General features: G+C 38.2%; 3 protein-coding genes and 1 pseudogene across 4 annotated transcripts in view; 2 read left to right on the top strand and 2 right to left on the bottom strand.

The window, feature by feature from the left end:
- Window positions 1-2878: 2878 nt before the first annotated feature.
- LOC306640473 (olfactory receptor 52D1-like) lies at window positions 2879-4362 on the top strand. The gene has a single exon (XM_079104757.1). It carries the CDS (start codon window positions 3072-3074, stop codon window positions 4020-4022), a length of 951 nt encoding a protein of 316 aa, XP_078960883.1. The 5' UTR covers window positions 2879-3071; the 3' UTR covers window positions 4023-4362.
- Window positions 4363-22108: 17746 nt separating this feature from the next.
- Window positions 22109-26527, bottom strand: LOC306640455 (olfactory receptor 56B1-like; the record flags this gene model as incomplete). The annotated part of the gene is made up of 2 exons (XM_079104739.1): window positions 26479-26527; window positions 22109-23074 (listed from the first exon to the last, which is right to left on the bottom strand). The coding sequence occupies exon 2, from the start codon at window positions 23066-23068 to the stop codon at window positions 22109-22111; it is 960 nt and encodes a 319-aa protein (XP_078960865.1). The 5' UTR covers window positions 23069-23074; window positions 26479-26527.
- Window positions 26528-36690: 10163 nt separating this feature from the next.
- On the bottom strand, window positions 36691-37680 carry LOC306640441 (olfactory receptor 52P1; the record flags this gene model as incomplete). Its single annotated transcript, XM_079104721.1, has 1 exon — window positions 36691-37680. The coding sequence occupies one exon, from the start codon at window positions 37678-37680 to the stop codon at window positions 36691-36693; it is 990 nt and encodes a 329-aa protein (XP_078960847.1).
- Window positions 37681-71416: 33736 nt separating this feature from the next.
- Window positions 71417-72089, top strand: part of LOC306638544 (olfactory receptor 52P1-like) — a 935-nt pseudogene continuing 262 nt past the window's right edge. Inside the window, exon 1 of the transcript in view lies at window positions 71417-72089. This exon is cut by the window's right edge and continues 262 nt beyond it. The product of the transcript in view is annotated as an olfactory receptor 52P1-like (transcript).

Raw genomic sequence — 72089 nt, 5'->3', positions numbered from 1 at the left:
CCACTTTATGCAAACATTAGAGATTCCTTGATTAATTATTTCTTATTATTAGACTATAACTTAAATATATCAGCAAATAAGCATGTTTTTATTCTTTAATTTTATATGAAACCTCTAGAAGAATAACTGGTAACATAATATACTGCCATTTCAATGTGTTTGACAAAGAAATGAAATAAAAGAGCAGCCTTAGCCAAAGGATAAAAAGGGAAAACAAAGACATTGGGGAGAAATTGCAGAATTTACTGTGGGTTGTGGACACAGACATTAGTTCAATGAAAAGAGAAACAATCTCAGTCTTAGAGGGTCTGAAGTTGAGAGTTGCTGCCTGAAAAGAGCTTAAGTTTCCTGTCATGAGATGTGCAAGAAACTGTCAGGCAATTCATTTTCAGGCTTTCACATCTGGGAGTCCAGGATCATATATTTATTGTTCCACAAGTGCTTTGTTACTTTTTTCTCAACTAGAGGACAAACGTATCATATTGATACATCTGTTGCTTAAAAATCTCAAATATTACCAAGATAGAACCCTGAACTTTTAAACTTTGCCAACAGGGGCATTGGCATGTTTACCATCACTTATTTTGAGTTGTGATTGAATATTTGAGTTTTTAAGGATATACCCAATTACAAAAAATTGTGCAGTAAACTCTATTGTCCTGGTTTTTAAAATGCATACAAGATCATAATCTCATTAGTAATTAAAGTTTATAATAACATTGTTATCTATACAATTTCCTGTGACTCAATATAAACTTACAGTAGCAAATGAAACATGTATATTGCAGTTATGAACAAGCAAATTTATAGTGCACTATTTGTTGCTCTTTTATAATGTAGTTTCAGGTAAGCAGGGGATTAAAGGAAGAATATTCTTTATAATTATTATAGAACTTTTTAGTCCTGTTTGGCTCCTCCACATTCTAAAATTCTTTCTAGGTGAAAAGGATTGAATGAGCTTAATGTTGATGTCTCCTCTCAATAATGAGAATATTTAACATCCAAAGAGTGGACTTTACAAAGTAAAAATGATGATTCTGCATTCACCTACACAGTTTTCCAGGGGCAACATGGTTCTAGAATTTTGTTCCTTTTTCCCCCTATTTTCTATTGGCATAATCTTAAACATACTCTAAGTCTTAAATCCTTAATCTTAAATTCTAAAGCCCACAAAACATAATAAGGCAGGGATGTTTTTATAATCAAGAAAATGCATATGCCTAAGCAAGAAAATAGAAATAAGCTACTAGATTGGATAAAGGTATATTTTATTTTCTCTATTAATATCATGTATGTTGTATGCACTGAGGAAAAGGTGTGATAAGGAGCCCTTCTTGGAGTATATACAATGGAAAGAATCACAGATACATCAAGGGAAGATCTTGCACAATTCATAAGGAAGTCTCCCAAGAGAAAATAACCATTTTTCAATTGCAGCCACCATCACTCATCTATTAAAAATTTAATTAGTAAGTTAAATATTTTAAATTATTTATTTAACATTTTTTGTTGGCCTAAGGTATAGAAGTCATAGATGCTGAATGTAAAAAAAAACAACTAAGACTCAGGCAGGTACAGTGGCACATGCCTGGAATTCTAGGACTCAGGACGCTCGAGGCAGGAGGATTGCAAATTCAAAGCCATCTTCAGCAACTTAGCAAGACCCTGTCTCAAAAAAAAAAAAAAAAAAAAAAAGAGAGAGAGAGAGAGAGCGAGAGAATGATGTGACTCTATGATTAAGCACCTCTGGGTTCAATCCTCTGTACCACTGCCCCCCCCCAAAAGAAAGAAAGAAAGAAAAATAGAACTCAGAAATTTCATAGTGTAATGGAGAGACAGACATACACAAAAATTTTAAATAATTTTATATTTCCAAGGAAAGGTAAATTGACAATATATGGTTCTCTTTCCAGAAAAAAAAAAAAAAAAAAAAATGTGTAGTAGAGTTTGAATGATATTTAGCTTGCTAGTTGACCGAACGGAAAGAACCATTCTGTGCAGCAAAAACACACTATGAAAAGACATCCTGGTGCAAGAAAGCATGCTTTCAGACACTTCATACCACTACATATGGCTGGAACATGAAGTATGTGGCAAAGAGTGGTAAGCAATGCTAGATAAGGAAGCAAAAGCAAGCTCAAGAGAAGCTTTCCATACTGCGTACCAGGATCCCAGCAGGAAACAGATCATCTCCTCATTTGTAACTTAGGAGAACGTAAGGTAATACAAAATCATTTTATTTATTTATTTATTTATTTTTGTACCAGGGATTGAACCCAGGGACACTGAATCACTGAGCCATATTTCCAGTCTTTTTTATTTTTAATTTTGAGACAGGGTCTTGCGAAGTTACCTAGTTACTATAGTATCTGGCCAGAAATCATTTTAAAAGGGGTAGCTATGTGTTTGGAAATCACAACTGCTTTTAAAGTTCCTTAGGTAAGTCACAGCAGGCATAATTACAACCTTTCGACTGAATGGATGAGAGGAAGGCACTGTTGCCAGAGATAACCAAAACCACAAAGACTGTTTAGACAGTAATACAGGGAGCTTGTAGTAACCCTGTCTGAAGGAAGCAACAGGAATAATCATCTGACCTCATTATTCTTCCTCCCTCCAACTTCCTATTGGGGTTTCCTTTGCCAGACCCAACGAGCAGTGACAGGGTGAGGGAATTTGTTGAGGTAGTGTGAAGAGGCCAGTGTTCAGGGTTCAGATGATAGAAAGCAGTGGAGGGTAGAACAGAGAAGGTATAATTTTGCACAGGATACACAAAGAAAAGTTATATTTGTGTTATAGTTGATTATATTTGTGTTAGAATATTTGGTCAGTAATGTAGAGGCATCACTGGAAAAATGAAACTCCTAGGAGTAGGATAAACACTAGCAGTCACAAAACTCTTTTAATTATCCAGACAAGATGTGAGAAAGGCATACACTTAAGTACAATTGGTATAAATGAAGGACAGACAATGGGATGGATATTCCAAAGGATCGAATGGCATCTAGGATGATATCATTTCATTTTCTAACCCCTTTTAGGAAGATCAAGACCCTGTTTTCTGCACCATTATGCTCTCTGCATCTGTGCCCAATAACACTGCCTTCCACCCTTCCACATTTATTTTACTTGGAATCCCTGGGATGCAAGACCAGCATGTTTGGATTGCCATCCCGTTCTGCTCCATGTACGTCCTTGCTTTGGTTGGCAATGGCACCATCCTCTACATCATCATGACAGACAGAGCTCTGCACGAGCCAATGTACCTCTTTCTGTGCCTACTATCCATTACTGATCTGGTACTCTGCTCAACAACATTGCCCAAAATGCTAACAATCTTCTGGCTTAGGTCCCACGTAATTTCCTACCAAGGCTGTCTCACCCAGATGTTTTTTGTTCATGCAGTCTTTGCCACAGAGTCAGCTGTTCTGCTAGCCATGGCTTTTGATCGTTATGTGGCCATCTGCCGTCCATTACATTATACGTCCATCCTCAATGTTGCCATAATTGGGAAGATTGGCCTGGCGTGTGTTGTCCGTGGACTTCTCTTTGTTTTCCCCTTTGTCATCCTCATCGAACGCTTACCCTTCTGTGGACATCACATCATCCCCCACACCTACTGCGAGCACATGGGCATAGCCAAGCTGGCCTGTGCCAGCATCAAGCCCAACACCATTTATGGTCTTACTGTCGCTCTCTCAATCACGGGCATGGACGTGGTCCTCATCGCCACCTCCTACATCCTGATCCTGCAGACCGTGCTGCGGTTGCCCTCCAAGGACGCTCAATTCCGAGCATTCAGCACCTGTGGAGCCCACGTCTGTGTGATTCTTGTCTTCTACATCCCTGCCTTCTTTTCCTTTTTTACCCACCGCTTTGGCCACCAAGTAAACCCTCAGGTCCACATTGTACTTGCAAATCTTTATCTCCTCGTGCCCCCTGTTCTCAATCCCCTGGTCTATGGCATTAATACCAAACAGATTCGCCTGAGAATATTTGACTTTTTAATGGGGAGAAGGTAACTATACTCTCTGCATACTCAAAGAACTGATGGGAAGAGTTATAATTATTCTTTTACCTTCTTCAGCACTTCTTATCCTTATGTTAGAGATCGCCACTTAGGTTAATCCCAGAAAGTCAAGATCACATTGTCTGAGATTTTAAAGTATTTGGAGTGAATCATCCATACCTGATAAATCTATAGAATACCATTTCCCTGTAAAGTTAGATGTGGGCTGTTAACAGGCCCATAGGTCTTAAAAAGGAAGGATTGGAAGTCACTGTAATACACTTGAAAGTGAAAGCCAGGAGGGTTATTCTCTCCATGTAAAGAAATCCCAGTGTTAGAGCTAGGAGAGAAATGGTCATAAATGTTAGGGGCAGTTGTGGCTTGTTGATAGCTCCCAGGAAAACGCTCTGCAGACACGAGGTCTCACACAAGGGACTTTATTTTGTGCAGACGATTCACATCCCCTCGGGGAAAAGGAAAGAAGAAAAGAGAAAAGATGACCCGTGGCCTCTCCCAGATATTAGAATTTCGTGGACTGGGAGGAACCAATAGCATGTTAGGAGGTAATGTGGGAGGCAGGAAGATTACGGCAGCTTAAGCCGGAAATTCCTGTAACATAAGAGGCGGGAAGAATGCAGACTGACACGTGATGGGGAGGCCGGATCCCTTACAATAAAAGAACTATTAATTTGTCACTTCAAGGAACTGAGAACACACACACACACAATCTTACTTATTAATTAATGAATTGCTGCTGGCACTTTCTTAAACCAAGAGGGTCTTCACAGCGAGAGTATCAGCCCCAGGCCAGAGATGGCTAAGCCCAGAGCCCCATGGACCTGTGATTAGGTTTGAAATAGATGAAGATGGCTTCTGGATGATTTATTGCGAGTAGTTGGGAGCACATAATTGCACGGGAAAGCCTTGGCCTTTGAGTGTACAAGAATTTCCAAGACAGTTTCTTGCCTATGCTAACCAGGCTGATAACTAGAGACAAGAATCCTAAAGCAGTTGGGCTGCATGCTTCAGCACAGACTTAACTCCCATGAGTGCTGCCACTTCTGCTGTTCAGACTACCCACACTTGACTTAGTTCATGATGTGGTGTTCAGTGAATAAGGTTCATATAAACAGACTACTCTGTTTTTATTGTGCCATTATGAATATATATACAACATAAACTTTGCCATCTTACTCATTTTTAAGTGTACATTTCTTTTTTTATATTTATTTATTTATTTTTTACTGTAAAGAAATGGGATACATGTTGTTTCTCTGCTTTGTACGTGGAGTAAAGGCATACCATTTGTGTAATCATAAATTTACATAGGGTAATGTTGTTTGATTCATTCTGTTATTTTTTCCCTTCCCCCCCACTCCTCCCACCCCTCTTTTCCCTCTATACAGTCCTTCCTTCCTCCATTCTTGCCCCCCTCCCTAACCCCAACTCTAACCATAACTACTAACCCCTCCCACCCCCCATTACGTGTCGTCATCCGCTTATCAGCGAGATCATTCGTCCTTTGGTTTTTTGAGAATGGCTTATCTCACTTAGCATGACATTCTCCAATTTCATCATTTGCCTGCAAGTGCCATAATTTTATCATTCTTTATGGCTGAGTAATATTCCATTGTATATATATATATACCACAGTTTCTTTATTCATTCATCAATTGAAGGATATCTAGGTTGGTTCCCATTTCAATGACATTAATTACAGTTATAGTGTACCAGTCATCTCCACTATTTATAACACTTTATCACCCCAAGCACAAACTCTGTAGCCATTAAGTAATAACCCCCCTTATCTCCCCCATCCAGCTCTGAAAATTTCTAATCTATTTTATGAAACATGCAAACCTTTTTCAAGAACTTTAAAAACACTGTTATTTTATTTATTATTATAATAGAACTTCCATTCAAAAATGTTTATTGATGACCAATTATATACCATGTATGACATAATTTCACTGGTGAATAAGGCACAGTGCCAGACTTTAGAAATTCACAATCTAGGAAGAGGGAGGAAATAATGGAATAATAACAAAGTATGACATTTGTGGGGACATAGTTTAAAAGACATAATACTATTTTCCTAAAGAGGAAAATAGACACATAGGTAAATATATTTTTTTCTTACACTGAAGTAATCACTATTTTATGATTCACCTTGATTCTAAGTCATCTTTCCATGAAGTTGAGGCAAAAAAGATACCTCCCGCCAAAACTTAAAAGAGTATATTTTTGAATGTTCTTTTGGTACTCATGTTGAATAGTTAAGTCATTTCAATGGAAAGATTCTATCGAAAACTAAATGTAACAAGGCGATTCAGAGACAAAAAGAAACAAGCAACTCTGAAGACTATTCCCTCTTTTGGAGATGATTAAAATTCATCATGATAAACCATCAGGAACATAACTATACACAGAAAGTTAAGTTTCTTATCCTTTTGTAGCAAGTGAGAATGTATTCCAGAAGAACTATTTGTCAATTCAGAGAGTTGGGAGGGAATTTTTATACAATGTACACTGGTGTTTGATGATTTTAAGGAGGGATTCTGGAAATTTGGTGGGAGTTCTAGATTGTGTGTGGTCAAGAAATGTGGGTGCAATGGTGCATGCCTGTAATTTTGGTGACTTGAGAGGCTGGGACAGGAGGATTATAGGTTTGAGGTCAACCTCAGCAATTTAATGAGGCCCTAAACAACTTAGTAAGACCTGTTTCAAAATAAAAATTTTAAAAAACTGAATTTCCTCTTTAAAATAATATGGGTAATTTTAGATTGTCTCTTAACTTTTTTAATTTAGGAAAGTGAGAACAAAAGGGGGATAGGGTTAATATTAGTAAAGAAGAAGCAGTTTCTCATGTTAGCCAGAAGAATTAAATCTAATTGGTCTCTCTTTACTATGTTATGGACTTTGCCATAGAACGGTTTGTCTGTGTATTATTTATAATCTTTAGATTTTATTTATGTTCAATTGGGAACAACATGGACTAATTGCTGGTAGGAATTCTCAGTATCTCCTTTTGGCCAAAGACAGAGAAGATCAAAACATTAATTTGTGCATTCTAGATAAACCATTCCCAGTATTGTATTGAACAAAATATTGTTCAGAAAACAGCCTATATTTAGTTCTGCATGTTTCTTTATGTTAAAACATAATCTGTTGAATTATGTGACATGACAGTGGTTATACAGAGGTATTGAAGACTTCAAATTTGGTGCATTGAACAAATATACAGATAAGCACTAGGAAAGTCAAGGATTATTAGTTCAGACTATGTATTAGGGACCTACATCACCAAACTCAAGTTACATAAACAAAATAAAACAGCCAACAACCTGTTTACCTGTTCGAGTATATTTTTGAGATCCTGGAGATTTTCTCTGTTAGCCTAACCATAGTGTGTATTACCTAAAAGGTATAGTTCCCATGGGTGAGCTGAAGGTCTTAAGTGTGACAAAAATGTCTCCTTGGACAGCTTCAAGCTAAGTCCTTAGCTTAATTTACCTACTACAGAAAGAGCAGCCTGAAACAGTGCACAGGAAGAGGGTGTGTTACTCTCCTGAGAACTTCCTCATTCTGAAAGTCTGTCTAGGTATTCTCAGGACAACATGGTCCACTGGAAGGTTATAGATTTTAAAATATCTGAAAATCTTTAGAAATTACTGTTTATAGATAGGGCGTATCTATCTGTGTGTCAGGTAGGCAAAACAAAAATCAAAACACAACAAAACAAAAACCCCCAATTTGTGGAACACAATCTGCATTGTCATTGATCATTTATCACCCAGAAATAATATAATTTTTAAAAAAATTTTTCGAACACAGCAAATTATTCTTGGCGTGAAAAACCATATGTAAATCAGACTGGATAGTATATAAAGATACTACTACAATAAAATTTTTCCCAGTATTTGTTACCACCCCTAATGACCTCAAACTCATCCAACAGTGTATGGTGATATTGGCTAAGATATCATTATGGTTTTAAATATAAAGTGTCTCTCAAAGACTCATGTGTCAAAGTCTTGATCCCCAGTGCAGTGATATTAAGAGATGGGGATCTTGGGAAGTGATTGAGTCATGAACTGATTAATACATTGATAGCTGGGTGGATCACTAGGAGGCAGTGGAAACCTTAGGCAGGTAGGACTGGCTCACTTGGAGGAAGTATCTTATCCCTTCCTCCCTCTACCCGCTGCCCAAATTTCTCTGTCTTTGCTTCTTGGCTTCTGGGAGCTGAAAATTTTCCTTCTCCATGCCCTTCTGCCATGATGTTCTGCTTCACCTCAGGCCCAAAGCAATGGAGCCAGCAGATGATGCATTGAAATGTCTAAAATTGTGAAAATCAATCTTCCCTCCTTTAATTGGCTTTTCTCAGGTTCTTGTCACTGCAATGAAAAGCTAACACGGGTATTCTGTTGATATGGGTCAGGGTCTAATCTTTGAATACTGAGGATTTGGATTAATTATGTAAAGAAAAAGTCAATACCAAGGAGGACTTGTGTAAGAAAAGTTTTCTTCTCAAATCTTTAAAGGAAGAGTTAATAAACCTACTAAGTGGTATTGTATGGGGGATGACAAATCCGGTAATCACATTCAGAAGATTACTGTGGTCACACACATACACACATTAGATAATGTAATTTTTATTACATAGCAGAGAAACACTTTATTAGTCTATTATTATAGTAAAAGTTTGTTTAAATGCATTGAAAAACACTTCATGACCACTGATAAGCTAAATTAGTGTATTAAGCAATGCTGATAAAAAAACAGAAAAAAAGGAGATCAGCAATATAAAAAGTTAATCTTGTTCTGTTATTTAGAGACTGTAGGCTTTGTGCACATCTGCTAATAGAAAAACTTGGGTTAGCCAATACCCTTCAAGGATTATCTGGGTTATTCACATAATCATTGGTTAAGTCACTGTTTTAAAATATATTTATTTGTCCTTGTATTGAAATAAAATCTATTAATGTATTTTTTTATTAATGTATTTTTAATTTAGTAATAGGATTATGTGATCTGGTAGATGTTTTCAATGGAAATGTAATAATGCTATATCATTATGTAAATATTTCTATGCTTATAATTGAGTATGCAATTGGTATATTAAACATTTCTCCTAAAGAGGATTTTAAGACTCTACAGAAGTCTATCAAAAATCAATATAATTTATGTAAATATTTCTTTCTTTTAATATCATTTTATTTTTAATAAAAGCTATAATAAATGTAAGTTTATTCATGTTTCACTTATGACATCTCTGATTTTATTATTTATTCAAAACAAATGCCTTGCAGTGTATGAACTTCCATTCTGTTATATCAAGGCCAAGTTTGTCATTAGAAAGTCTGTGCAAACTTCACTTGGCAAACTGATATATTAATGACATTTAATTTCTAATTAGCTTAGTAACTGAAGATACCGACTTTCTAATTTCTATCTTTATTATACTCAGCTCTGAAGTATTGTTTTTATTATTTATTCCTTATGGACCTCATTGAGATTCTTTTTGACCTAATACAATTTTCTTGAGATAGTAAATTCAAAATTTTTGTGAATGCTTCAAATACACTAGAGAATAAAAATATTTTCTATTATTGTAATTTTTAAATCATTTTCAAGTTTTATCTCTTTTCTGTGATTTCATATTGACCCAAATCTCTAAAAATATTGAGTAATGTTTTCCAATTGTACATGTTTCTAATCTTGAAAATTAGAAAATTTATAGAAATTCAATTTTAGGAAAACACTGTTTAACCGTAAATGTACTTCATCAATCAATTTACATCTTTGAACTCTTTGGTCATGTTATATATATTCAATTAAAAAAAAATAGGTGAATGATGATTTATGAAAAAGAAATTCATCTAGTAAAACTGAATAATCAGCTGTGTCAAGAGAAATGATGGGTAAAGTCCAGGGGTATAGAGTAAGTGCTCTTCAATCTGCATCTCCTATGAACACTGGGATGTTTTTTGCTTGTTTTTTTTTTTTTTTTTTTTTTTTTTTTTTTTTTTTTAATTTCCTTGACAACATCATGGTTTATTTTGAAAATCCATTGTCTATACTCCTTACCTCTTCTCACAACTTTCACTTCATTTTCTTTCTGCTTTGCAACTTTTTATTAAGAGGCACTTGCTGGACTGTAATGTGTACATTGTTTCTGCCAGGAAATCATATATCTCTGGTTATAATGCACCAGTAAAAATAATGGGAAAAAAGCTGTCACTCCTGTCATATTTCACTGGTAGTACTTATTTAGTAAAAATTGCAAATATCAAACATATATTTCCTTAAATTATCTTAATGTTCTGAAATATGTCATTATAAAAAGAAACTCATTTCATTAATCTATAAAACACTCTGTCTGTTGTCTTAGTCAGTCTTTGTAAAAAAAAAAACTCAATCTAACAAAGAAATCAATTCAGGCTAATAAAGAAAGCTCTTCATGTTATTTACATTATACCTGAGATAACTTTTTAAAATTTAACTGGAAGGACAGTGATAGTACATAATGGGTTTCTGGAATTTGGTAGACTTATACCCCAAATTAATATTCATATTTCAAGATACAGCCTATACAATATCCAGTTATTTTATGATATACTCTGAGCCTGGATCCAAAAGAAAGCAGCCCTGATCAAAATCCAAAGCAGAGCAGCATGGATCAGATTGAAATACAAGACAAAATATATTATACCCTATTTCCTCCATTCATTGGTTTTAAGGTTATGAAAAAGAGGTACAGATAACATTCTGAGAACATGGCATATAATTCATGCCCAGTTTGGGGTTTGTTTTTTAATCCCATTTGATTGGTTTAGCAGACAGCCCTTCCATATTACATACATTTAACTTTTGCCAGTTTTGAAAGGTCTGTGAAAGTTTTTCCTTCTTCCCCTTCATAAACATTTATGTACAAATACAAAAGAGGGATCTCATAGGCATGTATTCACCCCTCCATCTTCTTTGGAATCCTACTGCACAGTTTAGAAGAGGCTGAAATTTGTGTGCAGGTTTTTTTTTTGTTTGTTTGTTTATAACTTTTGTTTATTAAAACAATGCCAAACTAAACAGGTTTGAATATATTAATGCACATTGTGAAAGTATTATTTTAGAATAAATAAATTTATTTTAATATTAAATAATTTAATAATATTAATAAATTAAATATTAATAATTTTAAATAATATTAATTTATGTGTTGAACAAAAGAAAGCTACATTTTAAACTTCAATAGATATGGACAAATTGTCGAACAAAAATGTTGAAATTAAAGTAAATCATTTACAACCATAGAAATGAAAAGTTGTACCCCATTTGTGTACAATGAATCAAAATGCAGTCTGTAACACTAAAATTTTAAAAAAAGCACAATGGATGTAAGAAAGTCAACTACAATGGATGTAAGAAAGTCAACTACTAGACTATGACAGCTTAGGAAAGTTAATGGTTTACATACACACATTTGCTGATTCAACAGAATAAAATTTGAGGTCTTTAAGAGTGAAGTTGAACCTTCATTATTATATATATATATATATTATATATAAATTAAAATTTATAGGGGGATTTCAAGATGGCGGACTAGAGGGTGGTTGCATTGCATGTTGCTCCAGGACTCAGGATTCAAAAGAGGAGATATTGAGAGACTTGGGACCAATTCAAAGCAGCTGGGTGAGTCTCTCCCGTTGGGGAGGCGTCCCGGATGGGGCAGTAGTCCTGGAACGCAGGGAACTTTGTGAAGTAGAGCTGCCAGGCAAGACACCCCTCCCCCCGCTGGAGCAGTAAACTCGGACAACTGGGAGCATCATAGAGGAGGCTGCTCAGCACAGCGCTTGGACTCTGAGCAACCACTGGGGCTCTGGGCGGCTGCCCAGAGGAGGAGCTGCACAGAGAGCTGTTTGGACTCAGAGCGACCACTCCTGAACACCGGGGCCTGCCCAGAGGAGGAGGAGGAGGAGGACGAGGAGGAGGAGTGCGGTGGGTCGCTTGGACTCGGGGTGACTGCATCAGAGTTCCAGGCAGCTGCTCAGAGGAGGAGGCGAGTGGTGAGTTGGTTGGACTCAAAGCGACCATTCCTGAACACGGGGCGCTGCCCGAAGGAGTAGGAAGAACAGGGCGGGTCACTTGGACTCGGAGTGACTGCCCAGGGCTACAGGCGGTTGGCAGGAAGAGGAGGCATGCAGTGAGTTGCTTGGACTCCTAGAGACAGCACCGGAACACCGGGCAGCTGTTGGGAGGAAGAGGCATGCGGCGGGTTGCTGGGACTTGGAGCGACTGTACGGGGCTCCAGGTGGCTGCTCAGAGGAGGGGCCGCATAGCCAGGTGATTAGGTGCAGAGCAGGGTCCCAGGATCTAGGAGGCTTCTTGGTGGAAGAGCCGCACAGAGACTTGCTTAGGGGCGGAGCAAAGGTTCCAGTACTGCAGGCAGATTCTGTGAGGAGAGGCAGCCTAAGGAGACTTGTCTGCGAAGGGTGAGGCTCCCAGGCCCAGGAGGTAGGTCTGGGCCCCTGGGAACGTTGCAGAGGAAGGCAGCCCAGCCCAGGCGGTAGTTGTGGATTGAGGGGGGCCTCTAGGAGTAGAACTGACCAGCGAGACCTCCCCACCGGGTGAGTCTTCCCTGCCGGGTGAGGTTTTCCCACAAGGATGGTAAAACCAGAGACACAGGCTCAAACAGGTCTTACATCAGCCTGCAGCCTAGTTCCCCTTTGGATGACCATTGGTCAACAAGTGGAGGCACCTCTTTTCCACTATCAGGGGATATACTCCACCTAAAGGCCACCACCCCTAGAGAGGCAGCCTCCTTGTGGAGTACCGCGCTATCAACTTCCTCCAAGACTTCAGCCCACTGAAGGCTAAGAGGGGATATACTAGAAATCTTCAGGGACATTATAAGTCAATACAGGAAATCTGCAATATCTCAGCAGTCCACTGATACCTGAACAATATGAGAAAACAAGGGAAGAAAATGCCCCAAACAAATCTAGATGTTACGTCAATAAAACCCAATGACAGCATGGCAGAAGAAATGACAGAAAGGGAGATCAGAATGTACATAATTAAAATGATCAGGGAAGCAAATGATGACATGAAAGAGCAAATGCAGGCAATGAATGATCACACCAATCGACAGTTAAAAGAGCAAATACAGGAAGCAAAAGATCATTTCAATAAAGAGTTAGAGATATTGAAAAAAAAACAAACAGAAATCCTTGAAATGAAGGAAACAATAAACCAAATTAAGAACTCCATAGAAAGCATATCCAATAGGATAGAACATCTGAAAGACAGAACCTCAGACATTGAAGACAAAATATTTAACCTTGAAAACAAAGTTGAACAAACAGAGAAGATGGTAAGAAATCATGAACAGAATCTACAAGAATTATGGGATATCATGAAAAGGCCAAATTTAAGAATTATTGGGATTGAGGAAAGCACAGAGAAACAAACCAAAGGAATGAACAATCTATTCAATGAAATAATATCAGAAAATTTCCCAAATCTGAAGAAAGAAATGGAAAATCAAGTTCAAGAGGCTTATATGACTCCAAATATACAAAATTATAATGCCATCTACGGTTTGATGGCTGCCCTCCCGATTGGGGACTTTGACATCTTGTGCATCACTGCCTCCTACACCATGATCCTTTGGACAGTTGTGAGTCCATCCTCAGCAGACACTGGGCAGAGAGCCTTCAGCACCTGCACCGCCCACATCTGTGCCATTGTCATTACCTACGTCCCAGCCTTCTTCACCTTCTTCACACATCACTTTGGGGGACACACCATTCCGCTCCACATACACATCATTGTGGCTGATCTCTATCTACTCATGCCTCCCACCATGAACCCGATTGTATATGGGGTGAAAACCAAGCACATCCGAGACAGTGTCATTAGGTTCTTGTTAAAGGGAATGGAGACTTTGACCTAAATCTTAAATGTAGTCTTCTGAGAAGTAAGAGCTTCCCACAGCTACCTATAGACTCAATTCAATCCCTGTCAAAATACCCATAAAATTCTTCACAGTAGTAGAAGAAACAATTCCAAAATCGATGTGGAACCACAAAAGTCCTCACAGAGCCAAAGCCATCTTGAGCAAAAAGAAGAACAAAGCAGGAAGCTTCACACTACTTGACTTCAAAACATATTCCAGAGGTATACTAATCAAAATGTGTGGTATTAGCATAACATAAACATACAGACCATGACAACAGAATACAGAGCCCAGATGATAATCCAGGTATCCATAACCACCTGATGTTTTACAAAACTGTTAAGAGTAGCATTAGAAAAAGGATAGTCTTTTCAAGAAATGGGGTTGGGTAAATTGTGTATCCATGTGCAAAAGAACGAAAGCAGAGCTCCATCTCTTACCAGTTCTAAATATTAATTTGAAATGAATTAAAAACTTAAGTGTAAGACTCAAAACAATGAAGCTACTAGAAGCAAATATACAGGAAATTCACTTAGAACATTGGAGTGGGTTTGAATTTTTTAATAATATCCAAAATGTATATCAAAAAGACACTTGGGCTACCAAATTTATTGCCACATTGCTCACAATAGCCAAGAGTAAAATGATGAATTGAAAAAAGAAAATGTGGGGGGAGATCCAAGATGGCAGACTAGAGGGTGACTGCATCTCCTGTCACTCTAGAAACCAGGATTCAAAAGGGGAGGCTTGAGAGACTTGGATTATAATAGAGCCATGGGGTGAGTCTCCCCCACTGGGTGAAGCTCGGCTTGGGTGGCAGGCGTGGATAGGGGTGGCTTCTCAGAGCAGGGCAGGGCAGCTGAGTCTTCCCCAGATAGCCCTGCTCCCTCCGGCAGTGGGCGTCTCCCACATGGCCAGCTTCTCAGAGCAGGCCCCCCAGTGAGAGCCTTTCTGCACAGAACTGGCTCCGAGTCCCAGAGCCAACGGTGATCTCCAGCCCGCAGGCAGCTTGAGGGACCAGGACAGGGCAGCCAGGAACTTCCCCAAGAAGCCCGGCTCCCTCCAGCGGCAGGCTCCTTTCAAGGTCAGCTTCATGGAGCAGACCACCCAGTGAGAGCCTTTCTGTACAGAGCGAGCTCCAAGCCCTGGAACCAGTAGCGGGCTAGGGGCAGCTTTCTTTGGAAGAACTGCATTATCAAGTTCCTCCAAGACTTCAGGCTACTGAAGGCTGGGAGGTGATACACTGGAAATCTACAGGGACACTATAAGCAAATAGAGGAAATCTGCAATAACTCAGAGTCCCACTGATCTCTGACCAATATGAGAAAACAAGGGAAGAAAATGTCCCAAACAAAGGTGGATACTATATCAATAAAACCCAATGACAGCACAGCAGAAGAAATGTCAGAAAGGGAGTTCAGAATGTAAATTAAAACAATAATTAAAACACTATTAATATTAATTAATTAATATTAAAATTAATATTAAAATTAATTAATTAATATTAAAACATAATTAAAACAATCAGAGAAGCAAACGTGGAGATGAAAGAGCAAATGCAGGCATTAAATGATCGCACCAATCAACAGTTAAAAGAGCAAATATGGGAAGCAAGAGATCATTTCAATAAAGAGTTAGAGAAACTGAAAAAAAAAAAAACAGAAATCCATGAAATGAAGGAAACAATAAACCAAGTTAAAAACTCTATAGAAAGCATAACCAATAGGATAGAACACCTGGAAGACAGAACCTCAGACATTGAAGGAAAAATATTTAATCTTGAAAACAAAGTAGACCAAACAGAGAAGATGGTAAGAAATCATGAACAGGAGTGAGAGCCTTTCTACACAGAACCAGACACAAGTCCCCAAGCCAGGGGAGACCTCTGACTCGCAAGTAGCCTCTGGGACCAGGGCAGGGCAGCCAGAGACCTCTCCAGGCGACCTTGCCCCCCTCCAGCTGCAGGCTTTTTCCACGGGGCGATCCAAGATGGTGGACTAGAGGGTGACTGCATCTCCAGTCACTCCAGAACCCAAGATTCAAGAAAGGGAGACATTGCGAAACTCGGACTAAAATAGAACCACGGGGTGAGTCTCCCTCACCCAGTGAAGCTCAGCTAGGCAGAAGGCCCAGATTCGGGTGGCTTATTAGAGTAGGGCAGGGCAGAAAGAGTCTCCCCCAGGCAGCCCTGAGCACTCTAGCAGGGGGCTCCTCCCACAGGGCCAGATTCTCCAGCTTCACAGAGCAGGACCCCCAGTGAGAGCCTTTCTGCACAGAACCAATGTGCGGCCAGCTCCCTGGGCCACACACAGGTTGCTTCAGAGAATAGGACAGGGCAGCCAGGGACTTCCACAAGCAGCCCGGCACCCTCCGGGGGAAAGCGCCTTTCTAGGCTAGCTTCTAGGAGCAGACCGCCCAGTGAGAGACTTTCTACACAGAGCCAGCCACGAGTCTCCAAGCCAGGGGAGAACTCCGACCTGCAAGCAGCCTCTGGGACCAGGGTAGTGGCTCCAGAGACCTCTCCAGGTCTCTCTCCCTGGAACCAGTAGCAGGGTAGGGGCAGCATTCTTCGGAAGCACTGCATTATAAACTTACTCCAAGACTTCAGGCTACTGAAGGCTGGAAGGTGATACACTGGAAATCTACAGGGACACTATAAGCAAATAGAGGAAATCTGCAATAACACAAAGTCCCACTGACATCTGACCAATATGAGAAAACAATGGAAGAAAATGTCCGAAACAAACCCAGATAGTATATCAATAAAACCCAATGACAGTACTGCAGAAGAAATGTCAGAAAGGGAGTTCAGAATGCACATAATTAAAACAATCAGGGAAGCCAATGAGGAGATGAAAGAGCAAATGTAGGCACTGAAGGAGGAGATGAAAGAACAAATGCAGGCATTTAAATGATCACACCAATCAACAGTTAAAAGGGCAAATACGGGAAGCAAGAGATCATTTCAATAAAGAGTTAGAAATACTGAAAAAAAAAAAAACAGAAATCCTTGAAATGAAGGAAACAATAAACCAAGTTAAAAACTCCATAGAAAGCATAACCACTAGGAAAGAACACCTGGAAGACAGAACCACAGATATTGAAGACAAAATATTTAATCTTGAAAACAGAGTTGACCAAACAAAAGATGGTAACAAATCATGAACAGAATCCCCAAGAATTACGGGATATCATGAAAAGGCCAAATTTAAGAATTATTGGAATTGAGGAAGGCTTAGAGAAAAAAACGAAAGGAATGAACAATCTATTCAATGAAATAATATCAGAAAATTTCCCAAATCTGAAGAATGAAATGGAAAACCAAGTACAAGAGGCTTATAGGATTCCAAATATACAAAATTACAATAGAGCCACACCAAGGCATATTATTATGAAAATACGTAACATACAAAATAAAGACAGAATTTTAAAGGCCGTGAAAGAAAAGAATCAGATTACATTCAGGAGGAAACCAATAAGTATATCAGCAGATTTTTCAATCCAGACCCTAAAAGCTAGAAGGGCCTGGAACAACATTTACCAAGCCTTGAAGGAAAACTGATGCCAATCAAGTATCTTGTACCCAGCAAAACTTACTTTCAGATTTGACGATAAGATAAGACCCTTCCACAATAAACAAAAGCTAAAGGAATTTACAAAAAGAAAGCCAGCATTACAGAACACTCTCAGCAAAATATTCCATGAGGAAGAGATGAAAAACAATGATGAATATCAGCAACAGGAGGAACTAGCCTAAAGGAATAACCAAATAAAGGAGAAACCAAGTCATGTCAAAAAACAAAAAGGAGTCAAATGTCTGGGAATACAAATCATATCACAATAATAACCGTGAATGTTAATGGCCTGAACTCATCAATCAAAAGACATAGGCTGGCAGATTGGATGAAAAAGAAAAATCCAACAATATGCTGCCTACAAGAGACTCATCTCATAGAAAGAGATACCCATAGACTGAAGGTGAAAGGATGGGAAAAAACATACCATGCACATGGACACAGCAAAAAAACTGGAGTATCCATCCTCATTTCAGATAATGTGGACTTCAAACCAAAACTAGTCAGAAGGGATAAAGAAGGACATTTCATACTGCTTAAGGGAAGCATAAATCAGCAAGATATAACAATCATAATAATCTATGCCCCAAACATTGGCTCATCCATGTTTGTCAAAGAAATCCTTCTCAATTTCAGAAACCAAATAAACCATAACACAATAATACTAGGTCATTTTAACACACCTCTCTCACCACTGGACAGATCTTCCAAACAAAAATTGAACAAAGAAACCATAGATCTCAATAACACAATGAACAATTTAGACTTAACAGACATTTATAGAATATACCATCCAACCAAGAGCGAATACACTTTCTTCTCAGCAGCACATGGATCCTTCTCTAAAATAGACCATGTATTATGCCACAAACCTAATGTTATCAAATACAAGAAGATAGAGACACTACCTTGTATTCTATCAGATCATAATGGATTGAAGTTAGAAATAAATGAGAGAGTAAAAAACAGAAACTACTCCAACACCTGGAGATTAAACAATATGCTATTATATGATGAATGGATAACAGAAGATATTAGGAAGGAAATAAAAAAATTCTTAGAGGTAAATGATAACAAAGAAACATCATATCAAAATCTCTGGGAAACTATGAAAGCAGTACTTAGAGGAAAATTTATTTCATGGAGCACATTTAATAAAAGAAGTAAAATTCAACAAATAAACGAACTAACACTACAGCTCAAAGCCCTAGAAAAAGAAGAACAGACCAGAACCAAAAGTAGTAGAAGACAGGAAATAGTTAAACTCAGAGCTGAAATCAACGAAATTGAAACAAAAGAAACAATCGGAAAAATTAACAAAATAAATTGTTGGTTCTCAAAAAAATAAACAAAATTGGTAAACCTTTAGCCACACTAACAAAGAGAAGACGAGAGAAAACCCAAATCACTAAAATTCAGAATGAACAAGGTAATATCACAAAAGACACGATTGAAATACAAAACATAATTAAAAGCTATTTTGAAAATCTATACTCCAACAAAATAGAAAATTTCAAAGACATCAACAGGTTTCTAGAGACATATGAATTGCCTAAACTGAATGAGGAGGATATACACAATTTAAATAGACCAATTTCAAGTACTGAAATTGAAGAAGTCATCAAAAGCCTACCAACAAAGAAAAGTCCGGGACCAGATGGGTTCTCAGCCGAGTTCTACATAACCTTTAAACAAGAGCTCATTCTAATACTTCTCAAAGTATTCCATAAAACAGAAGAGGAGGGAACCCTCCCAAATTCATTCTATGAAGCCAATATTTCCCTGATACCTAAACCAGACAGAGACACGTGGAGGAAAGAAAATTTCAGACTGATATCCTTAACGAACATCGATGCAAAAATTCTCAACAAAATTTTAGCAAATCGCATACAAAAACATATTAAAAAGATAGTGCACCATGATCAAGTGGGTTTCATCCCAGGGATGCAAGGTTGGTTCAACATCAGAAAATCAATAAATGTAATTCACCATATAAACAGACTTAAAGTCAAGAACCACATGATTATTTCAATAGATGCAGAAAAAGCATTTGATAAAATACAGCATCCCTTCATGCTCAAAACACTAGAAAAAATAGGGATAGTGGGAACATTCCTTAACATTGTAAAGGCCATTTATGCTAAGCCCATGGCTAATATCATTCTAAATGGTGAAAAACTGAAAGCATTCCCCCTAAAAACTGGAACAAGGCAGGGATGCCCTCTTTCACCACTTCTATTCAATATCGTTCTTGAAATTCTAGCCAGAGCAGTTAGACAGACCAAAGAAATTAAAGGGATACGAATAGGAAAAGAAGAACTCAAACTATCCCTATTTGCTGATGATATGATTATATACTTAGAGGAACCAGGAAATTCCACCAGAAAACTTTTAGAACTCATAAGTAAATTCAGTAAAGTAGCGGGATATAAGATCAATGCCCATAAATCCAACACATTTTTATACATAAGTGATGAATCTTCAGAAAGAGAAATTAGGAAAACTATCCCATTCACAATAGCCTCGAAAAAAATAAAATACTTGGGAATCAATCTCACAAAAGAGGTGAAAGACCTCTACAATGAGAACTACAGAACACTAAAGAAAGAAATTAAAGAAAACCTTAGAAGATGGAAAGATCCCCCATGTTCTTGGATAGGCAGAATTAATATTGTCAAAATGGCCATACTACCAAAAGTGCTATACAGATTCAATGCAATTCCAACTAAAATCCCAATAATGTACCTTACAGAAATAGAGCAAGCAATTATGAAATTCATCTGGAAGAATAAGAAACCCAGAATAGCTAAAGCAATCTTTAGCAGGAAGAGTGAAACAGGGGGTATCGCAATACCAGATCTTCAACTCTACTACAAAGCAATAGTAACAAAAACGGCATGGTATTGGTACCAAAATAGAAAGGTAGATCAATGGTACAGAATAGAGGACACGGACACAAACCCAAATAAACACAATTTTCTCATACTAGACAAAGGGGCCAAAAATATGCAATGGAGAAAAGATAGCCTCTTCAACAAATGGTGCTGGGAGAATTGGAAATCCATATGCAATAGAATGAAACTAAACCCATATCTCTCACCATGCACAAAACTAAACTCAAAATGGATTAAGGACCTCGGAATCAGACCAGAGACCTTGCATCTTATAGAAGAAAAAGTAGGTCCAGATCTTCAACATGTCGGCTTAAGACTAGACTTCCTCAACAGGACTCCCATAGCACAAGAAATAAAAGCAAGAATCAACAACTGGGATAGATTCAAACTAGAAAGCTTTCTCTCAGCAAAGGAAACTATCAGCAATGTGAAGAAAGAGCCTACAGAGTGGGAGAAAATCTTTGCCAATCATACTTCTGATAGAGCACTAATCTCCAGAATCTATAAAGAACTCAAAAAACTTTACACCAAGAATACAAATAATCCAGTCAACAAATGGGCTAAGGAAATGAATAGACACTTCACAGAAGAAGATCTACAAGCAATCAACAAACATATGGAAAAATGTTCAACATCTCTAGTAATAAGAGAAATGAAAATCAAAACCACCCTAAGATTCCATCTCACCCCAATTAGAATGGCTATTATCAAGAATACAAGCAACAACAGGTGTTGGCGAGGATGTGGGGAGAAAGGTACACTCATACATTGCTGGTGGGGCTGCAAATTAGTGCAGCCACTCTGGAAAGCAGTGTAGAGATTCCTTAGAAAACTTGGAATGGAACCACCATTTGACCCAGCTATTCCACTCCTTGGCCTATACCCAAAGGACTTAAAATCAGTATACTACAGAGATACATCCACATCAATGTTCATAGCTGCTCAATTCACAATAGCCAGATTGTGGAACCAACCTAGATGCCCTTCAGTTGATGAATGGATAAAGAAACTGTGGTATATGTATACAATGGAATATTACTCTGCCATAAAGAATGATAAAATTATGGCATTTGCAGGTAAATGAATGAAATTGGAGAATATCATGCTAAGTGAGATAAGCCAATCTCAAAATACCAAAGGATGAATGATCTTGCTGATTAGTGGATGATGACACATAATGGGAGGAGGTAGGGGTTAGTGTTAGGATTAGAGTTAGGGTTAGGGAGGGGGGCAAGAATGGAGGAAGGAAGAACTGTATAGAGGTAAAAGAGGGGTGGGAAGGGTGGGGGGAAGGGAAAATATAACAGAATTAATCAAACATCATTACCCTATGTAAATTTATGATTACACAAATGGTATGCCTTTACGCCATGTACAAACAGAGAAACAACATGTATCCCATTTGTTTACAATTAAAAAATCAGAAAAAATTTATATATAAATATATACTAATTATTAAAATTTAGATCATTAAGAAAGTTGAGACCCTTTGTCCTCAGATTATTTTCCCTCATTTTATTTGGAATATTCCACATTTTTCCCACAATTTTTTAATTGGTGCATTACAATTCTATATAATGATGGAATTTATTATTCCATATTTGTTTATGCATCTAACAGTATAATTTGGCAAATGTATAATTTGGCACAGTGTAATTTGGCATCTAGGTTCTTATTTCTTTTGTAAACCTAAGCAAAACACCTTTCGGAAGCCTTCCCTAAGTTCTTTGGTCCTAAGTGCATAAACAATAGGGTTGAGGAAAGGAGGGATGGTGTTGTGCAGCACATTGAGTAGAACTGGAATCAGCGTAGCCTTAGTCTCTGCCAGGTGAGTTACTGAAATGACTACAACAACAGTATAGAAGAAGAAGATGAGGATGAGATGGGAGCTGCAAGTGCTCAGAGCCTTGGAGACAGCTTCAGCAGAGCTCAGCCTGAGGACGGAGCGCAGAATCAGGACATAGGACAATATAATAAGACAGAGATCACTCCCCATTCCAAGCCACGCCAGGACCAATTGGCAAATACTGTTGGGCCTCCTGTCATCACAAGCCAGGCTTGTGACCCCAAGATTAGAGCACAGGCAATGTTCAATTTCATTCCTGGAACAATAATGACGCTGCGCTGCAAGTACAGGCACTGGGATGACACCCAAGCCATTTCTAAGCACCATGAACAGGGTAGCTTTGATGATAAAGGAATTGGTGACAATCAAAGGGTAGCGAAGAGGATGACAAATAGCTACATATCTATCAAAAGCCATGCAGAGGAAGATACCAGACTCCATGGCTATAAAGCAGTGAATGGCATAAATCTGAGCAAAGCACTCTGGGAGGCTAATGGCCTTGGCATCAAACCAGAAGATGGCCAGGATCTTGGGCACGATGGTGGTGGCCAGGCCCATGTCCACCACAGAGAGGATGCCCAGGAAAAGGTACATAGGCTGCTTCAGAGCAGGGTCCTGGTAGATGGTGGTGAGGATGAGGATGTTTGCACCAATCGTTGAGAGATAGAGCAGGGCCAAAGGCAAGGAGAGCCAGTGCTGCCAGCTGTGAATGCCTGGGAGTCCCATCAGGATGAACTCGGAGACCTGGAACTTGGAGCTATTGGAGCCTTTGAAAGATGCAGACATATTTTCCTATGAGAAGAGAAAATTTCAATTTTACTATCACAAATCATAATCATTATTGAACATTATTTTTCAACTGTTTTCATATAGGATGAGGCTATAACCAAATAATTTTTGGAGTCCATCACTTATAGTAATTAAAGATAAATTACCGGAAAGTTTCAGGATTTCAGCAGTAGATGGTAGTCTTAAAAGTCACAATTGTTTGAACTGGGGGTACAGCTCAATGGCAGAACATTTGCCTAGCATACATGAGCCACTGAACCCGATCCTTAACACTCTCAAGAACAGAGAGCAACAAACAAATAAACAAACAGAAAACCCAGACAATTACAGTGTTGAATATCCAGGGAAATTTCAACATAAACCTCAAAACTCTATTTGTATTATGCTCAGTTACGATTATTCCAGTCTGGACCACCACATAATTATGATTCTAGTTTTTCTCAATGTTTCTCTATTTTTTCAAAAAATTTTTGGAATCTAGTGGTTGTGCTTGTTTCCTTCATATTTCTCCCAATTTTACTTGAGTGTTTTAACTAATAAGAACTAGATTTTTTTTTTTTTTTTTTTTTTCAGTGCTGGGGATTGAACCCAGGACCTTGTGCTTACGAGGCGAGCACTCTACCAACTGAGCTATTTCCCCAGCCCAGAACTAGATATTTTTAGTGTACAATTATGATCAACTGAGTTTTTTAGCCATTTCATTCCAAGTTGATAAAGATATCCATTTATATTTTATTGTCTGACAAGAATTTGTTATAATGAACTTCAAAAGACTTGTAACAAATAAACTATGTTGTAGATTGCATATAGAGATATTTGTTTATAGTTTTTTGCATACACTTCTTAGGAGGTAGCAAAATAATAGCTTAACAGGAAATTAAAAGATGTATGGCTGAATATTCCAACTTAAAGTCATTTAATGGACACATATCCTAGCACTTTTCTTTTCCTGGGGTTGAGTCCTAGAGAATTTTACGTATAGAATTTAGTACAAGTAATACGATTTTTAAAAATCAATATAAAATGATGAATATGATTTCTACCCTCTTAAAAATTTAAATGTATGACACAGTATTGTTAATAATAGGTACAATGCTGTACAGAAGATCTCTAGAACTCAATTTGTATGACTGAAACTTTGTAACCACTGAGTAGAAATTTTATCTTATCTAGTGAGCAAGAATGACTTATCCATCATATTTAAGAAACTGTCGGAATTGTGTTCAAAATTAGACATCTGTACTTAAAAGATAATTTATATTATTATCGATTATACTAATAATTGGTTTTCATGTTCTTTTTATCCTGTATGGTCACCAAACCAGTCAAATCTGAAACCTGCAAACCAGCCTGCTCTTTCCACATTCAGTTGCTCCCCTATCCTGTGGCTTTCTTTCCTTCAATTCTTTCATTTGCACCCTACAGGATTACTGCTTCTGTAACCTGCCTCACTGCCATCGCTCCTCATTTCTTCACAGGTCTCCCAACAATCTGCTCTAGAATCAATATTCCCTTGTTTAAAATCATTTCGGCCTATACACTTTCACTCAAAAGAAACCCAAATGCTTTCATTGTGCAGAGGGCTCTCTGAGCTGTGATGCAAACACAATTGAACATCAAATCTTGGTTTTTAAATCCCTTGCATCCTGACTTCAGAGGTAGATAACATTTAATTTTATTTAGAATATTGTCTCTTTACAACAATTGTTGATTTTTCAAGACATTCCATTGTCAATATTTTTGCCATGGTGAATGCTATGGCAGTTTTGTGAGCAAGAAAAAAAAAAAAAAGAAATATTAAGTCTTTTTTTAGTAGCAAAGTTTTAAAATGATATCTTTAAAGTAGGAGGTAGGCAAGTTAATTATTTTAGTTATAGGTCTGTTTTTGACTTAGTTACTATTAAATGCAGAGAAAACTGAAAGAAAAAAATTCTCTTGTGGTGTCACAAGAGATAATTCTATACAACTAGGTGTATTTATTTCCTTTCAGATATTTCTCACAGCTGTGGTGTTTAAAAAATATAATCTCTCATGAGGGAAAAATCATTATGCTTATGATGAATGTAATTTGATGAAAAGTAACATCATCTGAGCATATCTGTAACACAATTTAATGAATCAAAGGCACAGTCAGGTGTAGAGAAAATATTAGCTTTTTCTCTGAGGTTTTAGATATGATTCCAGAAGAGAGCCATTAGATTGCACAAAACCTGATTCTTTTTTGAAAAGTATTATATATTTTATATATATTATTATCATATGTTATTTACACTCATATCACATAACTTTTTTCTTTGGAATATTCCATTTTCCTTTTAAGATGCGTGTTTGGTTTACTTATTTTATCACATATAGACAAATTATAGTTGTACATATTGGTGGGACATAAAGTGGTTTAATAATTTTAATACAATATTAAACGTTTAAATTAATTAGTGTACCCATCACCGGAAATGTTAAATATTTTCATTAGAATATTACAAATTGAGTCTTAGTGATATTGAAATGTACATCATTCAACCATTAGCTATATTCAAGACTCTGCAACTGACCTAAAAATCAGACTCATTCCTCCTAACTGAGGCTTTGTCCCCTTTGACCATCAACTGCCTATTACCCTACCCTGCAGACTCTGGTAACTACCATTCTACTCTCTGATATTAGAACTTCAATTGTTTTAGATTTCACATGTAAGTGAGAGCATGAAGTATTGTCTTTCTGTGTTTGGATTATTTCACTAAGCATAACGTTATCTAATTCCAGTAATGTTTAAAAAGACAGATTTTCTTTTTTAAGACTGAATGCCAATTATTTATATGTATCATCTCTTCTTTATCCATGAGTCCATAACTTAGTAATTGTGAATAACGTTGCAATGAACATGAGTTTTCAGATGTCTCTTTGACATACTGATGTAAAATCTTTTGTGAACATAACCAGAAGTGGGACTGCTGGATCATATAGTAATTCTATGTTTGGTTTTCCCTATTTTCTTCTTGGTGTTTCTCCTTGGTTGACGTTTGTTTGCTACAATTAAGAGAAGGAAAAGATTTGAGCTCACAGGAAAAGAATTGCTTTTGCCATTTTTTTTTTTTAACAATTAGATTCTAGCATGACATAAAATGTGGTTTCCTTATAAAAACAGTTAGTATACTATTAATACTGAAAATAGTATAGAAGTTCTTTTATAGACAAGTATTTTCTCTTCTACCATATAATCCTCATATTTTCTCATTCTACCCTTAACTACTTTTACAAATGCTTTACGAGCCTGTGTATACTGCTAGGGCATAAGGCAAGGTCAATCTCTTTTGCAGGTTGTAACCAAAACAGCACTCTATTTGGAAAGAGGCAACAAATGATCCAAGGTTCAGCCAGTGTGGCCTTGATATGGTTTTAGAACTTACTGTGGTTATGAGCAGAGAGTCACAGTCTGATGTCTTCACAATGGAAGGAGTTTCCTACTGGGCAAACAGAGCATTTTGAGAAAGAAGCTTTGTCATGAGATGAAGATATATTCTCCTCTGAGATATGACACACAGTTTAAGAATGTCAAGAATTTATGGGCAGTAGTAAACAACTAAGTGATCTCTAAGGGTAACAGGCCTCCTTTGGAGGCATGAGAGAAAGGCCCACAGAGAAAATGAATTCCTAAGATGTTAAACCCCAAAAGTGCAAGAAGGAATTTAACACAGAGATTTTTTTTTTAATTAATACAACCTGAGAACCTACATAAATAGAAAAATATCTCCACTCATAAAAGCAAGGTATTCCTGATATAGGTGGGAAGGTGTGAATTGTCTTAGGTACACAAATACAGAGGAATTTAAATTCTGTGGTTCGGCAGTTTCTTTAAATATATTTAAAGAAGAAAGCATTTGTTCATTCAAAAATTGAGGGAGAGTTTCTACTCTCTTTGAAAAATATGGTAGATTTCATTAAAGTGATTAATGAAGTAATTTTCACTGTTCTCATGAAACTCTGGTCTAGTCAGGGTGAAGGAATAGAACAATAAATAAGAAATCAAGCAAATATAGAATTATAGACTGAGATAAATGCTTTAAACAAAAGCACCCTGTGATATAAAAGCATTGAAGGGAATTAATCTCCTTGTCAGGATTTCCTGAGGTAATACCATCTTGATCTAAGGCCAAAGGCTCGAGTAGCATTTCAATATGGTATACGTTTGAGGGGTTGGAAGTGAGAGCATTCTGGGAACTTAAAAATTTTAAATGAGGCCAAGCACAGTGGTGCATACCTGTAATGCCATCGACTCGGAAAGCTGACGCAAGAAGATTCCAAGTTCAAAGTCACCCTCAGCAACTTAGTAAGGTGCTATGCAACTCAGTAAGATCCTGTCTCTAAATAAAATACAAAAAAGGGTTTGGGATGAGTGCCCTGAGTTCAATTCTCAGTAACCCCCCAAAAAATGTTAAATGAAAGGAGGTATCATGGCACACTTAATGTAATAAAAGATAATAAATGTGACTGGAATACTTGAGATGTTTGTGTGGGGGGCATGGTCTATGATGTGAGATGATGTTCTTGAGGTAAGAGAATGACATTGGATAGGCAGCAGCACCAGTAATCCAAGAGAAAGAGGCTACATCTGGAACTGAATTAAAGGGCGGTGAAAGACGAAAAATAAAGGTAGATGGATTTAGAAGACATGTAAAGGTAAAACTGATAATACTTAATACTTAAAAATAATCCTAGGTGCTGGAACATGCAGTGGGGTGCAATGAGATATTATTCATATGCCCAGGTGTGGTTAGAGAAGGACCAGGTGTAGAAGAGTGTAAATATAGATCAACTTATGATGAACTTGGGATGTGTGACTTGAAGCATCCAAGTGAAGGATGGGAACAAGCAGAAAGGTAGTTCTAGAGAGCAAGGAGCAAGCTGACAAAAAAGGACGTGATCGGGATAGTAAATCAAAATTATAGGAGTTGATGCTATTGACACAGATTTCCTAGCAAGTGAGGATAGTGAGAAAAAGAGGGGAAATAGCACCTGGAGCAGATGATCTCCTACATTTAAAAATGTACACAAATATGAGACAGAAAAAGAAGCCAAGATAAAACTGCTTCAGAAAGAAAACAAAGAAGTCAAGGAAATAGATTCATAATGTTACTCTGCTGATAGATCAAATAAAATGTAAATTATTTTTTATGGATTAAGCTTCTTGGAGGTTATAGCTAATTTTTTGGAAAGAATCATTTAATTTTGGAATACATAAACCAAAGTCATCCTAGGATGAGTTAAAGAGTTGGGATATGGAAAAATCTGTGCATATGAAAACTTTAGGGAATTTTACCCCAGCAAGTAATATAAAGATAAACTTTTGCCAGGTGCTATGGTTTGCATAATCCTAGCAACTCAGGAGGCTGAGACGGGAGGATTCTAAGTTCCAGGCTAGCTTCAGCAATTTATCAAGGCCCTAAGCCTGTCTCAAAATAAAAAATAAGAAGGGCTGAGGATGTGGCTCTGTAGTAAAGCAGTCCTGGATTAAATTCCTGGTACCAAAAAAAAAAAAAAAAAAAAAAAAGAAAAGAAAAGAAAAAGAAAGGAGGAGGGGTAGGGAAGAGGAGGAGCGGGGGCAGGAGGTGGTAGAGGAGAAGGAAAATTGTTAGGGTTTGGAATTGTTTGAGGTGGAAAATAGAATAGTTCCCAGAAGCTGTGGGTATAAGTGGGGTGGGAAATGGGACTGTGTTGACAAAAGGGTATGCATAAGGTGATGGATATGTTAATCACTTGACACAATCATTCCACAATGTACACATACAGGAAAATATCACATTGTAAAATATGAGCACACACAGTCATGTTTTACCAATTAAAAATAAAAGGGTAAATTTAAAAAGTAAATTTGAATTTTAAAAGCACGACTTGTTTTATGATTAAGGAAAGTAATGCACATGTCAAGGCTGGCACCAGCTACCAGAGACAAAGGAGGAGTGATAGTGTGGAGAGAACTGGATCCATGAGAGCACCTGCTTGCTTAGCAAAGGAGGGGTGATGAGATGACCTTCCACAGCTTGCATGCAAGGGTCTCCGGTAAGAAGAATGGGACCAGTCATCCACCATAAGACAAGAGGGAGAAGATATCTGCAAAAGTAGGTGGTTTGACGTATTTAGTTATATTCAGGTAGAAGAAAATAAACAGTGGCAGGACTTTTCATTTTCGTGACTGTTTTGATGATCAAGTTTGTATTTAAAGTTCAACATACAATTTTTATGGTCACACTTTTTATGTGTGTGTGTCCTAAGTAATAGTCACCTGCTCCAAACTATTATTGTACATTTTCTTTGAAACTTTACAATTTTATCCTTTATTTTATACTAATTAAGACTTTTGCCTAAGTGCAATAACAATTGACTATATATATGTGGGTCTGTTTTGATACATGTTAAGATGCATTGATCCCTTTGTCCTGTTTACATTGATACAACACTTCCAATTATTGTACCTTTATAAAGGTATTCATAGTAGTCTAAGTCTTCGAATGTTACTCAACTTTTTCAAGATCATTTATGCTATTTTTGGCATTTTTCTTTTTCTGTGTGAATTATACAATCAGCTTGTAACGTTTTGAAGATGCTTTCGGGGATTTTAATTTGGATTGCATTGACTCTACAGATAAACATTTGATGAATTGATGTCTGAAAAATATTGAAACTTCAATTTCACAAACATGGTTTGACTTACTACTCAAGTTACCATAATTTATTTTAGGAGTGTTTTGATACTTCACAATATAAACTTTATTAATTTATTACAGTCTTTTCTGCTTTATGATGTAATTATGAAGAATATTTTCAAAGAAGAATGAAGAAACAAATCAGATTGTTAAGTGTAGACCTTTTGTACAGTTACCCTAAGATCATTTTTGATTCTAACAATTCCTGAGCATTTTCTACAGATGCAATCATGTCACATGCAAACAAAGATATTTTTACTTTTTTGCAATCTTTATATCTTTATTTTTACACTGTGTAGAATCTTCAATACAACATTGAACAGAAGGTGGTGCTGAAGGCTTCCATCTCTGTTCATGATTGTAGAAGGAAAATATTCATTACATTACCAAAAAGCAAGTATTATATGTGGGACTTTTAAATGCCATTTATTGGGCTGCGAAAGAACACTTCTACTTTTTTGGAAGTTTTTGCTTGTCTGATTGCTTTCTTGCTGTTTTCAATTATCAGTGGGTGTTTTAATTTTAATTAACTTATCTTTCTTTATTGAAATGGTCATATTAAACTCTTTTTATTCACTTAATGTGGTAAATTGGTTAGTTTTCAAAATTTAACTAGCTTTATGTTCTGGAATAAAGTCAGCATGGTCATTGGGTATTATCATTTTATATGTTGTACATGGTTTTAAAAATATCCTATCAAGGGTAATTTCTGCAAATGCCATAATATTATTTTTCTTTATGACTGAATAATATTCCATTGTGTATATATACCACACTTTCTTTATCCATTCATCTGTTGAAGGGCATCTATGTTGGTTCCACAATCTAGCTATTGTGAATAGAGCTGCTATAAACATTACTCTAATCACTGAAACTTTTCCCCAAGTTTCCTTTGTTTCTGTTTATTTTAATTTAGACCTATACTTTTTCCTTACCCTTTTTAGACTAATGAAATTGGTATTATCACTATTGTTGTGTTTTCTCCAATACCATTTTTTTCATTATTCAGTTTTACATTTTGCTGCAGAGGAATTTATATGATGCTGTTTCCACCATGTCAAAGAGTAAATATTCATTTGTGTTTACTCAAATATTTTCCTTGGTTATTGCGTTTATTTCTACAGTTCTGTTTTTTACATCAGTTTTTATTACTATGTGTACTGAATAACATACTTTAATATTCCCCTTCATCTTTTGTTTATATGAATAAGTATTTATTTTATCTACTTTTTGAAGAATATTTTAATTGGAACATATAACACCAGTTCATGGAATTTTTTCTCAGCACTTCAAAAATATGACTTTACAGTCTTGTTTCATATTTTTGTTCCAAAGTTGACCACTAGCTTAAAGGCTATAACATTAACAGGAATATTCATAGTTGATCACTCAGAAAGCCCACTCCTATGTGTATATTCTAAATAAAATATTTCCAGTTTGTTATGGTTTGGACATGAAGGGTCCCCCAGGAACTCATTTGTGAGACAATGTAAGAAAGTTCAAGATGGAATGATTGGATTTTGAGAACCTTACTTAATCAGTGCATTAATCCCATGATAGGAATTAACTGGGTGGTAACTCAGGACAGGCAGAGTGTGGCTGGAGGAGGTGAATCCTTGAAGGTGTGCCTTTGGATTTATATTTTGTCATAGTAGGGAGAGCTCCCTCTCATTCTCTCTTTCTGCTTCCTGATGCCATGTCCCCAGTTGCTTTCATACACTTGCACCATGATGTTCTGCCTTATCTTGAACTTGAGGAAAGGAGTTTGCCATGTATGGAATAAGTCCCAAGATAAACTTTGAAATTTGATAAACTTTTAAAATTGTTCTTGTCAGGTCTTTGGGTCACAGCAGTGAAAAAGCTGACTAAAACACAGTTCCACAATGAAGCATGTGTGTGTGTGTGTGGGGGGGGGGGCGAGGGCAAAGATGATCATCATAAGATCATTTGTGGCTACAGAAATACTGAAAAAACATAGATATCCACAATCTGGGATGGTTAGGAAATTATTCCTGGTTGCATACTATGAAAATTTATAAAATAATCAAATGGAAAAAGTAAACTATAGCTAATAAGACAAATGCATTAAGAAAACAATTTAGTTGAAATTGAGCCACATAATAGTATAATAGAAAAAATGGATACAAGCTATAGAATAAACATTTAGTAAGTTAGTCCATATTTATATATCTAAAAACCTATGCTAAAACACTATAGAAGACACCAATTGGTGACAGGAATGAGGAGTAAGAGTTGAATAAGGTGATGAAAGTAAAACAAAGAGCAAAACAAGAAAAGAACCTAGCAGTGAGATTTAATGTTCTATTCAGAAAAAGATGAAGTGAAGCTAACTTCACCTCGAACTAGTACCTGAGCTTCAATGATTCATTGAGTTAATATGCTTAAGAGTCAGAGCACACAACTGTATTTATGACTATTTATATTTCAATGTCTTGGGCCTATGTACAAAAAGGAAAGACAGATGAACCCAGGGATATTCTTTTTTTTGCGGGGGAAGGTGTACCAGAGATTGAAGCAGGGGCACTCAACCACTGAACCACATCCCAAGCCCTCTTTTTGTATTTTATTTAGAGACAGGGTCTCACTGAGTTGCTCAGTACCTCATGTTGCTGAGGCTGGCTTTGACTTGGGATCCTCCTGTCTCAGCCTCCTGAGCTGCTGGGATTACAGGTACTGTGCCTGGCTGCCACACTCTTTCTCATTCAGGGTGTACATGTTAAGAATAAGGAGATGAAGAAAACCCACAGGAAAAGGAAGAGGAAATTAAATTATGCAGAAAGGTTTAATGAGAATGAAGAACAACATAGAATGTATAGTGTCTCCAGAAGCCAAGAAAAGGGAGTGTTTATAGATAAAAAAGAATAATGGATTATGCTCAATATTGTTGAGAGATGGAAACAGATGGGCATAGGAAAGGACCTATTGTAGTGCCTTTGTAAATGAGAATATACTAGAGGATGACTCAAAACAGGACAAAATGGAAATTCCTGAGCACAATTAGCATCAGAAAAGTAAAGTTGGACAAAAAGAATTGGTTCTTTAATCCTCTTAATGGTGTGTTGACATTGCATGAAACTACTATTCTCTCTTCTTTGATCATTGAATTCTTAGAGCTTTAAATTCCATATTGCCTGGTGTTTGACAGGGAAGGGACATTATTTTCCTTCTTCCTAAAGCAATCACTTTGTATGTTGTTGGAAGAGTGTCTTCTATTATACAATCTCTAAGTTTTTGCTTGTTTTATTTCACCATCAAGGTTAAAGTGTACATTTCGTAGGTACACAATTATAGTTTTTTTTTCTTTCAGGACTTGGAAGTTAGAAAACAATGAAAAATACCTTCAGTTCTTTGTGTTGTCTTAAGTTTACCGCTTTGTACATTTCCTGACTGCTTTGGATATTTCTTTAGCTTGCCTTTCACTTCCAGCAGCTCAAATTTAATGTTTCTGGTTCAACTCTTATATGTCAAATGTGGATTTTCTTTGTCTTTAACCTATTGCTGAACTTCTTGCATCTATGAATTCTGAGTTCATTAGTTTTAGAATTTGTCATCATCTCTTAAAGTATTTATTTTCCCTCATTTCCCCTCTCCTGTCCTCCATATCTGTGTCCCACATGTCATTTGTGCCTCCTGTTTGCTACTTTCATCAATTTTTTCTCTATGCTTTAGTTTGAAGATTTTTCTATTAATCAATCTTCATGTACTAATCCTTTCTTGTTTAGGGGACACTATGAGAATGTATGGAATGCAATCTGAAGATAGATGTGAGATCTGTGAAATACATTTGGAAATCAATGGCTCAGATCAAAACCCTAACACATTTCTCATCTGCTATTCCACAGGGAAAGGGAAGGAGTGTGTGTGTGGCAGAGGAGGGGTTGGGGTATGGACTCAGATCTGTTTCTGCTACAGTTGGGGTCTTAATTGAGTGGTGGTTCCAAGAGTTCCTATTCTCCAAGGAAGTGGTATTAATATTCTTTTCATTTTAAAGTACAAAGATTCCACTCAAAATGCCTTTAGTAAAAAGATGAATTTTTGTGTTATACTACATAATGTATATAGGAGTAGAAATGTCTTTGATTACTCCTGATTCAGTTATTTAAACAATAGTAGTTTTCATATTTTTATATCTTTTTCTTTTTTTTCTTTTCTTTTTTTTTTAATAATGACTTTAGTTACAGTCAGGATCTTTTTAAATGATGACAAGATGGGCATCAATATCTCTAGATTTATATTTTGCAAGCTAAGCCCACTAATTAAAAAGGTCCCTGTTTTCCAATTACAAAGGTTCCTATTCCCCAGTATTTGCAGGAGAAGAGCAGACACAGAAGTCACCAGCTTAAGTCATGGATTCAGCCCTGTACCAATCACAAGAGTCAGTACAGTGAGCTCTTTCATTTTTCTCCACTTAGTGAATTATGCATCAACCTTTGAGTCAAATAGCACCAAACCAAAGAAAAGCAGGTGGGAAATGCTGAAACAAACAAAATCCTTCATTCACTATCTAATCTTTCAAGAAACAGACTCCAAATTCTAATATAATTCAATAATATAATTACAGCCAGGTTGGGTTCAAAATTTTATCATCAGTAGCAAGAGATGGTGGCACTGAAAGGGATCCATTAAACATTCCATAGATTATGAATCAAAGAAGAAATGAAAAAGCAAGAGAAGCTCCCCAGTGCAAAGAAGAGTGCAGGCCCTTACATATATTAGGTGGTACTCCTGCAGGAAGCTCTCTCCCCTGTTCTGGGCATTCAGTTCTTCCTTCTACAGACCTTACTTCTCTGGAATGAGATTGAATGGAATAAGGTGCATCCCTGAGAAACATCAACATTTGAAAGTGAGATTTGTGAAGAAAAGTTTAGGAGAATAGAGGGAAACCATTACAGAGATAGAAAAAAGGATTATGTGAGATTATAGAAGTCACGCTGAATAGATTTTGAAGAAGTAGATGATGGCTAATAACACATGGTCTTGGTCTGAACTTCCAAGAACATATGAAGTTTCTTGAGTAGAGTTAGATACAAATGAATATAGCAAGAAAGATGCCGAAAGTCCACAAGGATTTGAGATAGTATAATTCTAATTGTTTCATTTAAGTTTATGGAACAGAAATTAGTGTAACATTTGAAGCCTGAGGAGAAGGAGTTCTACAAGGGAGTTATGTGAGATAAAAACATGATATAAACCATGGAACAGTTAAAAATGTAGACAACTATCGCTGAGATCCCAGTTTTCAAGAAATTTTGAACAAGTAGTGCTTCCAACATGATTATCTGTAGGTTCTTTTCAAAAGCGCTCCATATTTCGTGTGTAAAAATCTATACAGATTACAAGATTGTCCCAGAGTTAGATTTGTAGGTTTCTGTGATAACAAGATAGTCAAGGAAGAAAGGCAACATAAGTAATTCAGTTGAGGAATAGTAGTTTTAGAATTGTATGTAACTATTAAAAATTTGTTAAGATTACCTCAGTTTGAGGTTAAAAGGGAAAAATAAACTAGTATAAGCTGATGCACTGACAGTTTTCCTATAGAATGATATAATGATTATATTTGTTTTGAAATATAAAGTGCCCAGCACACTTAATTAAATTCCAATATACACAATCCACTTATCCCCACCTATCTGAAGCATTCCATTCAAAGCATTTATTTCCCCAAGAATGAGAGTTTTCAAAAGCTGGATCCTGCTTTTTTTATCCTCAGGGCTGATGCTTTCCAAGGGTGGGAGGGTGTGTGAATGTCCAGGAAGAGGTTTGGTTCCTACCTATCTAAAGGGTAATGTGGCATGTGGAGAGGATGACAAGCAGAAAGTGTGTAGATTTAACAAAGCCAAAGAGTGATAATTGTTCATGGAATAATAGACCAATTTTCTAAAGACACTTTTCTTGGAGATCAGAGGCTTAGAATGTACAATAACTGGTTTCCAATCCCAGTTTCATGAATACAGTTAAGAAGTTTTTAGCACATATGCTTAACTGGAATTGAGTTTGACCTTCTTTTCCTCATAAATTAATAGATTAGTTAATAAAGAATGAAATAACTAAGACTTCCCATTTTGATTAGTTTGGGTCACTGTCCTTAACAGGTTCAGGAGATAAGAGTCAATGACTTCTGGAAGTTCCTCCCAGGGGTATGAATGTATAAGAATATTTGAAAATTGATTGTCAGAGAATGATATACGAGGTCATGTAGACTTTGACTCCTTAGAGAATGGAGAGTGTAATGTTACCTATGGGCTGAATCCTGAGTTAAGAAATAGAGCTATTCCTGACCACTCCTATACCCTTATCCATAGTCCTACTGACTTGTACTAAAAGATCCTGTTTCAAGTCCTCAATCTATGGCTAGTAATATAGTGAATTTTGGTGGATCTCTTCCTTTTTCCTGTGTTTGAAGCTTGATGGAGAAATAATTGGATTTAAATAAAAACATAATAGATTTCTTGAAGTTCTAATTTCTTTTAACAGTGGTTTATCTTCTGATCCTTGCAGATGGTAAGATAGCAGTGACAGTGTAAGATGTGAAATTAGAAATCCATGCCTGGGGTACTGGGGACAGGACCAGGGAGGACCCAGGGCTGTGCAGAGGCCCTTCAGAAATGTGGGGCAGGGCTGGGCAGAATTTCTGCAGGGCCTCCATGGCTGTTTTCTGTGCTGAGGCACTACCTAGGTTGGAAGAATCTTCCCATGCTTATACTTCTCTGGATGGAGAGGAGAATGAGGAACCTCCTTGCTCTCCTCTGTGATTTATCATTCTTAAAAATGATCTAGAAGGTTCTGCAAAGGTTATCATCTCACTATTAAAGCCTCTTTCCAGTCTCAACCTTGAAAAGTTTGTGTTTTTTGTTTTTGTTTTAGTTTTGTGGTCTACATCCCTTCTATAATATAGAATCACTCAGATGCCTTTAACCCAGTTCTCTGTCCTCTGTGGAACACCCTGAAAACCCTTTCACGAATCTCCTTGGTCTTGACTCCATAGACCACAGGGTTAAGAGCAGGTGGGAAGAGCAGATAGACATTGGCCAAAAGAATATGAACATGGAGTGGAACATGGTGGCCAAAGCGGTGCGTGAAAAAAGAGAAAAGAGCTGGTGTGTAAGAGATGAGGATGACACAGACATGGGAGCCACAGGTCCCTAGGGCCTTGGACCGGGCTTCATGGGATGAGAGGCGAAGGACAGCTTGTGCAATGAGGGCGTAGGAGAGTCCAATGCAGAACAAGTCAACCCCAATGACCAACAGTGCAGCTGTCAGACCATACACACGGTTAGGCCTGGTGTCTCCACAGGCCAGCTTCACCACAGCCATGTGCTCACAGTATGTGTGGGGGATCACGTGGCTTTGGCAGAAGCTCAAGCGCCTGATGAGGAAGGGACATGGAAGCATGAGCAGGGAGCCTCGCACCACAGCTACCACCCCGATGCGGGTAATGATGGCGTCAGTGAGAATAGTAGCATAGCGAAGTGGGTGACAGATGGCCACATAGCGATCAAAGGCCATGGCCAGCAGCACTGTAGACTCCATCATGCAGAAGGTGTGAATGAAGAACATCTGTGCCAGGCAGGCAGAGGCAGAGATATGTCCAGCTCCACACCAGAGAATGGCCAGCAGCTTGGGAACTGTGGAGACAGAGGCAGCCAAATCGATGGTGGAGAGCATGCACAGGAAAAGGAACACTGGCTTGTGCAGAGCTGGCTCAGTGGCAACAACAACCAGGATGGCTATGTTGCCCACAACTGTGGCTGTGCCCAGGCAGCACACAGGAAGTGAGAGCCACATGTGGAATTGTTCCAGACCTGGGATGCCCAGGAGGAAGAAGAAAGAAGGGTCTAGGTTAGTGTGATTAGGAGATTCCACAGTGTGGCCAAGAGTGCTGGACATCTTTTCTTATCAGAAACTCCCTCAGAGCATCAGAACGCCTGGAGGGACAACATAAAACAGAAATATGAATGAGACCACAGAGCACTTCTCAGCTACAGAAGCTCTGGCAAACTTTGTCATCCATAAAATGGCCATAATTAGTATCTACCCCTTAGAGTTCAGGGGATTATATGGATTAATACTTATGAAGAGTTTCAGATAGTACCTAACAGATAATGCTTGTTAAATAAATAAACATGGGAAAGGGGTCAAATAGGCATTTAAATAAACTATAATTGTCTCCCTAGTAGGGACTCTCATCTTTACAAAAAGGGATACACACTATTATTCTGAGGAAAATAACTGAATACTCACACACTTTTTATGGGTATGGGAAGAGAGCATGTAGGACCATTAGTCTAGAACACAAGATGCAAGTGCTATTTCCTGGCTAAAGATAGACATCATTTTTTTGTGTTCTTTATTTTAGAATGGATTCTAATTTGGGATTGGTTCCTGGTAATTGTCTTTTGGTAAATTATTCCTGGTAAATGTTGTCCTAATAGCTTCCAGTCTTTTCATTAATCAACAGACATTTTCACATGTATCTGCTCAATCTTCACCTAAAACTGCATAAGCTGTTTCATCTGTTGTTATACACACAGTTTCCTTTTCCCAATTTATTGGCTCATCTCAGCAGCATTTTTTTTACTTTATTTTAATTTAGAAACAGAAAATTCCAACCTTTTCTTGTTCTCTCTTCCATCTGTCTTTTCATATTTTATCTTCAGTGTTTGGTGAATTAGAAGAAAAAGTACAATTAGATCCTTATTCTCACTTTTTCACAATGGCAAGTCATGATTTTATAAGGTTACCTTGACTTCTAGCTGAACTGATGACTCCTTGTGGAATACTCTTACAGGTTCTTTCACTTATCCTACCTTTTCCACACCACTAGCCCCAAGGGAACACCATCTGCCATCAGGAGAACCTGTGCTAAAAGGAATTACGCAGAATATGGGAAGCAATGGAAAGGGAAGAAACAGAGAGGTGATCCTTAGCATATAAACTGACAAATCATTTTAATGGGAGCTTTCAAGATGAGAATGAGAATGGTACTGCTTGGAAATTTTTATCCATTTTTTCAACTACAAATATTTAAGGTGCAGTTTATATTTGACCAGTCTTATTCTAGAATTTGAGATAGTGCAAAAGTTAGTACAAAAGAGCCAGGAAATTTAGGGAGTTAGGAAATAGTTATCAGAAGGGACTTCTTTGCCACAACTCTTTTTTGTGTTTGGTACCAGGGACTGAACTCAGGGGCACTCATCCTCTGAGCCACATCCCCAGTCCTATTTTGTATCTTATTTAGAGACAGGGTCTCACTGAGTTAGTGCCTCATGTTACTGAGGCTGGCTTTGACTTGGGATCCTCCTGCCTCAGCCTCCCGAGCTGCTGGGATTACAAGCGTACCCCACCACGCCTGGCTGCCACAACACTTTCTCACTCAGCATGTACATGTTAAGAGAAAGGAGATGTAAACTCTCCTATTCCTAAAAGAACAGTTACTCAGTGTATATAGACACTGGAAAAACAAATTCAAAGGTGGGGGGTGTTTCTCCATTTGGAGATCAGAGATGTTCCTTCACTATAATATAAAGAAATTTAAGAGACTAAACAGTACCAGAAAGTCCCAATATGTTGTTAACCAATATCAACCATTGATTTATTGTTCATGTTCTCCCAGACATACAGACAAACAGAGGAATGGAGCTTGGTAATAATGCTATTCTAATCAGAGCTCAAGAAAATAAACCATATGACCTTCAGAGGAGAGAGGGATGATTGTGAGTTATAATGGGGTTGGTGTGAAGGGTCCTGAACACGCTGCTACATGAGTTTTACCCAGGACAACATAGTCAGCAAAGATCAAGCTTCCAGTCCTTCTGAGCTATGGATTTATCTTCCATAACATATCAGAAGAAACATATGAGGGATAAACCTATCAGGGTGAAAACAGACTTGACCAAATATGCCATCATTATTGATGTGATTTTCAGTAAAGAGTGCAGGCCACATCCCAGGGTTGCCTTCATGGGTGCTTTGAAGAGGAAAGTTATTTCAGAGGCATGGGATCTTGGAGTTTTTAAAGCATCATGGTATGGTGGTGAGAAAAAAGAAAGTGTAAACACTGGAACACACAAAACTTAGAACTCATGTGTGTCCATCTTATTGGCAGTGTTGACTTGAACAAGCCAAATTGTCTCTATGATACTATAGTTTCCTGATCTGTAAAATGGAAATAATAATACTTCACAAAGTTGTGATATTTAAAGAAAAGAACCTGCTGAAGTTTGTGGTCCACAGAAGGTGCTCAGTGAACATCATTTACTATTAGCATCATCTTCATTTTAATGGCACCATAACATTTTATCCAAAACACAAGCTCCTTGCCATTTCTTAACCAACTAGAATCCAGTCTTGCTTTTTAAATATATATGTATTTCATATGCAATGTAACTTGTCCTGTTTCTGGGCAAACTTGTTGATAAACAGATACTGATTATTTTTTTCTGTATGCCTTGTAGGGTCATACAACACTCATTAGAAAATTGGAAAACAACTTCCCCAACTGCTCTTAGACAGATTCAATGTACTCAACTGTGGTTTTTATGTTCCAGATTTGCTTCCTGAACTCTTGAGATTGTAACTCAACACAGAAAAGGGCCATGGAGTCACAATGCAGAAGCAAACCCTGGTTTATGCATTTCCTGCAACCCCTTGGTTTATGCCACACATGCCTACAGTTTTCAGTCTTCTCACAAAGTCAGTCACCCATAGCCAGAAGACTTAACTGAATAATTCTCTGAGGCTTCTTCACACTCTTTAAGGCTCTGACTCTGTGCTTTATGACATTTGTTTTCCTTGTAAAAGATGAACTGAGCACAGATTGCCATATACGACTTGACTAGATGGCTCTAAATTTGATTGATATAACTGAACATTGTTTGCAGGTCCTATAGTTTTTTTCTTTCTTAGGAACCTCAACCTTTACACACTCCATTCTATCATAGGATCACACATTCTTATTCTCTTTCTTATTTCCATCACTATTAATCCATTCATCTATCAGTTCTGGAGTCTCATGTTCCTGTACAAAATATTTTGTGATAGTGACAGACATTTGTGACCATCCTCACTTACACTTCACTTTGAACTTGTCCCTTTATCCAATTACTAGTTCAACTCTTATTGTGACATTAAAGCCAATGCCTTTACTAAGATAAAATTTCTTTTCTAAAAATATATATGTATATATTTTTTTCCACCAGGGATTGAATCCAGGGTTGCTCAACCACTAAGTCTCAACTGCAGCCCTTTTTATTTCTCATTTTGATACAAGATCTTGCTAAGTTGCTTACGGTCTCACTAAGTTGCTGAGGCTGGCTTTGAACTTACAATCTTCCTGCTCCAGCCTCCCAAGCTACTAGGATTATAGGCATGCAGCAATGCACCTGGGAAGATAAAAGTTCTAATATCACAGTTGGGGGCACCAGGGATGGGGAAGACTTCTCCTGCCTTGAAACTGCTAAACAGACCGAAGGCTGCCTGTCTGTCTGACAGAGAAAGCTAAACTTGGGTTCCTTCTGTCCATTTTGGGAATACTGGGAGTAGGAGAGCTGTACATTGTCATTAGGTTCTACTGATTCCTCTGCCTAATTTCTTTTGGTTGATCTTCACAGTATCTGTCTCAGTAGGTACAGAACTTTCTCTTAGATGCTAAATGAGAAATGATTTCCTGTTAGTAATTTCAGGAATAGCATAGAAAATGCCCTGAGCTGTTTTCACAGTGCCTCTCATTTCTCTGGTCTGCTCAACAGATCACTTGATTCTTCTTTATTGGCAGCTTTACACTGGATGTCCCTTTCCAAGGGCTCATCCTAATGTCAAACTATAGTTCCTCTTTTAGGAAGCCTGCTAATTAAAACTCCAGATCAGACTACACAGAGCATTATTCAACAATACTTCCTTTCCTGGCCTTTAAACCTCATTCTCCCTGCTTCAGAGAAAATTTCCCACAACCAATTGCACATATCAATGCCTTCTCCAGAGTATTTTCCTAGCCCAAACTCACATGACTCCAGGAAAGGAGAAAGGAAAAGGCACAGCACTGTAAAAGCATCCTCTGAAGATTGCAAGAACATCATTAGTCTCTGCCCACATGCAACTATTTGAACATGGGCTCAGAGGTTGTTTTACTAACCGACTCCATCGCTCAGCCTCCTGAGAATTTGGTGGGTGGCACTGGGTTGAAGCCTAATCCTATCTAGGGATTTCTGTGTTTCCTAGGAGACAGGGAATTCAAACTTTTCTGGTCGACCAGAATGTAAAGTTGAAGTAGCAGCTTTTGCTAAAGAGGCAGGGATTGTATAATTAGAGTTGATTCCCTTGGAACTTTTTTGTCTTTTATTTTGTTTTGGTTTTCGATTCCTCAATTCCCAATACTTGCACTATTTACCCAAAGACATCTAACATTTTAGGGTAACTGAGGCTGCAAGTGCTTCAATTTGAATTTCTCTTTATTTCCATTCTCTAAGGATCCAGGACTAGCTTTCCCTTCTCCTATCCTTTATGATTATCCTGGGTCCATTCTGCTGTTTTTTTTCTTCCTGAAACTCTAGTATTATAGAGAACTCATTGCAAATGTTCCCCAGCTGGCCATTGTTACATAGCTGTAGTTTGATTGGCTTTGTGAAATGCCTTGCCAGTTTTTTGGTATTAGGTGTTCAAGATATAGCAAGATGGTAATAGAACTCATTAGAAAATTGTACCCATATGTAAGATTTAGGTGCTATGACTTGCTTAATGTAGTCTACCATGTGGGATAATCATGTAAGAAACTGAGAAAAACAAAGAAGATACACTTGAACATTACCAAACCTATATTTCCTGGTATCTTTTGCTGGGAACATATCCATTATGTTTATTTGAACAAACTGTATTATCAGGCATTTACACAACCCAGTTTGAAACTTACAAGCCATTCACTCTTAGTACTAGTACTTCCAAACACCTAACATTTATGTTATAGCTTATGACTAATATAATTTACTCTAGCACACACCTCAAAACTTCCTCAGGACACGAACAAGTATATTAAACTCCTAGTCTCACCTCTCCACCTCACAAAACAACAACAAACTCCTTACATTACCTAGGACCTGACATTATGCGTAGAGGCTTCCAAGAATTTTCATTATAGAATTATCATCTCTGTCCACAATTTGCTGCAGGTAGTCTCTCATCACCTGTCCAAGTACTTCTCTGGTTATTTTCTCCTCCAACTACATCATATCCAAGGAGATCTATTTTGCTGTGTGCATTACCCACAGCTGGACTAGATCCAGGTTCTGGTCAATTGCATATGCTTGATCTTAGCTCCTGAGATGCTATGTAAGCCAGAGGTGTCCAGATTTTATTGTACTTCAGAATGATCTGTAGCTCTCATTAAAGTACAGATTGCAATTCCATACTCCCAGTTTCTGATTCAGTAAATTAGGAGAACTCCAAACTCTCCTTTCTAACACATTCCCAATTAATTCTGATGCTGCTGGTCAAAAGATCAAACTCCAAAAAAATGAATATTCAAAAATATTTTTGATAGAGTTTTTTTTCCCTCAAATTGCTTTCTGTGATTACTGGACAGCATAGTAATCACAATCAAATCATCTTTACTAAGTTGTCTTAATAACCTAGAGCAGAAAAGGGTTGATGCAACTCTCTTTTCTCAGAACTCTGCTCTGAAAAATCCTCATTGTCCAGAGCTGAAGAAAGAAAACTTTAATCCAAATCATTCCCATTATTAAAAGGGAAGGAACAATAAGACAATAAAGAAATCAACTTTTGAAATCCCTTTGCTCATCTTCCCTAAACAGGTCTAACACTCAGCAAGTTCAAGGAAAGTTCTGGGTGGTGCATTCTAGCAATGATGTAATAGCTCCGACTTGGCTAGGCCTCACTCATTCCATCTCAAAAACGGAATTTCCTCTTAATTCAATTTCCATGTAAGAAGGAGTGCTAGAGACAGTTTCTCTTTAAGGTTAGAAGAGGAAAGGGCAGTCGTACACGCACACATACTCCTAGTGATTCAAACACTGACATAGGTGCTGCTGTAGAGGGATTTCACAGATGTACTGAAACACACTAATCAGATGACTTAGGGTAGGGGTGGACCTGACTTAATCAGAGGGAAGGACTTCAATGGGGGCTTAGGGTTTCCTTGAGGAAGAAGAGAATTGCACTTTTAGAAGACAGCTTTATCCAGGCCTGGGGAATTTCTTAACTCCAAACTCCTTATGATCTTTACTTCCTAACGACCTGCTCTGTGGACTTTGGACTTGACTATCTGGCATTCAGAACTGTACAAGTCTATTCTACTCATTTTGTTTTTCTTATACAGAAGCCAATGTATCCTCTTAATATATATAATTGTTTCATTATTATATTCTGTATAGAGTTTGGAGTGTTTGGGAGAAGAAAAAGAACACATAAAACAAGTACTAGAAATTGAAAACTGGATACAAATCAGACAGCAAATATAAAATTATTATATGATGATTTTTAAACCTAATGAAAATAGGTGTAATATCATAGACAAACTATATACTTTACAGGAAAATATAATGAGGAGCAAATAGTATCAGGTATTGGTGAATCAAAAAATCAGAAATGAGAAATAAATAGTAAAAGTTTCTCAGTACTACTAAATGTTTCTAAAGCATGGAGGTCACACCATGCAATAAGAATGAAAAATACCAATACAATGAATAATGAATGATGTGACTATTTACCTATATAGAATATAAGAGAATTTGTAGAGCATTTGTTAGAATATTAAGAGTACTCAACAAGATTGACAGATACAAGATAAACATAAATAGATGAGTAAAATAATGAGAAACTATGGAGTGGGATACTTTTATGAATACGAAGTGTGTGATTAAAGAGAATACTACATCATAAACCTGGAAAAAAGACGAAATATCTTGAAGATACCTAATCTCCCCATATGACTCTATTAGTTATATATTATTACAATTGAAATCCCAAGGGGAATTCCATAGAACTTGACAAGTAATGAAATTTATATATTAAAAATGTCTAATAATAGCCAAGTATATAAGAGCAATGTGGGAAAAGTTTTCTTATTTGATTTTATGAATTATTAAAAGATATAGAAATGGTGTCAACATATTAGTACAATAACACTTGCATGGAAATAAAAGAAAGCCCAGAGGCAGATCTGTACACTTATTTGACATATATGGGCGTACTGATTATACATAATAGGATATAGTAATCAATACTTGATGATGGCTACTAATATCATTAAAAACAAAATAAAATACGAACATTTCATGGACCCTAAACAATATAAATTCTAGATAGATAAAAGAAAAACTTATCCTTAAAATATCTTGATGTTACTGGACAAACAGTAAAAAGTATGACAAGAATTTAAAAATCATAAATAAAGCAATTGGTATATTTTATCATGATTAATCTCAATGTGATATAACTTCATTCATGTTAAAGGTTAGGATAAAATAATTGAAATATGTGTAGTTCAATAGCTTCAAAAATTACTTGGGAATCAATCTAAGAAAAGAGGTGAAGAACCTCTACAATGAAAACTGTAGAACCTAAAGAAAGAAATTGAAGAAGACCTTAGAAGATGGAAAGACTTTCCATGCTTTTGGAGAGGCAGAATTAATATTGTCAGCATGGCAGTACTACCAAAAGCACAGCACAGTGAATACAATTCCGATTAAAATTTAAAGACATTCTTCACAAAAATAGAAAAAGCATTCATGAAAGTCATTTGGAAAAATAAGAGACCCAGAATAGTCAAAGCAAGAAAAGTGAAGCAGGAGGCATCACTTAAGTGGATCTCAAATTATTCTACAGAGCTATAGTAATAAAAATAGCATCACACTGACACTAAAACAGGCATGAAGACCAATGGAATAGAACAGCCCTGTAGAAAACTCAACACAAAGTGGATCAAGGATCTAGGAATTAGACCAGAGCTAACGACTAGAAAAAAATACGGCCCTACGTTCCAACATGTTGGCTCAGGAACTGACTTCCTTAACAAGATTTTTAATGCTCAATAAATGGGATGGTATCAAACTAAAAAGCTTCTTCATAGCAAAGGAAACAATCAAGATCATGAAGAGAGAGGCTACAGAATGGGAGAAAATCTTTGCCATCTGCTCCTCAGATAGGGTATTAATATCCAGAACATGGAAAGAACTTAAAAAACACCAGAAAAAAAAATAATCCAATCAATAAATGGGCAAAGGAGCTAAATAGACACCTCTTAAAAGAAGGAATGATCAAAAATATGTGAAACAATGTTCAATATCTCTAGCAATTAGAGAAATTCAGATTAAAACTACACTGAGATTTTATCTTACTCCAGTCAGAATTGCAATTATCAAGAATACCAGTAACAATAAATGTTGGGAAGGATGTGGGAAAATGGTACATGCATACATTGTTGGTGCAACCACTCTAGAAAGCAGTGTGGATATTCCTCAAAACACTTGAAATGGAACCACAATTTGACCAAGCTATTCCACTCCTCCGTATATATCTGAGGGACTTAAAATCAGCATTCTACAGTGATGCAGCCCCCTCAATCTTTATAGCAGCGTACTTCACAATAGTCACACTATGGAGCCAATGTAGGTACCCTTCAAGAGATGAATGAATAAAGAAAATGTGGTACATATACACAATGGAATATTAGTCATAAAGAATGACAATTTGACATTTGCTGATATATTGGATGGAAATGGAGACTATCATGCTAAGTGAAATAAGCCAGTCCTGAAAAGTCAAAGGTCAATTTTTTTTCTCTGCTATGTGGAAGCTAATCCAAAATAAGGTACAGGGAGATAAAAAAGAATAGAAAGAAGATCAGTGGATTAGACAAAGGGGAATGAAGGGAAAGAAGGAAAGATGGGATAGGGAAAGACAATGGAAAGCATCTGACCTAACATTCCTGTGTACATATGTGAATATACTTAAGTGACTCTCACCATTATGTACACCCACAAGACACTAATTTAAAAAATCCCTATAAGTAAATAGCAAGAGATCAATAGGCTAGAGGGAAGGGAAAGGGGTGAGAAGACAGGAGAAGGGGAAGTGCTAGGGACTGATTTAGAGAACAAATTATATCCATGTTTCTATGATTATGTCAAAATATATTGTTCTGCATAACAAAAAAGGAAACAATAAAAAATATGTAAAGGTGATAATCATAAAATAAAAATAATTTCAAATCAATGTTTTCAAAAGACTAACAGTCCATAAAAAAGTAGGCTAAAATGCATGGAAAAATTTTCACTTCATCAGTTCATAAATTTAGCAGAAAAATGCAGCTCTATACAATAAGTCATTCATGTGTATCAGATTAACACAAATGAGCCATTCCAAGAACTAGCAAGAATATGGGAAAATGAGAACTTTCAAACTGTGGATGAGTGTGGAAAATGACAAATATTGTGGAGAGGAACTTCACAATACATAGTAAAGGTGATCCTATGTGTGACTTTGAGAATAGCAAGAACCTTTCTTTGCATATATTATATTGCAGGACATTCCAACCAAGAAACATCAGGGGAAGGAATATGACATTTTAGTGTGAAGGAAGAAGGTTCCTCAGAGTTGGAGGATGCCCAGCCTCCACAGCAATGCTTCCCTCTCATTCCAGCTTCCATGAGAACTGAGGAGACCATGGCTTGGCACATCTGCAATTCATTTGTTGTCCAAAAAGCGTGCTATCCTAGCAGACCAAGTAGGACACTGAAATATGTACAAGAAGACACAAAATGCATGCTCTTTATAACATTACTTGTAAAATCCAAAAAGTTAGAACATGTGAATAAAAAAAAAAATATATATATATATATATATATAATATTTAAGATGGGATACTATACCACAGTTAAAATTTAAAAAAAAAGGTAGAATATGCAAAATGTTACATTGAAAATTTATGCAGGAATCTTCAGAAAGAGAAATTAGGAAAACTACCCCATTCACAATAGCATTGAAAAAAATAAAATACTTGGGAATCAATCTCACAAAAGAGGTGAAAGACCTCTACAATGAGAACTACAGAACACTAAAGAAAGAAATTAAAGAAAACCTTAGAAGACAGAAAGATCTCCCATGTTCTTGGGTAGGCAGAATTAATATTGTCAAAATGGCCATACTACCAAAAGTGCTATACAGATTCAATGCAATTCCAATTAAAATCCCAATGACGTACCTTACAGAAATAGAGCAAGCAATCATGAAATTCACCTGGAAGAATAAGAAACCCAGAATAGTTAAAGCAATCCTTTGCAGGAAAAATGAAGCTGGGGGTATTGCAATACCCAAACTTCAACTTTACTACAAAGCAATAGTAACAAAAATAGCATGGTATTGGTACCAAAATAGAAAGGTAGATCAATGGTACAGAATAGAGGACGTGGACAAAAACGCAAATAAATACAATTTTCTCATACTAGACAAAGGTGCCAAAAATATGCAATGGAGGAAAGATAGCCTCTTCAACAAATGGTGCTGGAAGAATTGGAAATCCATATGCAACAGAATGAAACTAAACCCATATCTCTCACCCTGCACAAAACTCAACTCAAAATGGATTAAGGACCTTGGAATCAGACCAGAGACCCTGCAGATTATAGAAGAAAAAGTAGGTCCAGATCTTCAACATGGTGGCCTAGGACCAGACTTCCTCAACAGGACTCCCATAGCACAAGAAATAAAAGCAAGAATCAATAACTGGGATAGATTCAAACTAAAAAGCTTTCTCTCAGCAAAGGAAACTATCAGCAACGCGAAGAAAGAGCCTACAGAGTGGGAGAATATCTTTGCCAATCATACTTCAGATAGAGCACTAATCTCCAGAATCTATAAAGAACTCAAAAAACTCTACATCAAGAATACAAATAATCCAGAGGTAATTGAAAAGGGAATGAAAACGAACGCTTAAGAGTTGAAAGTCGAGGAGAAGCTCCGCGGCGAGCTGTTTGGACTCAGAACGACTGCTTCTGAACCCCGGGGCCTGCCCTGAGGACGAGGAGGAGGAAGAGGAGCGCGGCCGCTTGGATTCGGGGTGACTACACCAGAGCTACAGGCAGTTGCCAGAGGAGGGGCTGCGTGGTGAGCTGTTTGGACTCAGACCACTTCTGAACACCGGGGCCTGCCCGGAGGAGTAGGAGGAGGAGGAGGAGGAGCGCAGCAGGTCCTTTGGACTCGCAGTGACTGCATTAGCGCTCCAGGCGGCCACTCAGAGGAGAAGGCGAGTGGTGAGTTGTTTGGACTTAAAAGTGACAGCTCCTGAACACAGGGGGGCTGCCTGGAGGAGAAGCGTGGTGGGTTGCTTGGTCTTGAGTGGCCGCACCAGAGCTCCGGGTGGTTGCCCAGAGGACGTGTGCAGGGGGTCATGTGGATTCAGAGCCACTCAGAGCGACCGCTCCTGAACACCCAGGGGGTTATCTGGAGTAGGAGGAGGAACGGGGAGGGTCACTTCGACTCGGAGTGATTGATTGCCCAGGGCTACGGGTGGTTGGTGGGAGGAGGCACGAAGTGAGTTTCTTGTACTCCTAGTGACCGCACCGGAATACTGGGCGGCTGTCTGGAGGAAGAGGCCTGTGGCAGGTCTCTGGGACTCAGAGCGATTGTTCGGGGCCCCAGGTGGCTGCTCAGAGGAGGGGCCACACAGCCAGGTGATTAGGTGCAGAGCACGGTCCCAGGATCTAGGAGGCTTCTGGGTGGAAGAGACGCACAGAGACAGGCTTAGGGCGGAGCGAAGGTTCCAGGCCTGTGGGCAGATTCTCTGAGGAGGGGCAGCCTAAGGAGATTCATCTGCGAAGGGTGAGGCTCCCAGGCCCAGGAGGTAGGGCCGGGCCCCTGGGAACTTTGCAGAGGAAGGCACCCCAGCCCAGGCGGGTAGCTGTAAATTGAGGGGAACCTCTAGGAGGGTACTGACCAGCGAGACCTCCCCACTGGGTGAGTCTTCCCTGCCTGGTGAGGTTTCCCCACAAGGACGGTAAAACCAGAGACTCAGGCCCAAACAGGCCTTGCCTCAGCCCGCAGCCTAGGTCCCCTTTGGATGACCACTGGTCAACAAGTGGAGGCACCTCTGCCCACTAGCAGGGATTATACCCCACCTGAAGGCCACCACTCCTAGAGAGGCAGCTTCCTTGTGGAGCACCGCATTATCAACTTCCTCCAAGACTTCAGCCTACTGAAGGCTAAGGGGGGATATATGTAGAAATCTTCAGGGACATTGTAAGTCAATAGAGGAAATCTGCAATATCTCAGCTGTCCACTGATACCTGAAAAGTATGAGAAAACAAGGAAAGAAAATGCTGCAAACAAATCTAGATGTTACATCAATAAAACCCAATGACAGCATGGCAGAAGAAATGACAGAAAAGGAGTTCAGAATGTACATAATTAAAATGATCAGAGAAGCAAACGATGAGATGAAAGAGCAAATGCAAGCATTGAATGATCGCACCAATCGACAGTTAAAAGAGCAAATACAGGAAGCAAAAGATCATTTCAATAAAGAGTTAGAGATATTGAAAAAAAACCAAACAGAAATCCTTGACATGAAGGAAACAATAAACCAAATTAAGAACTCCATAGAAAGCATATCCAATAGGATAGAACACCTGGAAGACAGAACCTCAGACATTGAAGACAAAATATTTAACCTTGAAAACAAAGTTGAACAAACAGAGAAGATGGTAAGAAATCATGAACAGAATCTACAAGAACTATGGGATATCATGAAAAGGCCAAATTTAAGAATTATTGGGATTGAGGAAGGCCTAGAGAAACAAGCCAAAGGAATGAACAATTTATTCAATGAAATAATATCAGAAAATTTCCCAAATCTGAAGAATGAAATGGAAAATCAAGTTCAAGAGGCTTATAGGACTCCAAATACACGAAATTACAACAGACCCACACCAAGGCACATTATAATGAAAATACCTAACATACAAAATAAAGACAGAATTTTAAAGGCTGTGAGAGAAAAGAACAAAATTACATTCAGGCGGAAACCAATACGGATATCAGCAGACTTCAATCCAGACCCTAAAAGCTAGAAGGGCCTGGAACAACATTTTTCAAGCCCTGAAAGAAAATGGATGCCAACCAAGAATCTTATACCCAGCAAAACTTACCTTCAAGTTTGACGATGAAATAAAATCCTTCCATGATAAACAAAAGCTAAAAGAATTTACAAAAAGAAAGCCAGCATTACAGAACATTCTCAGCAAAATATTCCATGAGGAAGAGATGAAAAACAAGAGGCAAATCAGCAAAGGGAGGAATTATCCTAAAGGAATTGTCAAATAAAGGAGGAAACAAATTGTGTGAAACAATAAATAAACAGAATTTAAAAAAGGAACCAAATGACTGGGAAACCAAATCATTTCTCTATAATAACCCTGAATGTTAATGGCCTGAATTCATCAATCAAAAGACATAGACTGGGAGACTGGATTAAAAAGAAAGATCCAACAATATGTTGCCTGCAAGAGACTCACCTCATAGAAAAAGATACCCATAGACTAAAGGTGAAAGGATGGGGAAAAACATACCATCCATGCACATGGACTCAGCAAAAAAGCTGGAGTATCCATCCTCATTTCCGATAATGTGGACTTCAAGCCAAAGTTAGTCAGAAGGGATAAAGAAGGTCATTTCATACTGCTTAAGGGAAGCATAAATCAGCAAGATATAACAATCATAAACATCTATGCCCCAAACAGTGGCTCATCCATGTATGTCAAACAAATCCTTCTCAGTTTCAGAAACCAAATAGACCATAACACAATAATACTAGGTGATTTTAACACGCCTCTCTCACCACTGGACAGATCTTCCAGACAAAAATTGAACAAAGAAACCATAGATCTCAATAACACAATCAATAATTTAGACTTAACGGACATTTATAGAATATACCATCCAACCAGGTCGAATACACTTTCTTCTCAGCGGCACATGGATCCTTCTCTAAAATAGACCATATATTATGCCACAAAGCTAATGTTAGCAAATACAAGAAGATAGAGACACTAGCATGTATTCTATCAGATCATAATGGATTGAAGTTAGAAATAAATGAAAGAGTAAAACACAGAAACTATTCCAACATCTGGAGATTAAACAATATGCTATTATATGATGAATGGATAACAGAAGATATTAGGAAGGAAATTAAAAAATTCTTAGAGGTAAATGAGAACAAAGAAACATCATATCAAAATCTCTGGGACACTATGAAAGCAGCACTTAGAGGGAAATTTATTTCATGGAGCGCATTTAATAAAAGAAGTAAAACTCAACAAATAAACGACCTAACACTACAGCTCAAAGCCCTAGAAAAAGAAGAACAGAACAGTACCAGAAGTAGGAGAAGACAGGAAATAGTTAAACTCAGAGCTGAAATCAATGAAATTGAAACAAAAGAAACAATACAAAAAATTGACAAAATAAATAATTGGTTCTTCGAGAAAATAAACAAATTTGATAAACCTTTAGCCACACTAACAAAGAGAAGACGAGAGAAAACCCAAATCACTAAAATTCGGAATGAACAAGGAAATATCACAACAGACACGATTGAAACACAAAACATAATTAGAAGCTATTTTGAAAATCTGTACTCCAACAAAATAGAAAATTTCAAAGACATCAACAGGTTTCTAGAGACATATGAATTGCCTAAACTGAATGAGGAGGACATAAACAATTTAAAGAGACCAATTTCAAGTACTGAAATAGAAGAAGTCATCAAAAGCAACCAACAAAGAACAGTCCGGGACCAGATGGGTTCTCAGCCGAGTTCTACAAAACCTTTAAAGAAGAGCTCATTCCAATACTTCTCAAAGTATTCCATAAAATAGAAGAGGAGGGAACCCTCCCAAACTCATTCTATGAAGCCAATATCACACTGATACCTAAACCAGACAGAGACTCATCAAGGAAAGAAAATTTCAGATCAATATCCTTAATGAACATCGACGCAAAAATTCTCAACAAAATTTTAGCAAATCGCATACAAAAACATATTAAAAAGATAGTGCACCATGATCAAGTGGGCTTCATCCCAGGTATGCAAGGTTGGTTCAACATCAGGAAATCAATAAACATAATTCACCATATTAATAGACTTAAAGTCAAGAATCACATGATTATTTCAATAGATGCAGAAAAAGCATTTGATAAAATACAGCACCCCTTCATGCTCAAAACACTAGAAAAAATAGGGATAGTGGGAACATTCCTTAACATTGTAAAGGCCATTTATGCTAAGCCCATGGCTAATATCATTCTAAATGGTGAAAAACTGAAAGCATTCCCCCTAAAAACTGGAACAAGGCAGGGATGCCCTCTTTCACCACTTCTATTCAACATCTTTCTTGAGACTCTGGCCAGAGCAATTAGACAAACCAAAGAAATTAAGGGGATACGAATTGGAAAAGAAGAACTCAAACTATCCCTGTTCGCTGATGACATGATTATATATTTAGAGGAACTTGGAAATTCCACCAGAAAACTCCTAGAACTCATAAGTGAATTCAGTAAAGTATCAGGTTACAAGATCAATGCCCATAAGTCCAATGCATTTTTATACATAAGTGATGAATCTTCAGAAAGAGAAATTAGGAAAACTACCCCATTCACAATAGCCTCGAAAAAAATAAAATACTTGGGAATCAATCTCACAAAAGAGGTGAAAGACCTCTACAATGAGAACTACAGAACACTAAAGAAAGAAATTAAAGAAAACCTTAGAAGATGGAAAGATCTCCCATGTTCTTGGATAGGCAGAATTAATATTGTCAAAATGGCCATACTACCAAAAGTGCTATACAGATTCAATGCAATTCCAATTAAAATCCCAATGATGTACCTTACAGAAATAGAGCAAGCAATTATGAAATTCATCTGGAAGAATAAGAAACCCAGAATAGCTAAAGCAATCCTTAGCAGGAAGAGTGAAACAGGGGATATTGCAATACCAGATCTTCAACTCTACTACAAAACAATAGTAACCAAAATGGCATGGTATTGTACCAAAATAGAAAGGTAGATCAATGGTACAGAATAGAGGACACGGACACAAACCCAAATAAATACAATTTTCTCATACTAGACAAAGGTGCCAAAAATATGCAATGGAGAAAAGATAGCCTCTTCAACAAATGGTGCTGGGAGAATTGGAAATCCATATGCAACAGAATGAAACTAAACCCATATCTCTCACCATGCACGAAACTAAACTCAAAATGGATTAAGGACCTCGGAATCAGACCAGAGACCCTGCAGATTATAGAAGAAAAAGTAGGTCCTAATCTTCAACTTGTTGGTATAGGATCAGATTTCCTTAACAGGACTCCCATAGCACAAGAAATAAAAGCTAGAATCAACCACTGGGATAGATTCAAACTAAAAAGCTTTCTCTCAGCAAAGGAAACTATCAGCAATGCGAAGAAAGAGCCTACAGAATGGGAGAATATCTTTGCCAATCATACTTCAGATAGAGCACTAATCTCCAGAATCTATAAAGAACACAAAAAACTCTACTCCAAGAATTCAAATAATCCAGTCGACAAATGGGCTAAGGAAATGAATAGACACTTCACAGAAGAAGATCTACAAGCAATCAACAAACATATGGAAAAATGCTCAACATCTCTAGTAATAAGAGAAATGCAAATCAAAACCACCCTAAGATTCCATCTCACCCCAATTAGAATGGCGATTATCAAGAATACGAGCAACAACAGGTGTTGACGAGGATGTGGGGAGAAAGGTACACTCATACATTGCTGGTGGGGCTGCAAATTAGTGCAGCCACTCTGGAAAGCAGTGTGGAGATTCCTTAGAAAACTTGGAATGGACCCGCCATTTGACCCAGCTATCCCACTCCTTGGCCTATACTCAAAGGACTTAAAATCAGCATACTACAGAGATACAGCCACATCAATGTTCATAGCTGCTCAATTCACAATAGCCAGACTGTGGAACCAACCTAGATGCCCTTCAATTGATGAGTGGATAAAGAAACTGTGGTATATATACACAATGGAATATTACTCAGCCATAAAGAATGATAAAATTATGGCATTTGCAGGCAAATGGATGAAATTGGAGAATATCATGCTAAGTGAGATAAGCCAATCTCAAAAAGCCAAAGGACGAATGATATCGCTAATAAGTGGAGGATGACACATAATGGGGGGAGGGAAGGGTTAGTGTTAAGGTTAGAGTTAGGGTTAGGGAGGGGGGAAAGTATGGAGGGAGGAACTACTGTATAGAGGGTAAAGAGGGGTGGGAGGGGTGGGGGGAAGGGAAAAAATAATAGAATGAATCAAACAACATTACTCTATGTAAATTTATGATTACACAAATGGTATGCCTTTACGCCATGTACAAACAGAGAAACAACATGTATCCCATTTGTTTACAATAAAAAAAAAATAAAAATAAAAAAAATTAAAAAAAAAAGAGTTGAAAGTCCACATGAGTATGTGTCTCTCCCTAAGAGCTTCTTTGTTTTAAAATTAAAGAAAAAAATTTTAATGTGCTAATTGCCTAGGAAACCCCCAAAATGCATTTCGACTGTAAAATTTAAAAAACTGATCACTATAGATGAAATGAGAGTCTCTCCTGACCCTCTTTACCTCAGTGCCTTCTCCAGAGCTAACTACTGCTATCACTTTGGTATGTATTTTTCTGGCACTTTAAAAATTGATTTATATGCATTTATCTAGAGCAAGACAAATAAATATATTTAATTTTTAGATGGAAAAAAAAAAACTATTATGGGAAATGCTACTCAAAGTTTCATTGTTCGAGGTCTCTACTGGCAAACTTGTTTTCATTGCTGTAGTAAAAATTTAATGATCACAAATATGCCAGCAGTTGGTAAAATAAATTGCTTTTTTAATTAAAAAAAAAAAAGAATACAAATAATCCAATTGACAAATGGGCTAAGGAAATGAACAGACACTTCACAGAAGAAGATATACAAGCAATCAACAAACATATGAAAAAATGTTCAATATCTCTAGTAATAAGAGAAATGCAAATCAAAACCACCCTAAGATTCCGTCTCACCCCAATTAGAATGGCGATTATCAAAAATACAAGCAGCAACAGGTGTTGGCGAGGATGTGGGGAGAAAGGTACACTCATACATTGCTGGTGGGGCTGCAAATTAATGCAGCCACTCTGGAAAGCAGTGTGGAGATTCCTTAGAAAACTTGGAATGGAACCACCATTTGACCCAGCTATCCCACTCCTTGGCCTATACCCAAAGGACTTAAAATCAGCATACTACAGAGATACAGCCACATCAATGCTCATAGCTGCTCAATTCACAATAGCCAGTTGTGGAACCAACCTAGATGCCCTTCAATTGATGAGTGGATAAAGAAGCCGTGGTATATATATACAATGGAATATTACTCAGCCATAAAGAATGATAAAATTATGGCATTTGCAGGCAAATGGATGAAATTGGAAAATATCATGCTAAGTGAGATAAGCCATTCTCAAAAAACTAAAGGACCAATGATCTCGCTGATAAGCGGATGATGACACATAAGGGGGGGTGGGAGGAGTTAGTGTTAGGGTTAGGGTTAGGGTTCGGGAGGGGGGCAAGAATGGAGGAATAAGGACTGTATAGAGGGAAAAGAGGAGTGGGAGGGGTGGGGGGAAGGGAAAAAATAATAGAATGAATCAAACAATATTACCATATGTAAATTTATGATTATACAAATGGTATGCCTTTAACCCATGTACAAACAAACAACATGTATCACATTTGTTTAAAAAAATAAATACGAATCCTGACCTCTAAAAAAAATAAAAATAAAAAAAATAAAATTTATGCAGGAAATCCTCTACATTTAAACAAATACGCAAAGTAAGACAATATACTTTCATAAATCAATTCAGGATTAATGAAGAAACACATGTAAAAAGAGTATAGGTAAGTTTTTGCTGTGTACTGACGTTAAAGATGAGAGAGAAGATTGTCCCTTCCTGGCCTTTATTGGGCAGTGGTGATAGAATTCTGCACTGTGAGAAACTGCCCCTATATCCACTAAGAAATATTCATGTGTGTGAAAAATATCTTCATCAGAATGTAGGCCGAAACTAAAACAGAAAATATTTGGTTTTCAATGAGTTCTGTCATATTATTTTTGCATAACAAAACCACCCAAAACTCAATGGTTTAGGTGATAGGCAAAGTAATATTCCTGTATTCCACCCTTCCAAGACATCCATGTCCTAATAGCTGCAGCCTATGAAGATGCTGAGGTGTGTGCCAGAATGCATTACGGTTGCAGATGGCATTAAGATTGAGGATTTTGGATGTGAGGGCGATCTGGCTGCGACATCTGTCACCCCATTGATCGCCAGGGTTGATTCGGCTGATCTGGCTGGCTAGGCGGGTGTCCCCTTCCTCCCTCACCGCTCCATGTGCGTCCCTCCCGAAGCTGCGCGCTCCGTCGAAGAGGGCGACCTTCCCTGATAGAGGAGGATCGTTCTTTGGTCAAGGGTATACGAGTAGCTGCGCTCCCCTGCTAGAACCTCCAAACAAGCTCTCAAGATTGAGGATTTTGAGGGAGAGATTATCCTAGATTATCCAGGTTGACCCAATTTAATCAAAAGAGTGCTTAAATGTGAAAGAGAGTCACAAGAGAGACAACAGAAAGAATGTCCGAGAAAGACAGCCAGCTTTTTCTGGATTTGAAAATGGGGAGAGGGCCACAATCTAGAATTGGAAGTGGAAAAATCTAGAAACTGATTGACCCTTAGATTCTCCGGAAGATACCCAACCCTGCTGTTACCTTGATTTTACCACACTGAGGATGCTTTAGGACCTCTGAGGTAAAAAGTTGTAAAATAATGAACTTATGTTGTTTTAAACCACTAAGCTTGTGGTACTTTTTTATAGTAGCAATAGGCAATTGAAACAGTTAATCATAACAAACATTTTGTTTCAGTGTTAATTTAGGATGAGTGTAACTAGAGAACTCCATACATGAGGTTCTCAGAACTTTTCTTCAAGATTTGAACTGAATTTGTATTAGCTCCAGATGTTTTTGCTCTGGAGCTCAGGCTGAAGAGGCAAAAGTCACCCAAGGTACACTCTTCTCAGACTAGATGCTTAGCATACAGAGCCATATCCAACAAACAAAGCACAAAAACCTCCGTTGTCATGTCCATCAAAACCCAACGCCCAAAGCAAGTCACTGTCAAGGTTCACATTGAAGTCGTGGGAAAGTACGTTCCACACAGGGGGAAAGTATATTCCCCTCCCATGGATATTAGCCCACACTGCCATGCATAGCCTTAACAGTCATGGAATTTCTCTATGAAAGTACCTCAAATTGAGGATTCTTTTCTGCCTTAATTTCTTTAGGACTTTATCCAGAAATGTTAAATAATTAAATAACATTCTATTTAAGTCCCTCACACCACTTACTCTTATCACACGTCCGGCATTGGCGAGGGAAAGGGTTTCTGTCAGAGGGATGGGCCAGCTGTAAGTTAATGACTTAGAAACTTATTTAATAGAAAACCACAGGAGACAATCTATCTTTTGAATCAGAGGGGACATGACCGCTTGAGCCATACTAAGATCTCCCTCTAACAAGAAATGGAGCCTGTGCTTGGTTTATTTATGGTGTTACAGATCAAAAGTGGGACCCGTAGGAGCTTCTTGCGTGAGAAACAGGGTGGGGTGGAGTTAAGGAAGCTATTTTGCTCTAGTGTGTCATGTGACACATCCAGGACATGCAAATTATGGTGGTGGGCCACTCTGCCAGCAAACCACATACTTCAGGCCATCTGAAACAATCTCTCATGACTGCCAGTTCCTGAAAGTCAGATTGCCACGTTTGATGGCTCCACCAAGCCTGATTTTATTTGCTAGTCATGATGGCTTACCACAACTGACCTTTATGTTTCCTACAATCCTATTTCCCATTTCCTAAGTCCTAGTTCTGACTTCTTCCTTAGTTTTCTCTTCTTAACATGCCTCAGATCACTTTTTGAAAGACATGTCATTTGTCTTTGTTGAATATTGTGAGATCAGATGGAGGTAACAGTAGGACAGATAGGCCAGATGTAATTTAAAAAGAACTTTATTGGGACGGTTCTTGGGCAAGGTTCACTGGTCCTCCAGGGTGAGGGCTGGGTGGAGGACAGGGGAAATGGCACCTGATCCCGACTGGGCAGCACCTGTTGTAGTACGGGGTGGGCAGGGGAAGCCCGAGGGCCTCATGTCCTTTTGGGATTGACAGGGGACTCCATCAGGGGATTGTGAGGTGCCATTAGGGTTTATCTCTCAGCGCCTGATTGATTGTTCCCCTTTGCATGCGAGGGCTGCATTGTTCTTTGGTGCGTGTGTGGGCTGCCTGCTGCTCTGCCCTCATCCAGCTGCCTCAGCCACCCGAACAAATATAAATATTATACACACATATATGTTTATGTTTACATTATACGCATTGAACATACAACTGTTAAATATATTGTGAACGATTTTATATTGCTCTTTTATGTTACAGTTAGAATAGTATTTACATTTTACATTTACAAATAAGTTTATACATAGAGTTTCTTAATTAAGAATCTCTTATGCTAACACTGGATTTGAGAAGAGAATCATGACATTAACATAAATGAGCAAAATTGTATCAGTGCCATTCAGATTTTTCCAAAATTATAATCATGACATGCATTTAAAATGAATATGAATACCAATATTGTTTATCATTTCATCAGAGAAGAAATTTAATTGGAACATGCAGATTTTTTCTTTTTGCATTTTGATTGGATAGATATATTTCCAGAATGCACGATAGTTTAATATAAGAAAAATCTAAAAGTAAGATTCTACATTTACATTTAAATTGACACATAAATTAATGTATGAAATTCAATACCCCTTAATGATTTACAAAACAAAAATAGGAAAACAAAACAAATAAAAAACCCCTTAGAAAACTAAGAGATAAGTGCTTCTTAAATAGATTTTTATTAAAGGAACTCTTGGTTTTGTAGGGTAAAAACAGCACCCAAAAGCTGCTCTTATTGCTCCTATGCAACCACACAAGCACGAAAAGACTTATCACATGAAAACTGGGAATGGTCAAAGTATTCCTTTTTCCTCTGGGAACTGCTTTTCAGGTCCTGTTGGCCATTGAATAAAAGGCCCAAAGCGATCCCCTAATGAAATACTTCTTGGAACCTCCCTCTTTCCTTGGTCTCCAGAGAGTCAGCTGTGCCCAGAGATCTTGGAAGATGAAATCATAGAGTTCAAAATTGCCCTCTACAGTGGGACAGCCTCCACCACTATTACAAGGAAACCTAAGTGCTATGTTGCAGGAAAGACAGGAGGAGCACCAGCGTGGGCAGAAATCTCCTCCACTCCTGCTGTCCCAGGTTAGCAAAAAAGAGAAATGATGTGCTTTTATGAGATAGGCAGGTCCAAGTGGTGACTTTCAAGTGACGGTGCTCTGGTTATCAGAAGCAAAAATGTTGCTAAACAGAATATAGTAGAACATTTCCAGGTGAGTTCTGATTTAAATAATTAAAACGACTCCCCTGCATCCGTTCTTCCCATCAGATTGCTTTCCCTCAATGTCCTCTCTCTGTAGCTCCCACGTATTCCCTAGCTGCCCAACAATTCTACTCCAGATACCTGAACAACTGCCTCGTCTGAAAGTTGAGCAAGGTTACAGAATTTTAAGGGGTCAGGGAATGAAAATTCAAGAAAATAGGGCTTCAAAATAATAAATAAAGAAGCCATGCACAGTGGCACATGCCTGTACTGTAGTAATCCCAACTCCTGGGGAGGTTGAAGCAGCAGGGTTGCAACTGGGAGGCTACCTGGGCCATTTAGTGAGACCCTGTCTCAAAATAAAACAATAAAAGGGGCTGGAGATGTAACAAGAGGAAGAGTAGCCTGGGAACTGCTAAAATAATAATAATAATAATAAGTAGTTATGAGTTATGGCAAGTGGAGGTAGTTTACAAACCCAGCTCATAGGGAGCAGTTAATAAACACCAGCTACATGAGAAGAACACTTACATTTTCTGATATTGTATCTTTTTTGCTTCTTCCCTCTGCCCAAGATATTCTCCCTGCTTCTCCTCTTGAATAAATCTTGCTATCATTTCAGGCCATTACAAATATGACTTCTTTAAAATTTTCTTTGCCCCTGAAGAAGGAAGAGTCCCTTCATGCTCCATAAACTCCTTTACATCTCCGTCGTCACCTTTAGTGAACTGTACCGTCACTGCTGAGAATTTGTCTCTTGATCAGTGATGGAGGATGAGGAGCAAGGGGGCAAAAGGAGAAGGCAAAGGGAGTGAGGGGGGCCCAGAGGCATGCACTAATTCAACTTTGACTTGTGTGGGGCTGGCCATTTTCAATGAGGCCACCAGGGAAGCACTTCCAAGAAGCTGCTGGGCTCTGATTCTGTGCTTCCTGAATACACTGGAGGGGCTCAGTAATCAGAATAGTTAAACCCCTCAGTGCTTCTAGTGGACAACCACAACTGAGAATCACTTCTAGATTCCATGAAGTATAAAGGTGTTTACAAACAAAGGTCATTTTTAAAAGATGGTAAGTGGTTTAGTGTGGCTTAAACAGAAATTTAAGAAGCAATGGATGCTGGATTCCCAGCACCCTGGTGGAGCAGATTTCCTGCTTAGAGGTGTGAACTGGCTGTGAAAATTAAAATCTGAAAATGATCAGTAAGGAATAAAACACAAAGATAGAAATTAGTTTTAGAAGGGAGGCACCTGGTGGGTCTTTCAGCCCTGATAGGAATTGGAACTGAAAGAGAAAAAGAGTCCCCAATCCTTTATTTAAGGGGAAATACATCAAAAGGTTACAGTGTGACTGCCTTTTTGAGGAAAACAGGACAAGGATTGAAAAACAAGTTGTTTGGGACTTGTAAAGTTAAGCCCATCTCCAGGCTGCTGCATTTGAACCTAGGGCTGTGGGCTAAGGCAGGACACCAGTGTTATCCCCGGCTTTCTCAAACGAGGGAATTTCCTTGGGTTTAATTCCCGGAGCCCACAACCTCCCCCCAAAAAATAATCGGGCAGTTTAAATTCTGTGTAATCTTTTTTTTTTTTTTTTCCCATGACTAATAGACTTATTTTATTTTGTTTGTTTGCTTAGACTTATGTTTTTTTTTTTTATTGTAAACAAATGGGATACATGTTGTTTCTCTGTACATGGCGTAAAGGCATACCATTTGTGTAATCATAAATTTACATAGAGTAATGTTGTTTGATTCATTCTGTTATTTTTTCCCTTCCTCCCACCCCTCCCACCCCTCTTTACCCTCTATACAGTACTTCCTTCCTCCATACTTGCCCCCCTCCCTAACCCTAACTCTAACCCTAACACTAACCCTTCCCTCCCCCCCATTATGTGTCATCCTCCACTTATTAGCGATATCATTCGTCTTTTGGCTTTTTGAGATTGGCTTATCTCACTTAGCATGATATTCTCCAATCTCATCCATTTGCCTGCAAATGCCATAATTTTATCATTCTTTATGGCTGAGTAATATTCCATTGTATATATATACCACAGTTTCTTTATCCACTCATCAATTGAAGGGCATCTAGGTTGGTTCCACAACTGGCTATTGTGAATTGAGCAGCTATGAACATTGATGTGGCTGTATCTCTGTAGTATGCTGATTATAAGTCCTTTGGGTATAGGCCAAGGAGTGGGATAGCCGGGTCAAATGGCGGGTCCATTCCAAGTTTTCTAAGGAATCTCCACACTGCTTTCCAGAGTGGCTGCACTAATTTGCAGCCCCACCGGCAATGTATGAGTGTACCTTTCTCCCCACATCCTCGCCAACACCTGTTGTTGCTCGTATTCTTGATAATCGCCATTTTAATTGGGGTGAGATGGAATCTTAGGGTGGTTTTGATTTGCATTTCTCTTATTACTAGAGATGTTGAACATTTTTCCATATGTTTGTTGATTGCTTGTAGATCTTCTTCTGTGAAGTGTCTATTCATTTCCTTAGCCCATTTGTCGACTGGATTATTTGAATTCTTGGAGTAAAGTTTTTTGAGTTCTTTATAGATTCTGGAGATTAGTGCTCTATCTGAAGTATGATTGGCAAAGATATTCTCCCATTCTGTAGGCTCTTTCTTCGCATTGCTGATAGTTTCCTTTGCTGAGAGAAAGCTTTTTAGTTTGAATCTATCCCAGTGGTTGATTCTAGCTTTTATTTCTTGTGCTATGGGAGTCCTGTTAAGGAAGTCTGATCCTAGACCAACAGGGTGAAGATTTGGACCTACTTTTTCTTCTATAATCTGCAGGGTCTCTGGTCTGATTCCAAGGTCCTTAATCCATTTTGAGTTTAGTTTCGTGCATGGTGAGAGATATGGGTTTAGTTTCATTCTATTGCATATGGATTTCCAATTCTCCCAGCACCATTTGTTGAAGAGGCTATCTTTTCTCCATTGCATATTTTTGGCACCTTTGTCTAGTATGAGAAAATTGTATTTTTTTGGGTTTGTGTCCGTGTCCTCTATTCTGTACCATTGATCTACCTTTCTATTTTGGTACCAATTCCATGCCGTTTTTGTTACTATTGCTTTGTAGTAGAGTTGAAGATCTGGTATTGCAATACCCCCTGTTTCACTCTTCCTGCTAAGGATTGCTTTAGCTATTCTGGGTTTCTTATTCTTCCAGATGAATTTCATAATTGCTTGCTCTATTTCTGTAAGGTACGTCATTGGGATTTTAGTTGGAATTGCATTGAATTTGCATAGCACTTTTGGTAGTATGGCCATTTTGACAATATTAATTCTTCCTATCCAAGAACATGGAAGATCTTTCCATCTTCTAAGGTGTTCTTTAATTTCTTTCTTTAGTGTTGTATAGTTCTCATTGTAGAGGTCTTTCACCTCTTTTGTGAGATTGATTCCCAAGTATTTTATTTTTTTCGAGGCTATTGTGAATGGGGTAGTTTTCCTAATTTCTCTTTCTGAAGATTCATCACTTATGTATAAAAATGCGTTGGATTTATGGGCATTGATCTTGTAACCTGCTACTTTACTGAATTCACTTATGAGTTCTAAGAGTTTTCTGGTGGAATTTCCAGGTTCCTCTAAATATATAATCATGTCATCAGCGAACAGGGATAGTTTGAGTTCTTCTTTCCCAATTCGTATCCCTTTAATTTCTTTGGTTTGTCTAATTGCTCTGGCCAGAGTCTCAAGAACAATGTTGAATAGAAGTGGTGAAAGAGGGCATCCCTGCCTTGTTCCAGTTTTTAGGGGGAATGCTTTCAGTTTTTCACCATTTAGAATGATATTAGCCATGGGCTTAGCATAAATGGCCTTTACAATGTTAAGGAATGTTCTCACTATCCCTATTTTTTCTAGTGTTTTGAGCATGAAGGGGTGCTGTATTTTATCAAATGCTTTTTCTGCATCTATTGAAATAATCATGTGATTCTTGACTTTAAGTCTATTAATATGGTGAATTATGTTTATTGATTTCCTGATGTTGAACCAACCTTGCATCCCTGGGATGAAACCAACTTGATCATGGTGCACTATCTTTTCAATATGTTTTTGTATGTGATTTGCTAAAATTTTGTTGAGAATTTTTGCATCGATGTTCATTAAGGATATTGGTCTGAAATTTTCTTTCCTTCATGAGTCTCTGTCTGGTTTAGGTATCAGGGTGACATTGGCTTCATAGAATGAGTTTGGGAGGGTTCCCTCCTCTTCTATTTTATGGAATACTTTGAGAAGTATTGGAATGAGCTCTTCCTTAAAGGTTTTGTAGAACTCGGCTGAGAACCCATCTGGTCCCGGACTGTTCTTTGTTGGTAGGCTTTTGATGACTTCTTCTATTTCAGTACTTGAAATTGGTCTATTTAAATTGTTTATGTCCTCCTCGTTCAGTTTAGGCAATTCATATGTCTCTAGAAACCTGTTGATGTCTTCGAAATTTTCTATTTTGTTGGAGTATAGATTTTCAAAATAGCTTCTAATTATGTTTTGTATTTCAATCCTGTCTGTTGTGATATTTCCTTGTTCATTCCGAATTTTAGTGATTTGGGTTTTCTCTCGTCTTCTCTTTGTTAGTGTGGCTAAAGGTTTATCAATTTTGTTTATTTTCTCGATGAACCAACTATTTATTTTGTCAATTTTTTGTATTGTTTCTTTTGTTTCAATTTCATTGATTTCAGCTCTGAGTTTAACTATTTCCTGTCTTCTACTACTTTTGGTGCTGTTCTGTTCTTCTTTTTCTAGGGCTTTGAGCTGTAGTGTTAGGTCGTTTATTTGTTGAGTTTTACTTCTTTTATTAAATGCACTCCATGAAATAAATTTCCCTCTAAGTACTGCTTTCATAGTGTCCCAGAGATTTTGATATGATGTTTCTTTGTTCTCATTTACCTCTAAGAATTTTTTAATTTCCTTCCTAATATCTTCTGTTATCCATTCATCATATAATAGCATATTGTTTAATCTCCAGATGTTGGAATAGTTTCTGTGTTTTACTCTTTCATTTATTTCTAACTTCAATCCATTATGATCTGATAGAATACACGCTAGTGTCTCTATCTTCTTGTATTTGCTAACATTAGCTTTGTGGCATAATATATGGTCTATTTTAGAGAAGGATCCATGTGCTGCTGAGAAGAAAGTGTATTCGCTCTTGGTTGGATGGTATATTCTATAAATGTCCGTTAAGTCTAAATTATTGATTGTGTTATTGAGATCTATGGTTTCTTTGTTCAATTTTTGTCTGGAAGATCTGTCCAGTGGTGAGAGAGGCGTGTTAAAATCACCTAGTATTATTGTGTTATGGTCTATTTGGTTTCTGAAATTGAGAAGGATTTGTTTGACATACATGGATGAGCCACTGTTTGGGGCATAGATGTTTATGATTGTTATATCTTGCTGATTTATGCTTCCCTTAAGCAGTATGAAATGACCTTCTTTATCCCTTCTGACTAACTTTGGCTTGAAGTCCACATTATCGAAAATGAGGATGGATACTCCAGCTTTTTTGCTGAGTCCATGTGCATGGTATGTTTTTCCCCATCCTTTCACCTTAAGTCTATGGGTATCTTTTTCTATGAGGTGAGTCTCTTGCAGGCAACATATTGTTGGATCTTTCTTTTTAATCCAATCTGCCAGTCTATGTCTTTTGATTGATGAATTCAGGCCATTAACATTCAGGGTTATTATAGAGATATGATTTGGTTTCCCGGTCATTTGGTTCATTTTTAAAATTTTATTTATTTATTTGTTTGACACAACTTGTTTCCTCCTTTATTTGACAATTCCTTTAGGATAATTCCTCCCTTTGCTGATTTGCTTCTTTGTTTTTCATCTCTTCCTCATGGAATATTTTGCTGAGAATGTTCTATAATGCTGGCTTTCTTTTTGTAAATTCTTTTAGCTTTTGTTTATCATGGAAGGATTTTATTTCATCGTCAAATTTGAAGGTAAGTTTTGCTGGGTATTAGATTCTTGGTTGGCATCCATTTTCTTTCAGGGCTTGAAAAATGTTGTTCCAGGCCCTTCTAGCTTTTAGGGTCTGGATTGAAAAATCTGCTGATATCCGTATTGGTTTCCCCCTGAATGTAATTTGGTTCTTTTCTCTCACAGCCTTTAAAATTCTGTCTTTATTTTGTATGTTCGGTATTTTCATTATAATGTGCCTTGGTGTGGGTCTGTTATAATTTTGTGTATTTGGAGTCCTATAAGCCTCTTGAACTTGATTTTCCATTTCATTCTTCAGATTTGGGAAATTTTCTGATATTATTTCATTGAATAAATTGTTCATTCCTTTGGCTTGTTTCTCTAGGCCTTCCTCAATCCCAATAATTCTTAAATTTGGCCTTTTCATGATATCCCATAGTTCTTGTAGATTCTGTTCATGATTTCTTACCATCTTCTCTGTTTGTTCAACTTTGTTTTCAAGGTTAAATATTTTGTCTTCAATGTCTGAGGTTCTGTCTTCCAGGTGTTCTATCCTATTGGATATGCTTTCTATGGAGTTCTTAATTTGGTTTATTGTTTCCTTCATGTCAAGGATTTCTGTTTGGTTTTTTTTTTTTCAATATCTCTAACTCTTTATTGAAATGATCTTTTGCTTCCTGTATTTGCTCTTTTAACTGTCGATTGGTGCGATCAATCAATGCTTGCATTTGCTCTTTCATCTCATCATTCAGTGCGTGCATTTGCTCTTTCATCTCATCGTTTGCTTCTCTGATCATTTTAATTATGTACATTCTGAACTTCTTTTCTGTCATTTCTTCTGCCATGCTGTCATTGGGTTTTATTGATGTAACATCTAGATTTGTTTGCAGCATTTTCTTTCCTTGTTTTCTCATATTGTTCAGGTATCAGAGGACCGCTGAGATATTGCAGATTTCCTCTATTGACTTACAATGTCCCTGAAGATTTCTATATATATCCCCCCTTAGCCTTCAGTAGGTTGAAGTCTTGGAGGAAGTTGATAATGCGGTGCTCCACAAGGAAGCTGCCTCTCTAGGAGTGGTGGCCTTCAGGTGGGGTATAATCCCTGTTAGTGGGCAGAGGTGCCTCCACTTGTTGACCAATGGTCATCCAAAGGGGACCTAGGCTGCGGGCTGAGGCAAGGCCTGTTTGGGCCTGAGTCTCTGGTTTTACCGTCCTTGTGGGGAAACCTTACCTGGCAGGGAAGACTCACCCGGTGGGGAGGTCTCGCTTGTCAGTTCCCTCCTAGAGGTTCCCCTCAGTTTACAGCTACCGCCTGGGCTGGGCTGCCTTCCTCTGCAAAGTTCCCAGGGGCCCGGCCCTACCTCCTGGGCCTGGGAGCCTCACCCTTTGAAGATGACTCTCCTTAGGCTGCCCTTCCTCAGAGAATCTGCCCACAGGCCTGGAACCTTCGCTCCGCCCTAAGCCTGTCTCTGTGCGGCTCTTCCACCAAGAAGCCTCCTAGATCCTGGGACCCTGCTCTGCACCTAATCGCCTGGCTATGCGGCCCCTCCTCTGAGCAGCCACCTGGGGCCCTGTACAATCGCTCTGAATCCCAGAGACCCGCTATACGCCTCTTCCTCCAGACAGCCGCCCAGTATTCCGGTGCGGTCACTAGGAGTCCAAGAAACTCACTGCGTGCCTCCTCCTCCCACCAACCACCCGTAGCCCTGGGCAATCAATCACTCCGAGTCGAAGTGACCCTCCCCGTTCCTCCTCCTTCTCCAGATAACCCCCCGGGTGTTCAGGAGCGATCACTCTGAGTGGCTCTGAATCCACGTGACCCGCTGCACGGGTCCTCTGGGCAACCGCCCGGAGCTCTGGTGTGGCCACTCAAGACCAAGCGACCCACCACGCTTCTCCTCCAGGCAGCCCCCCTGTGTTCAGGCGCTGTCACTTTAAGTCCAAACAACTCACCACTCGCCTTCTCCTCTGAGCAGCCGCCTGGAGCGCTAATGCAGTCACTGCGAGTCCAAACGACCCGCCGCGCTCCTCCTCCTCCTCCTCCTCCTCCTCCTCAGGGCAGGCCCCGGGGTTCAGAAGTGGTCTGAGTCCAAACAGCTCGCCACGCAGCCCCTCCTCTGGCAACCGCCTGTAGCTCTGGTGTAGTCACCCCGAATCCAAGCGGCCATGCTCCTCTTCCTCCTCCTCGTCCTCAGGGCAGGCCCCGGTGTTCAGAAGCAGTCGTCCTGAGTCCAAACAGCTCGCCGCGCTGCTTCTCCTCTGGCAACCGCCTGTAGCTCTGGTGCAGTCACTCCAAATCCAAGTGGCCACGCTCCTCCTCCTCCTCCTCAGGGCAGGCCCTGGTGTCCTGAGTCCACACAGCTCTCCTCGCCACTCTTCCCCTGGGCAGCCGCTGGAGCCCCAGTGGTTGCTCCGAGTCCCAGCGCTGTGCCGAGCGGCCTCCCAGTTGTCCGAGTTCACTGCTCCAGCGGGGGGAGGGGTGTCTCCCCAGCAGCTCTACTTCACAATCTTTCCTGCGTTCCGGGACCACCGTCCCATCTGGGACGCCTTCCCAAGGGGTGAGAGTCACCCGGCTGCTTTGAGTTGGTCCCAAGCGTCTCAATATCTCCTCTTTTGAATCCTGAGTCCTGGAGCAACATGAAATGCAGCCATCCTCTAGGCCGCCATCTTGAAACTCCCCCTGTGTAATCTTATAGCAACTTTAGCGAAGGTATTAAACTTATGAGTGGCAAATTTTAATTGTCTAAAAGAGTAATGTATAAAGAGTGCTGCTTACCAAGAATTTAAGTTTTCAATAGGGGGTTAAGGTCAGGTCCCTATTTTTAAAAAAATGCAAGAGAGTCTTTAACTGAAGAATGAATAAAAACAAGAGAGATAATTCAGAGTGAATTCAGATTCTAGAATTTGAACTGGAATGAAGTATGACTATTTTTAAAAACACAAAGAATATGCAAAACATATTTAGCATAAATAAATTTAATATTTATAATTCTACTACGTACGTGCAATATACAATGATTCTGGTGTGTGGTGCAGTTCATTTAAGTCAGAATTCATTTTAATTGCCGTACAGATAAACTGAAATAAGTCGTTATGGAATTATTAGGTTCTAAAGGAGTAACTTAAATATCCCAGTACCGACCCTACATTTTGTGGTAGTAATTATATTTTATGACAATGCTAATGAACTTAGTGATTCACAAAATTATGTCACTGAGTTATGAAAATGTCATGTGTGTTCATTACTGTGGGCTTCTCATATAACTCAGGAGCTCCGGTCATATAACTAGGTAGGTGTTTTCTTCTTCAGCACTTCTTTTTGTGTTGTACAGGGTCTACAGATCCTCTTTGGCAAACCCCATTTTGGATGCTGTTTGCCTGCATCAGAACTAACCATTCTTAGTGTCTTGGGCCAGAGTGCAAGTTTCCTTCAAATTGCACCTTGCCTCACTTTTACAAGGAAGAGTGTTCCCTCTAATCTGTCATTCAAAATGTTGTCAGTGTTATTTATTCAAACAGTGATTTTCCTCTATGTTATTGATTCTTTTGCCCCATATTTCACACTATGCTAGATCAGTGTTCTTCTAGAAATGTTAATTTCTTTCTAGAAGTCCATGTGTAATATAGATTTCCCTCATTTTGCCTACATACTAACACCTCCTTCTAGTAAGAACCATCAGTTATCCTCATGACTGCAACAGCTAAAAGGATTTCTAAATACCATTTTAAATAACAACATTATTGCCTAACATATAGATGTAAAAGTTAATTGGGGTCCAGCAGTAAAAGTTAAGAGGAAAGCTAATAAAAAGGTAAGCACATAGAATGGCGAACAGTAAATGTGGAAAAGCCAGTTCAATTTTATTGTCTATTCCAGGGTCATATAAGTTACATTAGGTTACATAGTGCAGTTAGCTTTGTGTATGTGCAGATCATATAACTTGCTTGCTTCTGAGAGTCCCCTAGTATCAAATGTTTTCATAATAAGGTAATGTCTCCAGGTCTCAAGGACAGAGGAGTTGCAGAGCATCTCTAAGTCATTCAAACAGAGCACCTTTTGTCCTGAGGAGTGTGCTTGATCCAAGAACATTGTTCCTCTCTACTTTGACTGGTGTGAAATCCCTAAATACAGAGCTATAAGAAGAGGCTATTAGACTTAAATTAAATATCCACAGCCTAATAATCAAAGATACAATGTACAATATGTAGAAGATGGAAGACAGTGGGTAGCATAGAGGTATTTATTAGCAGAAAGCCTTCTGATTTAATTACTGCTTACAGTGCCCATAGATTCCTGGAAGGAGAGAGAACTTCTGCTTGATGCATAATAGGAATTGAATAAAAATGAGTACTAGTACATAGCCCCATGGGATAATTGAAACTTCCTGATGAAAGGTAATATAATCTACACACAAAGGACAGGTAGAGCAGAACACAAACAGTTGCAAACTGAAACCAGATTGTGACTACCACTTTCTCTGGTCAAAACCAGAAAGGGCTGTCTAGCAAGTGCATATGGGCATAGCTGAGGAGATGGTGGAAGACATGCACCTAAGATTGTCCTTATTTGTACATTATATCTTCCATATTTTGTCCCCAAAAACAGAGGGCCCCAGGGAGAGACAAATTATCATTGTCAGAGAGTAGTTTCCTAAAAGAAGGATGTCACATGAGATTTCAAAATCTCAACAACTCAGCACCTTTGGAACATAGAGTAAGAAAGCATATTTTCTTTCTTAATATATTATGGAGACTTCCCAGTGAAAATAGCATAGTGCTTTTGTCATGTTCCTCCTTTATTTCCTCAAGGAAAAAAAAAATATTTTCTCCTATCCTTATTCAGAACTTCAGAAAAAATGTTTGAAGTATAGAAGTGGTAAAGTAGGAGGGACAAGAATAAAGTTCTACTACATCATGCCTTATACGAAAGGAAGTCAAATCCCTCAAAAGAATTCACAGTGGGAAAATAAAGTTCAGAGAGAGAGAACTGAAACCAGATTGTGGCTACCATCTTTCTCTGGTCCCAACTCAGCAAGTCATTAAAATCCAAGCAAGTAAAAACAACCCACCACCCATATCTCATTGGCAGGTGTCTAAAGCTTTTCTAAACGAACACCCACAAGTTTCTACCATGCTACACTTCAACCATTCCAGCTTTGTGACCTTCAGTCTGATGGGCATACCTGGCTTAGCATCACAGCTCTTGTGGCTATCTCCTCTTTCTCCACCATGTTTTTGGCTATCCTCATTGGCAACAGTGCTGTCCTCTTCCTGGTGGTGACAGAGCCCACACTTCACACACCAATATACCTGTTCCTGGCCCTGCTAATGGTAACTGACCTCATATCTACTCTAGCTCTGATGCCCAAGCTCCTGTGCCTCTTCTGGTTCAATGATGGAGACATAGCTTCCAGTGCCTGTTTCACCCAGATGTTCTTCATCCATGGAGCATCAGTGGTTCGATCAGCCCTACTTGTTGCCATGGCTTTTGACCACTTTGTGGCTGTGTGTGAACCATTACGCTACAACACAATTCTGAGCCATTCCCTAGTTGGACGCCTAGGACTGCTGGCTGTAGCCAAGGGTGTGATTCTCATCCTGCCCATGCCTCTTCTACTTCAAAGGTTAACTTTCTGCCACAAAGTTATTCCTCACACATATTGTGACCACATGGCTGTGGTGAAAATGGCCTGTAACCACACCGGACTCAATCGAATTTATGGACTCTTTGTGATCTTGCTCATGGTTGGACTTGATCTGCTGCTTATTGGCTTCTCTTATTCCCTGATCCTATAGGCTGTGGT

This window comes from Sciurus vulgaris (genome assembly GCF_902686455.1).
Source record: "Sciurus vulgaris genome assembly, chromosome: 11".
NCBI classification, from domain to species: domain Eukaryota; kingdom Metazoa; phylum Chordata; class Mammalia; order Rodentia; family Sciuridae; genus Sciurus; species Sciurus vulgaris.
The sequence above is the reverse complement of the archived record's forward strand: the minus strand, read 5'-3'. Positions and strand labels throughout refer to the sequence as shown.

Coding starts and splice junctions, on each gene's coding strand:
- LOC306640473 (XM_079104757.1), top strand. CDS start 3,072: ATGCTCTCTGCATCTGTGCCCAATAACACTGCCTTCCACCCTTCCACA.